At 34.0% G+C, this 71,694-nt stretch overlaps 5 protein-coding genes, 1 long non-coding RNA gene and 1 pseudogene across 9 annotated transcripts; 5 read left to right on the top strand and 2 right to left on the bottom strand.

Annotated features, from left to right (window-relative positions):
* Positions 1 to 584: 584 nt before the first annotated feature.
* Positions 585 to 1,618, bottom strand: LOC111015556 (21 kDa protein pseudogene; annotated as a pseudogene).
* Positions 1,619 to 18,283: 16,665 nt separating this feature from the next.
* Positions 18,284 to 22,517, top strand: LOC111015676 (endoglucanase 8). The gene is made up of 7 exons (XM_022290773.2): positions 18,284 to 18,555; positions 18,631 to 19,038; positions 19,237 to 19,329; positions 19,415 to 19,576; positions 20,885 to 20,996; positions 21,085 to 21,248; positions 21,926 to 22,517. Exons 1-7 carry the CDS (start codon positions 18,295 to 18,297, stop codon positions 22,247 to 22,249), a joined length of 1,524 nt encoding a protein of 507 aa, XP_022146465.2. The 5' UTR covers positions 18,284 to 18,294; the 3' UTR covers positions 22,250 to 22,517.
* A 4,110-nt stretch (positions 22,518 to 26,627) lies between these two features.
* On the top strand, positions 26,628 to 29,527 carry LOC111015562 (Dynein light chain type 1 family protein). The gene is made up of 2 exons (XM_022290633.2): positions 26,628 to 27,154; positions 29,029 to 29,527. The coding sequence occupies exons 1-2, from the start codon at positions 26,924 to 26,926 to the stop codon at positions 29,200 to 29,202; spliced, it is 405 nt and encodes a 134-aa protein (XP_022146325.1). The 5' UTR covers positions 26,628 to 26,923; the 3' UTR covers positions 29,203 to 29,527.
* A 921-nt stretch (positions 29,528 to 30,448) lies between these two features.
* On the top strand, positions 30,449 to 32,399 carry MEE11 (RNI-like superfamily protein). Its single transcript, XM_022290629.2, has 2 exons — positions 30,449 to 30,960; positions 31,618 to 32,399. Exons 1-2 carry the CDS (start codon positions 30,613 to 30,615, stop codon positions 32,227 to 32,229), a joined length of 960 nt encoding a protein of 319 aa, XP_022146321.1. The 5' UTR covers positions 30,449 to 30,612; the 3' UTR covers positions 32,230 to 32,399.
* A 3,117-nt stretch (positions 32,400 to 35,516) lies between these two features.
* Positions 35,517 to 57,719, top strand: LOC111015577 (mediator of RNA polymerase II transcription subunit). Of its 3 annotated transcripts, none has more exons than XM_088122346.1 (21): positions 35,517 to 35,758; positions 35,867 to 35,986; positions 37,387 to 37,486; positions 37,602 to 38,585; positions 39,283 to 39,517; positions 43,590 to 43,807; positions 44,211 to 44,418; positions 45,022 to 45,302; positions 46,996 to 47,079; positions 47,775 to 47,869; positions 48,149 to 48,311; positions 48,408 to 48,653; positions 48,963 to 49,133; positions 49,309 to 49,422; positions 51,280 to 51,405; positions 54,232 to 54,380; positions 55,284 to 55,524; positions 55,623 to 56,394; positions 56,481 to 56,662; positions 57,091 to 57,194; positions 57,276 to 57,719. In XM_088122346.1, exons 1-21 carry the CDS (start codon positions 35,667 to 35,669, stop codon positions 57,475 to 57,477), a joined length of 4,887 nt encoding a protein of 1,628 aa, XP_087978472.1. In that variant the 5' UTR covers positions 35,517 to 35,666; the 3' UTR covers positions 57,478 to 57,719. The 3 variants fall into 3 exon arrangements, with proteins under 3 accessions (XP_087978472.1, XP_087978473.1, XP_022146339.1); XM_088122347.1 differs by having other exon boundaries at positions 35,518 to 35,758; positions 35,867 to 35,910; XM_022290647.2 differs by having other exon boundaries at positions 35,518 to 35,785; positions 35,867 to 35,910.
* A 2,142-nt stretch (positions 57,720 to 59,861) lies between these two features.
* On the bottom strand, positions 59,862 to 63,663 carry PUX2 (plant UBX domain-containing protein 2). Its single transcript, XM_022290758.2, has 3 exons — positions 62,390 to 63,663; positions 60,850 to 61,128; positions 59,862 to 60,320 (listed from the first exon to the last, which is right to left on the bottom strand). Exons 1-3 carry the CDS (start codon positions 63,287 to 63,289, stop codon positions 60,057 to 60,059), a joined length of 1,443 nt encoding a protein of 480 aa, XP_022146450.1. The 5' UTR covers positions 63,290 to 63,663; the 3' UTR covers positions 59,862 to 60,056.
* A 1,811-nt stretch (positions 63,664 to 65,474) lies between these two features.
* Positions 65,475 to 70,154, top strand: LOC111015634 (uncharacterized). Of its 2 annotated transcripts, none has more exons than XR_015790486.1 (2): positions 65,475 to 66,714; positions 68,392 to 70,154. It is a non-coding gene; the product is annotated as an uncharacterized LOC111015634 (long non-coding RNA). The 2 variants fall into 2 exon arrangements; XR_002602066.2 differs by having other exon boundaries at positions 67,032 to 70,154.
* The last annotated feature ends 1,540 nt before the right edge of the window (positions 70,155 to 71,694 follow it).

Raw genomic sequence — 71,694 nt, 5'->3', positions numbered from 1 at the left:
TCGTGAAATTTATACACGTGCCCAAGGACAACTGGGATGTGATCCACACGTGCTCAAGAATGGTAGGGATTTGAGAGAACGAGAAGATAAAATTATTATCATTACCAGTCACTATTATTTTTAACCAAGTAGTAATTCTTTAATTAAAGTTGTGAAAAACTTACAATGTACTAAAAGGAAAATTGCAAATTAATCTAGTTCAATTATTTACTTTATGAAAAGGTTAATCTGAAAAAAGCCAGTTTTCGATAATTAATTTTGAAATCTTACTTTTCGTTAGCTTATGGATATGTAAACTTTGAATTAACAGTACATTTTGAGAGTGGAAGGATTGAAATAAGGACTAAAATAGTATTTTAACAATAATTTTATATTGTGCGAATTTAAGTAACCACCACTGAAAAAGGCAAAAGTGGAAAAGCGCGAAAAAATATGCTCCTCTGACCCTAGTCAAAGCGTAATAAACTTACGGAATTTTGAATTAAATGATTACGAGAAATAATATGAAATTGGTAAGAATTAAATAGGAGATGGATTTTGAATGTGTGAGAAAAAGAAATTGAGAAGATTATGAACAGTGAACCTACAGCAAAAGAAGAAGAAGTAGCGTTTAATTTGAACAGAAGAAAGAAAGAAAGCGGTTGAGAAAAATAACAAATAATACAAAATATGCGAATTGCTTCCTTCTCTTTCTTTCATTCCGAAACTATGAAAGAAGGAACCAGCACCAGAGCACACCACCAGAAAAAAGGAACAGAAAATTTCAGTTTGTCTATGGAGTAAGAAATTTACAAATCTCTCTCACGCACACTGTTAATTAAATACAGAAGCATACTATTTCACGATTTCAGAGTTCGAATTTGTGGTTCAATCCAACAATGTTTTTCGGAAAACCTACCGATTGAATCACGGAATTCGTTTCTCGACGAAGCTGTTAACAAGCGCTAGGGCATTGCTGGTGTGCTTCTTCACCTTCTCCGCCTTGTTGCAGACGTCGGCCTTCATCGGACCGTCGGCCACATCGCCGAATCCGTCCGTACAGGTCTCCTGATCCGTGAGCGCGGCGCTCATCCACGTCTGCACGTTGCTCATCTGGAACCGGAACGACGGCGCGTCGACGTCGTTGATCTGGCGCATCTGCTTGAGCGAGCCGCGGATCTCGTCGACAGCGTCGTCGAAGTTCTCGAAGCAGTCGTGGAGCGCGGAGGCGGCTCTGCGGTCGGCGCCGTAGTCGCCGGCGTGGGAGAGGTTGGAGACGTAGCCGGCCATTCTGCGGGCGTTGGCGAGGCTGATGGTAATGGCGACGCGAGTGAGGGAGGCCGGATCCTGCTGAATGGCGTTGGCGTAGCGGGAGAGGGAGGTGTAGCAGACGTCCGGATAGAGAGTGATGAGGCAGCTACTGCGGATGAACTCGGTACAATTGGCGGTGGCGTTGGCGGTGGCGGTGGCATTGGCATCGGCGGCGGCGGGAACCAGGCGGAGGTGGAAGAGAGTGGCTGCGAATAGGAGAGAGAGGATAAGAGGCCGTTGGGAAGCCATCGTTATTCGATGAAATTGCGGACGCCAGAACAGAATCTGGATTAGCGTTTTGCTTTTGCCTGCCACAGCTCGGTTCACGGGGAGGGCTTTAGTAGCCAGCTGATTACCAAACAAATTACCATTTTCTCCATCATACTTTAACTATATTACCAAATTGCCACCCTTCCCTTCCTTCCTTCAACCTCAACTGCTTGGAAGCCCATATCAATCTAAGATTTGTTTTCTTTCTTTAATTTAACTTGAAAATAAACATGAGACTATATTGTAAAAATATATACGTCTATCATTCGTAGGTTTTATTAATTATTATAATAAAATAGTTATCTGTCTATACTTGTGCACATGTGAACCTTATATTATATATTTTTCTTGTTCTAGAGTGAAAATAATTGCTAATCTTACGTAACTTTCAATTCAAACTATTATTTTTTGGTTGATGATGTATAACTTTAAGTTGAGTTATGTTCAAGATGACAATAGATAAATAAATGATTATCATTAAATTTAGGATTAGATTTTAAGTCCTACTAAGTGTGCACATTTTATTCAATTTTAAGAGTATTTTTTAAGCCTTATCCAAATTTTGTGAAACTAAAATACATTTTTGAGTTTGTTTTTTTACTTTGTAAAATTGGATGATATTACAAAAACCGTTTTTGAAAATAAATTTATATGATAAAAGAGAGTCGTTACTTGTCAATATAATATAAAATTTTAAAAATGAAATTATATCAATTTAGTAGGAAGTAAAACGTTTCGTATAAATAAAAAAAATCGATCAACTTAAATATAATTTAATTAATTAAGTTATAACAAAAGTATTGGATGAAATTCTCACCTAGGTAAGGTTGACTTTATAAAGAAAATAGTTTTGGGGCTTATTGTTGTTTTTCCTAAATAAATAAAAAAAATGTTTTTCCAATATAAATAAAAACGTTAAACTTCTATAAGGCAATTAGGTAAATAGTGTTTAAGAATACAGATTGGCATTAATCATTTTTAAGACTGTTTTTTACCCTTTTTTTTTTCCTTTTCCTGGATTTTAAGAGCATTTTAAAAAACTAAAAAAAAAAATTTCTTCCCTTTTCTGGATTGGAATTCTTAAAAGAAGTCTGTGGAATTCTATGGGTGTTTGTTCCTATTTTGACTAATGTACTGGGAATCACATTTCAAAATTTTAAATATAGCAAAATATTTAAATTTTTATTTTCGGATTTTTTATTATTTCAATTTTACCCTTATGATATCTGATATACATCCAATGTATATCTGTATTTGATATAAATCCAATGTATATTTGTATCTGATATACATCCAATGTATATCTGATATACATTATCAGATGTATGTATTACACCTTTAAAATATATATCTGATGTACCTTTAATTTACGATGTACTAAATATATTTGCAACTGATATAAAAAATATAAGATACATCAAATGTTTAATTTTTAGTGGTATATCAGATATTTAAATTCTAGTTTACCATGCAATTTGTTGATTAATATACTAATATTATCAATGATGTTGATTCCTATATCACTACTATTTATTCTATATAAATATTAATTAAATACTAAATATAAGGGATATCTGTTTAAATTTATAAAGTATATGAGATTTCTAACATTTTGTTTTTTGTGGACGTGAATAATCTAAATAAATTTTTTATACAATAACTTTATATTTCATTTTTTTGTGCATCATTGTTTTCGTGGGAAAAAATAGTGTATATAATAGTATTATATTAATTACACACGTGTATCATAATTATATTAGTAGATATCATGATTATATTAGAGGAATATCAATGGTAAATTAGAAGCATATTAAGTATATATCAAATATATATCAGTGTTATATTAATGATAAATCATATAATCATATATAAGAAGTTATATCAGTAGATATCATAGTTATATCAGTGGTATATCATTTGTATATCAATGGTAAATTAGAGACCTATCAAATATATATCACAGATATATAAATGTTGTATCGGCATGGTAAATCAATGATTATCATACATATATCGGTGGTAAGCCATGTTAAAAGGTCAGTAGATAGGATAATTATATCATAAGTAAATCAATTGTATATCATTATTATATCAGTGGTATATCAGCAATCAGATATATTGTAGATATACAGATGTATATCAAATATATTGCAGGGTAAAGTCGTAATTTTAAAACTGAACCTCCGTTTTTTGTAGAAAAAAATGCTATATTTGAAAAAACTAAATGTAGTTGTTATTTTGCTTATTTTACTAAATATTTTTACCATATTTGCAACTACCAAAATTAAAATTAAAAATTTATTTTAGTTTTTGAATTTTTATGTATATTTTGATATTAGTATATATATTTTTAAAATACTTTATTACGATTTCTAAACTCTCATGGGGAAGACATTACATGTGGAAGATCTCGATTAATACTTTAAAAGTTGAATATAAAAATAGAAATTAATTATGGTACAAATTTTAAGAACCACCATAGAATTCAAACCAAAAGGAAAATAAAATCAGCCCATTAGTCTAAAAAATTTTGAAATTATTTTGTTAAGTAAGTTCTAGAAACTAAAAAAAAAAAAAGAGAGAGAGACTATTTTATTTTAATTTTTTCAAACAGAGAAGTCTCTTTTTAAACGATCAGAAAAGCTCTCCTACCAAATTAGAGAAAATTCATTTAAAGGCAAAAAAGAAAAAATTGATGTGAGTGTTCATCATTATCCTATCTAATTCTAATCTAACAGGAATAATTACATTTTCGGTAATTGAGGATGGATTTTTGGTTTAAAAAAATACTTATAAATTTTTAAAAAAAAGTTTATTTTTAACCTTGCATCTTTTATTTTGATCCTAACTTTACATTAAAAAAAAATAGTCTAATACTTAAATTTTCATTAATAAGCATATTTATGTTAAAGAATTATAACAAAATATTTAAAAATTTAGGGACTGGAATAAAATAAGAAGTGACATAAAGTTTATAAAGAAAAAAATGATTTAAGATTTTTTTATCCCTGATTTTTGTTAAGGGGGGAAATTAAAGAATATTTAGTGGGTCATATTAGTAATTATCGCACTCTTCTCATAGTACGGAGGGTATGAGTGGTATGGAAATATTGTTCTTCTTTTTGTTGGCTTTGTCCTTGTCCCAAAAAACCTTCATTCATGTTTTTGGTTTTTGTTTGGAGTTTGTTTATGAATTTGTACAAAATTATTAATCTTTTGTATAATAATGCCATTGACTCAAATGATTAAGAAACTTCATAACCATCAAAAAAATATATATATATTATTATAAATTTTAATTAGTGTCAAGAAATAAGAGGAAATGACAAACTAGGACCAAAGAAATTATAATAACATTTCATTATCGATATTTTAAATATCGATGTCGATGTAAATGTTAAAGTCTCAATTTTATAGAAATGTTGATGGAAATATTTATAAAATATCGATATCGTTTCTAGAAAATAAAAAAAAAATCACAAAATTCTTAAGAAATATTTACACTATAAAAGCATTTCACATTTTCTATTGAGTTAAAAAAAATCTAATTAATATTATGTTAATTTTTAATGATATTTCTTATATTTCATTGAACTTTTACGATAGAATAAAAATGTTGATTCATCTTTTATATTATTATGGAATCATAGACATGTTGAAATGTCGACATATCGATGAACATTTAATACATGGTTCATAATGAAGTTGAGTTAATTTTCATTTTCTTCTCTATATCAAAATAGACGTCTAAGAATTTTTTGATCAAGAAATAGATTTAAGTTATTTTTAATTTGTATCATGAAATAAGAGGAAAATTTGAACCATGTAACATTTTGCGACAGAGTTGAGTTGATTTCCACACCTTTTTCTATATCAAGAGAGTTGTAATAGGTGTAGAGAATTTATTGATTGCGAAACTAATTTAGTTTTTATAAAAATAGAAGGTAAAAAATGATATATTTGAACATATTTGGAAATATGATTATTATTTGTTGTTCTAATTTTTTAATAAACAGTTGTCTACTAAATTTTTTACTTTTTTTTAATAACCCACAATTGTTAATATAAATTCTACTAAATTTTTTACTTTTTTTTAATAACCCACAATTGTTAATATAAATTCAAGGATTATTGGGATATATATATATATATATATTTATTTATTTATTTATTTATTTCTTTATTTTGATGCATAATTTGTATCCGAGTTGCATGACGAGAAGCTTCGAACGAACAAAGTTTGTACAAATATGGCTCAATCTCTCCTCATAATCATAGAGGGACCTTGAGCTTTAGACCATTTTAAATCGCATATCTCTTGATTTCTGGCACTCGTCACTTAAGTGATAATAAGTTATGTTAGCTCTAAGGTGAACTAACCACTCTAGTTCGATTAGGTCAACTCGGACAGTCTAGCCCAATCGACATACCATGGCCTTAATTTCTCAAACCTTTTGTTTATATTTAATTTTTGGTTGTAGGATGCTGGAGTACCTAATTTTTGTATGTATTTTTTTTTTGCTAAGGAATATTTTTTATTCTTATCTTTTAAGAAAAATGGTTTTTTTGTAATAAATATTTTTTTTAATAATAGATAAGAAAAAAACAAAAAAAATCATTTTCCAGATATTTTTTAAAAATTTTTTGGTAAGTAAGAACAAAATAAGGATAAGGAGTGCTTGTCAAATAGCTTTGCTAAAAGAAAAAAGAATTAAAAAATGTCAAATATATTATCTTTTAGAAAAATTAAAATAAATAAATTTTACATTTGATCACCCCTAGCTTCAAAGTCTGGTTGAGATTAATATCTACTCCAGTGTAGCCACCTGACATCATTTCATTAATAATATCCAATTTCCCCTTTAAAGAAATTACAATATATAAAAAGGTGTAGGCTTCTTTTCACAAGTAATGAGACAAATTGTGATGTTTTCTAAAGTTAAATTATATATTTTAGATTTCATCTTCATATTTTTATAATTTTCAATTTCAATTACATACATCAACTTATCAATTCTAAAAATTTATCAATTTATAACTAAGCTGGTTAATGTGTTATTATAAAGAAGAAAAATTTAAGATGTTACTGACTTTCTTATCTTTTTTAATACCATATCGTAAACTTTGCACCAATGTTACTTTTTTTATAGTTAAAATAACGAGGTTGGACAAAGATTTAAACTTCTAATATTTATGAGAATTTTCTTATTGTTAAATAAGTTGAATTATGTTGTAGTTAATAATAATTAAAATAATGATAGCTTAGAGACAAAATTGAAATCTTGAGTAATATAGAGACAATATCAACAAATATGATTGAAAAATATAATTTAATTAGAAAGGATAGGATTTGTTCTTTTTTTTATGAGAATAAATAATGATCACACGCATAAATTTAAAATATATAATATAAGGTTATGTGGAAAGACAGAACAAGAACTCCTCTTCTTGGTTGCCATGTCGGCTCTAATTTATGATAACAAATCAATCATTAAAACAAAAGGAGAATAAGAGACAATTTTTTATTTTTTTTTATTTTTAATTAATAAAAAAAAAAGAAAGGAAATATATCAATATCACTGTTTGTGGCAATGTGGTAATATTGAGGAATTAGAGGGGTAAAGAGAATAAAAATTCAGTAGAATTAAATAAATGTTAGGTTGGGGGTGTAGGACGTAGAAAGTGGGCGCCCCATTATCGCCGGTTCTCACAGCCTTTTTCCTTTACGAATTGCGGCTGTTAGTGGTGGTCGGCAGTGGCCGGAAAATGATCGACGGCTGAGATTGAATCTGGAGCTTTGGCCGAAAGTATGCGAATCGGACGGTGGGGAAGCGAGGCTTCGTTGACACTCTTTTGGGGGAGACGGGCAATTTCCCCATATTGCTTGCCCACTGGTGTCAAGCGTGCTACTTTTAGATTCCACCTTTTCGCACGTGTTGGGTCCCACCTATTAAATGCATTCCCATTTCCCATTTTATTTCACTTACCCTTTTTTTTTTCCATATATTTGGTTATTTTAAATGTTTATATTTAATAGGTAGATATGAAATAACTAAACTGATAAAAACATTAATTTTTTTATTATTAAAATATTATAGATTCGAATTATCACTGTTCGATCAAGAAAATGATCAAATCTCTTAGCGAAGTTCGGACTCTGGATATCGATATCGATATACATAATTCTAAACATCAAATACCATTAAAAAAAATCTAGTTAATTATCCAGTAAAATTACTTAACTAATTTAGATGTCGAAAGGTACAATTTATAAAAAGAGTTTGATTAAGAAAATGTTTGACATATATTGCAAATATTAGTAATATCGAAATAAACTTTGCGTACAAGGACAAAATTCAGAAAGATTTATACAATGGACCTCAATTTCTTATTATAAAATAAGTTAGTGCATTATTCTTTTTTATTTTTTATCGAAGAATAAGAACAATGAACTAAATCAAAATTGTAGCCCAAGTACCCTCTTTATTAAGCTTATCTTGATTCTTTGAGTTATAATAATATAAACATGTAATTTATAAATTTGATAACTTTTATTTTTATAATATTTTTTTCTCAATATAAATACCAACCCACTTCAAAAATAAAATATATATTTACTTCCATTTTTGTAATCACTTTCTATGAATGTAGACCAAATTAAAGCCAAAAAAGTGGAACATTCTAATTCTTAGAAACAAAGCCACGAGTGCATTGTTCATTGTAGAAGCCTCGTGTAAAGGGCTCCAAAGACTCTAAGTTATTGTATTTGGTTGCCTATTATTTCAGTATCTAAAATTTAAGGTTTAAATACTTTTTGACTTTTGACTTTGGTTCGTTTGATCATTAATAGCTCGTTTGATAACGTCTTTTGTTTCTGGTTTTTTGTTTTCAATTTTCGTTAGAAAGCTAAGCATTTTGAATCTAACTATGTTCATTGTTTCTCCATTTTTTGGAACATTTGTATAGAAATTTTGGAAACAACCAAAACATATTTGTTCTTTCTTGTTCCCATTTCCTCTTTTGTTCCAAAATATAAATAAAAATGTTGTGTCATCATCCTTGTATTTATGGATGTTGAGACCATATAATTTATTTTTCTTTATTGAAAATTAAGAAACATAAACAAAAAATAGAAAAATTATCAAACGAGCTATAAATTTTCAAAACATTCATTTTAGTCTTTGTACTTCCAACTTTTGTTCATTTTAGTCCGTATATTTTTGTACTTTTAAAAACTGACCAATTTAGTTCGTGTTTACAAAATTTTGTACCTAATGGAAACTTTTAATACAAAAATAAATATTGTGCTAAAATTATGGATCAAATAATAATAAACTTGATGATTCAAGGGCTAAAAATAAAAAGATTTTAATCCAAATTTAATTAAAAAAATATTTATATTCCTTATTCTTTGAGCATTTTATTTGTATAGTCTTTTCTTTTTTTTTTCTTTTATTGAAATATATTTAGTCTCGAACTTGTAAAAAAATTTAATTACGATCATTGAACTTTAAATTTCTATATAATCCTTGTCATGGCTGACAACATTATAAATAAAGAAGGATGACATCACATGTTAATTGAATAATTGTTGATTGAGTAAACTACATGATTTGATAGACAATTGATCACAATCTGCTGAACATACATTGCATTAGCATACCATTTATGAAAGTACAAGAACCATATTTATAATTTAGCAAAATAAAACTTTGAAAATTTGAAAATTACACTTTGATGGGGTATTTTTGTGTGAAATGGGATTGAGACAAACTTTTTTAGAGGATTGAAACATATGATTAGGGTGAAGCTACGATATGAAAACCTAATCCAAAGCCTAACATAAGGGAAGAAATATGGCTTTTATATCATGACTTTTTTTTTATTTATTTAATATATATAAAAAAAAAGAGAAAAGTAAAAGAAAGGCAATGGAGATGCATGTCCATAGTTGATGGACAAACATGGCGGCGTAATTGACTCAAAATTAACATTAAAGATTGGACAAAAATAAAGACAAGATATTAATAATTAAATGTTACACACATCACATCCTTAACCTTTGTAAAAAGGTTCTAGAGTTTGTTTCATGAAGGACTCTTGTCTCTTCCTCTACAAGTTAGTTAATGTCCAAAGCTAACTCAACTTTTAACTTATATACGCACGACACCCTTTTATTTTGTTTTTCAATGATAACATTGAATTATGACATAGTCTCGTATTTACTTCAAATTATGGTTTTGTATGATTTGGCAATTGCAGCATGGAGTCCTCACGTGGTTGTTTGTTTATTGTCCTCATAAGCTCTTTTGACACTTTTTTCGAGCAGTGAAATACATCGTTATTTAGTTTAGGAGATTTTTTGGTTGAGTAGCCCTCTCTCCGAGTAACTTACTCACTAACTTTGATAGGTTCTTGTTACTCCTCGATTCTACCGGATCAAACCAAACTATAAATTAAGTTTAGCCCACAAAATACTTAAAATCAAGTCACACAAATGTAAAATAAAAAAAACCCCTCAAATCTAACCATAAAATTGAACAGGTAAAAAGTGTTCAAACTTGGAGATAAAATACTCAAATCCAACCAAAAAATATCTAGCATGAATGGAATTTCAATACTCATAAAAATAGTTTCGCTCAACCATCCACTATCGTACTCACAAGTCACACATACCACAAATCACATAGGAGAGGAAAAAGAAGTTGTCAACATAAACATAGCTTAATGTCCTAATTAATGACCTTCTCCAAAAGTCCAAGGTTCTAATATTCATCAATCAAAACAAAACATTCTTCCCTTTTCTAATGGCTCAACTCGATAAAATTAAAAATTTAGAGTTCGAAATTAATTCATAGAGAGGGCGATGGAAGCATTTTTATTTTTTTATTAATATTATTATTTTTTTCTTTCCAGTACATGATTGGAAGTATTTGTTGGTTAAGAAAAAAGAACAGATCGAATTATGATGGTTGTAAAATAAAAACACATTATAAATTTATACAAGAGGATTAATAATTAATGAGGTTGTGGTTATGTTGGAAAATTAGTAATGTAAACTCATGATTGTCTGAAAAAAGTGTCAACACCCGATCTCAACTCCGTGAATGAGGGAAAAACAAACTTGCAATAATCCACATTTTGACTTTTTATTTTTTTTTTTATTTTCTGCTTTTTAAAAGAATAATTTCAAACAACAAAACATATGGCATCAGATTCTACATGATCCCATTGTTAATGCTGTCCATGTTCTTGCAATCAATACTCTCCAAATTAGGTCAAAAAACAGGAGATTAGGGTTGTGATACCTTAATTAAAGATGTTGAATCTTACCCCTTTTCTCATGTTCTTTGTTGATACTCCTCCTCCTCCGCCGGATTATATGATTCAACTTAAAGTTTGAATTGTGCTTTTTCTTTTATTATTGTAAAGTAATTATCCGTTAATTGAGAAAGATTAGTCTATATTCTTCCATTAGAAGAGTTACACAAATTAATCCAACTAATGTTCAAAAACATTTTTGGTGTTTGTATAGTAACAATTTAGTCTTTGAACTTTAGTTTGTAATAATTTAGTCCATGTACTTTCAAATTTGTAATATTTGGTCCTCAAACTATAATATGTAACAATTTTCTCACAATAGTAATTTTTTAGATTTGTATCAATTTAGTCCCTATCGTGAAAATTTTTGTTAAATTTCTTATACATTTAGATCGATAAATCGATGAAGGACCAACTGTGTTTGTAAATACAAACACTAAGTCGATCGTTTTAAGAAAAAAAATCGATACTTAATTTTGACTGAAGTTTTCATGTAGGGACTAAATTGCTACAAATTTTAAACTACATTGACTAAATTGTTACATATTAGTTCATAGACTAAATTGCTATAAATTTTAAATTACAATGACTAAATTGTTACAAATTTAAAAGTACAATTACTAAATCGTAAGTATAGGGACCAAATATATTTTTAACCTAACATCTTTTATCGAACATAAAATAGATGACATGGGAGGTCATGCTCCAAGAGTCGTCTAATCCTAATTCCTTAGTCATTAGTTTTGTTTATTAGTTATTTATTATTATTAATTTTTTTTAGTACAACATGCGATGGAGGATCGAACTTACAGTCTCTTGGTTGGAGATTTATGTCAATTATCGCTAAGTTGTTCTCGCTTTGGCTTGTTTATTAGTTATTTAGTTGTTCTCGCTTTGGCTTGTTTATTAGTTATTTGGTTGTTGTAAATCGAAAAAAATTAAGTTTAATTACACATTTGTTTAAGAGTCTTCCATGCTAAAATGTGGGTCATACAAATGAAGGGCATGTTTATAAAAATAAGTTTAAGTACTAAGGTTGTGTTTGAGAGTGCAGTTGACGCGGTTACGCAACAAAAATAATTTCCACTTAAAATTCCTAGGTTTAAAACTAATATAAAATGTTTTTGAGAAAAAATAAAAAGCACCTCAAAGTTGTTGGAGTGATTTTGGATCATGAAACACTCTAAAAATACATGGTATAAAATTAAACATCAAAAATGATTTGTTTGGATAGTAGAATGCTAATAAGTAAAGTACTTTGTCAAGAACACCTATTAGTATTATCAATCACACCATAAGTTAGTTATATTTTCTTGTACCTCGACATTCATATACTTCCAAATATTCTATTTTGGTGTTCCAACATTAGTACATAAAATTAAAAACTATGTGATTCAAATTAGAGATTGTCCATGTTCCATTTCCTACCCATATCTCTTTAAAATGCTACAGACCGGATTAAGTCCAATTCCTGATGCATTAAACTGGGCCTGGGCCTGGGCCTGACCCATATATTTTAAAGCCTTTTAGGACTTATGGTTTTGGGCTGAGAAAACACTCTTTATTAAGAAGGGATTAGTACACAACCAAATTGGTTATTTGGAAGGTTACATTTTAAATCTCTTAATTTTTGCTTAATTATTCTTTCCAAAAATAAAAATGATCAAATCCCCAAAATACTACCCAAATCTACAAAATCCTCCATTATTCCAAATTTTCAAAAGCCTTCTTCCCACCTTTCTTCTTCCGTTCGGTCTCATTCCACAAACCCTTCCTTCCACCATTGTTTCTGTCTGCTGAAGCTTCTTCTTCGTCGTCAGAGCATACCGTTCTAGCTTCTCCTTCGTCTCCAGTCGCCCGTCCATTATTTTCATGCGTTTATCACGACGTTTGGTCGTCGACCGTGCATCTTTAGTCGAAGACCGGAAACCCATAACAGACTGTAGCTTCTTCTTCGTCGTCGGCCGCCCATCGACCATTCGAGCCGTCCCCTTATCCCGAACATGCAGATATAATATATATCTATAACTAAGTACCATTTTGGTAGTTATAGGAACTCAATAGTCGGATATATTTTATATTTATCATATAGGTTTATCTTGTAATTGTATTGGATTGCATTTGCTAGGTTAATGTTAATAAGAGCAATTAATAATAATAAAGGTGTCTAAATTGATAGAATAGGTTAATGGTTATATGCGGAATATAATATATATCTACACTATATAAATTTATATGAGATTGAGACTTTAATAGTTAAAGATTATATCCAAATATATTTTATATATATTATTAAATATCAAATTGCAAGGATACAATCCAGTTCTGTTGCTTTTTGTTGCTGTTGAAAACTTTTGATGTTATACCTCATGATATCATTAAATTGTAGGTATATTTTTCAATTATTTTGAATTTGAAATCATGGGTAAATCCACACGTTAATTAATTTAGAAATTGAAATCATGATAATCTTTTTGTAATTAATATAGACATTTCATGTACTAATCTCATTAATATACGAAGGAGTGAATTAAGGGAAAAATTGGTATTATAAAAAAATCCTACCAGCAAAAATCTAAAATGTAAAATTGGAAACATTTGTAAAAATAAGTTTTTAAAACAGTTGTTGGAAGACATTAACTCTATTAAAAAATAAAGGATAATTTAGGTGGGTTGCTAAATTTTGTATTTGATTCTCCCAGTCAATATCTTAAAATTTCAATTTTATCAAATTAAGACCCCAATGAGAAGTGAAATTAATGTTCTAAATGTTAAGGTTCCATTTTTATAAAAACAAAATTTGTAGATAGTTGTGATTATTATTGAGGTTGGATGAAATTATTTTCACGAGTATTGATTTTCCTGTTTTTTTTTTCGCCATATTTGAATATTTTACTGTTTTACTCTTTTCACCTCCTTCATTCTGTGACCAGTCTTGGACATTTCTATGGTTTGATTGAAGTGTTTTGTATAATTTATTGGTTGATTTATGACTAATTTTTTTATTTAATTTTGAGAAGATATTAGCAGTTCATCACTTATTCAAGTTTAAAATTTGATTTAATGAAATTAAAAATTTAGGACTAAAATAAGCTTAATGAATTAAGTGTATAGCGAGTATGAGAGATCAAACATCGATTTCTAGAATGGTAGTGTCTTATCTACTTACTATAAAAGTACAAATATCTTTTTTCATAAAATATAAGTTAAAAAAAATGCTTCCTAAATACTTATATTTTGACTGTGTGGTTGTTAGAGGGTAAAAATAGACTTGTCATGTAGAGAGCTAGAAAAGATTGGTATGTTAAGATCTTTCTTCAGAACCTCGAAGCGACCGACCTGACCAACTTTGAAGCTCAACCAAAAGGTGGCTTGCAAGCTCGGTCAAACTTCACTTGGTCAAAGGTAATACCATATTCTGACTTTAAGGACCTGATACTCCGTCCTTGTGTAACTAATTTTTCAAAAGTACAATTAAATGGTCGAGATGTTGCTATCATTTGACTTCCTATAAATAAGCATCATTCTAATCTCATGTTCACGATTTGAACTTCGACTTGAGACTTCAGATCGGACTCTTATTGACTTAAACATCAGAGTGTTTGTGAAGTGAACCAAGGAACATTCATTGTCATGCCTCAAGGATCCATAATAAGATCAAGAGCCAAGAAGTTTCCACAAGCTTTACTTTCTCATGTTCAACCGTTAGTGAACTCGGCTAGGGATGATCAAGAGAGAGGTAGAGGTTTTCAACTCAATATCTTCCACGTAGAGCTTAAGGGATTTCAAGAAACTCAAGTTTCATTAAATGAACTTAAAGTGCATCTCAAGCTTTATTTAGTACAAGTCAACCACCAAATAATGAAACTACACTTCAAGCTACTTCAAACTACATCAAGTGAAGCTTCATTTACTGTGGGGAGGTTACAAAGACTTTTAAAGCTAACTAAGACTTCAAATCTTGGATTCAAATCTCGGTTTTTTAAGTTACAATTTAGCTAGTTATGGTCATCATAAAACTTTAAAACATTTGATTGAATGAAAGTTGCAATTTTGCTTCAAAAACCTAGAACTTGTTTTTCTTTGCAATTCTCGAGTGTTAGATTTGCATGCTAGGATCATTCAAGTAACTTTAATCTAGCTATCTTGTGGAGTGGTTCGAATTTTAAGTTTATGAACAAGTTTTCTCTACTTTTGATATTGATCATCAAGGTAGTTCGTTCTAGCTAATACAATTTGAATTCTAGGTTTTAGCGCTCTATTTTATAAAGGTTCTAATTCTATTAAGGGTTCTTATAATCAGTTCCACTAGAGATTTTTTTATCAATTTGTTTCATTTGTACATGTCTTTTCGCTCCATAAAACCGGCCAAAAAAAATTCCAATTTTGTCACGGATTTCTTTTTGTTTTATACCATGTTGAAGCCCTTCATTCATAAAAATAAGTTTTTCTTTTTACTTTTTTTTTTAAAATGCATTAGAATCAATTCATCTTATAAAAAGAAAAAAAATCAACTTAAATTTATATCTCCAATCAAAACTTCATGAACGATCTTCACTTCACATATTTATGTATAACAAAAAAACACCAATTCAATATTATCATAACTATTAAACCGAAATATAAAAGTTTTTTTTTTCTTTTTTGGAAAGGACCAAAATACAAAAGTTTAATCACTACCTTCCTTAAAAATACATTTAACAAAATTATTATTAAAAAAACGTTACCATGACAAAATCATTACAAAATTCATGAGTACAGATACCATATCTTATTTTATTTTTCCCAACCTCCAAAATGATATACGTCTCATGTAACAATATGGTTACATAGCACTTATTATTAAGAATTGACAAAAATTTTCGCTTTTGTCCGGCCTTAAATAATGACATCTCTGTCATATTTTGTTAATAATTATTTTATAACCTTGTCTCTCAATAGCTTCTTTTTTTTTTTTAATTAACTGTTTTACTATTTTACTTTTCTTTATTAAATCTTATGTGATTTTATTATAAAATATTATAAAGTTCTATTTAATTAATCCCTTTGAAAAAGATGTTCTATTTAGTTTATCAATTATTTATTTTTACTTTGATATTAATAAATTCATTATTATTAAATCTTATAACAATAAAAGTTAATGATTTTTTATATTAATAATGGTTGTTTCTCATAAAAATTATATTAATATTTTTTAATTGATGTATTTTTACTTTTATTATTCATTATTTGTTGATATTAAATGAGTCGTTAAAATAAAAATAAAATTATCAATAAAATAATAATACTACTAAAATAAAATTTTATTATTCTTTTAATTAAAAAAATTATTATCATATTCTTTAGTTAATGTACTTATAATTAGCTAAAAATAAAAAAGAATTATATTAATAATTATATACTTGATTCCTGTTTTTATTTCAAATAATTTTAATAAATGATATTAATAGACTTTTTATTTAATTTTACAAATTTCAAATAAACAACCTTAAATAAATAATATTTTTATTTTGATTAATGTCCATTCCAATTTTTTATTAAAGCGTTGTAGTGAAGAAAAAGGTCCTCTTTTCTCTGTTCTTTTTTTTTCCGCAAAGGAAATGTCGTCTTTTCGAGCAGTCATTTACGGCACTCTCCTCCACGTGTCATCCATCAATACGTCGGTGCATCACCTTCCCGTAACCTTATCTTTTCTCTACACCCGTGCCTACACCACCATGTAGCAATTCACGTTCTCCCACCTCACGGCCTCATCACGCTTATCCTCTTTTTTTGAAAAAATAAATTGTTAAAAAAATAATTAAGTTGCAAAATTTTGTTTTTCTTTACAATTATACAAGTTCAATTCTATTTTTTAATTCATTAGAAAAACATTATATTTTTTAATTTTTAATTTAAACAATTACCTTCAAAAGCTACCACGCATTGTAATTAAACCCTAACAACAAGGGAATGGTGGTTGAGTTTAATTACAACCAAATGTAAATCGTAAATTTGAATGTAAAATTACAAAAAAATTCTCATAGTTTAGAGGCCTGGCATAAAAGGAAAAAAAAAAAAGTAGTTTTCTGAAAAAAAATATATATATTGTTGTGAAGTATCTGCTAATTTCCTTCCCACTCAAACATATAATACATTATTATATTATTATTAGTTTCAATTTGATGTTTAGTAAATCATTGATCTAGTATTTTTTTTAATTATATACGAATCTATATAATACAAGTAAATGTCCTATTGACACAAAATTTAATTTTATATATGTCATGAACTTTTAAAATTATCGAATAGATCGTATAGCTTAAATAAAAAATTTAGGGATCTATTAGACACTTGTCTAGTGGCCTATTACACAAAATTTAAAATTTAAGAAAATTTTAGACGTTGATTAAAGTGCAAGAAGCTATTACGCACAAGTCTAAAAATTTAGAGATAAAACTTATAATTTAACCAATATTATTTTATTAAATATAAATAGTATGAAGCTTTTCCTATATTTCCATAATAATTCCAACAATCTTTGTTGGTTTTTTTTTTCTTTTTAACTAACCAGAGTGAATTACTATCAGAAAAATTAGGAATCTATTAAACATAAAAATAAAATCTCAAATAATTAAAATAAAACTAAAAGATTTTTTAGACACACTATTAAAATTTCAAAATCTTATTCAACTTAAACATACAAGTTTGAGAATGAATCTTGCTATTTAATCCAATAGCCAACTCTGTTTAAGAAAAAAATAAATAGTCAATTACTATATAATAATATTTAAATGGTGATTGATGAACACTTATCATTCAAATTTTGACAGGTAAGATAGAAGAAAAAAAAAGAGATATTGTTTATACTTCCTTGAAAAAATGAAGGGCTCCCAATTTAAATTTTTAGCAGTTATCAGTGTTTATCAACCAAATATCAATGTTTAACGTTTTGGTTTTTGCATTTTGAATAAAAAAAAACATGAGAAAAACTTAAGTATTTATCGAAGGCTACTATTATCGGAAAAAAGTATCATGTAAAAGATATGAGTGCACAAAGAAAGATGGGAAAAATAAAATAAATAATTATCAATTTTAACGGTAATAAAATAAATAGGAATATAGACACTTGCGGATAATAAACACCTAAATTTTATTGTTAAAAAATAAAAGAAAAGAGGGGATGAAAAATCATTACCCTACCCAAGAAGGCAACAGAGCAGAGATACAGAAAAAGTGGGTTGTTCGAGTCCGACCCGATTGGGAGGTCAAACCCGGTCAAGAATGTCTCGCATTGGGACCCGAAATCATCATCCTACCACGACTCTCCACGTGGCGTCCCCTCTTTGGCGAAACCTCTGGAATCCAATGACGCCTTTTTTTTCTGTTTTCTTTTTCCTGTATAAATCGAAGCACGAACCTTGTGTTCTCTGCATGTGCTTCCCCCTCCCTCTCCTCATCATTTCCAAACTTCACTCCGAAATGGCGCCAACGTCTCTCCGCTACTCTCCGGCCGCCGTCATTTCCCTCCTCTTCCTCCTCCTCTCACCTCCGGCCACCGCCCAGCACGACTACCACGACGCCCTCCGCAAATGCATCCTCTTCTTCGAAGGCCAGCGCTCCGGCAAGCTCCCCCCCGACCAACGCCTCAAATGGCGCCGCGACTCCGCCTTGCACGACGGCGCCACCGTCGGAGTACGCATTCGCGCGCTCTGATGTTCTTACGTTTCTGTTTTTGGAGGGGTTAACGGTTTTTGTGTTTTGTTGCAGAGGGATTTGAGCGGCGGGTACTACGACGCCGGCGACAACATCAAGTTCGGGTTTCCCATGGCGTTCACGACGACGCTTCTGTCGTGGAGCATCATCGACTTCGGGCGGGTGATGGGATCGGAGTTGGGGAATGCGGTGAAGGCGGTGCGGTGGGCGACGGACTACCTTCTGAAGGCGACGGCGGTGCCGGGAGTGGTTTTCGTTCAGGTCGGAGACCCTTACTCCGATCACAACTGCTGGGAGAGGCCCGAGGACATGGATACGCTTCGTACGGTTTATAAAATCGATGGGGCCCACCCTGGCTCTGACGTGGCAGGAGAAACCGCCGCTGCTTTGGCCGCTGCTTCCATTGTCTTCAGATCACGTGACCCCTCTTACTCCCGATTGCTCCTCAATCGAGCCGTTTCGGTACATCGCTTTCACACCCAATCCCTCCCCCCATCTCTCTCTCTCTTTTACCTTTCTACCCCTCTACATTAAAAATATAGATATAGTAGTTAATTAACCGTTGATCTTTTAGTCTTAAGAAATGTTTATTTAGTTTTTTATACAAGTTACCGTACGCAGTAAAAAAAAATTAAACTTTTTTTTCCCATTTTGTTGTAGGTATTCGAGTTTGCTGACAGGCACAGAGGAGCGTACAGCGGGAGTTTGCGGAGGGCGGTGTGTCCATTTTACTGTGACAACAACGGTTACCAGGTAAAGTATGACCGCCCAATGGCGACCGTTTGATTGAAACGAATGGTGGTGATTTAATGTGGAAATGGCGTTTGACCAATTACAGGACGAGTTGCTTTGGGGAGCGGCGTGGTTGCACAAGGCGTCGAGAAGGCGCGAGTACAGAGAATACATTTTCAAGAACGAGGTGGTGCTCAGAGCTGGGGATACCATCAACGAGTTTGGTTGGGATAACAAGCACGCGGGAATTAACGTCCTCATTTCCAAGGTCGATTTTACTCTTTTAACCCTCATCATTCCAACTAATTCCCCCCCTGCACCTGCTAATAATCATCCTATTACTTTTCACTTTTTTATCTTCGCACGTAATCTATGCGATCCTGTCGTTTTGTTCTTTCTCTGTGTCGTCTCCACTCTCACTCCGCTCTGTCGTTCCCTCTTTTCGGTTTGGTTTTTTATGCTGATCACGTGGCTGATCTCGACCGCCACGTGGCTTTCCGGGGTTTGCTCGTTACCATCTTTTTGGGAAAATATAAATCCATATCCATACCCCTTTTAAATTTACACTTAAAATTTTTAACTTTTTTTGTGTAAGGTTTTTTCCCCCTTGAAAATTAAGAATGATTTCATATTATTAGCAAGCTGATTTTAGGGGTTAGATAGGAGAAGTTTTCTTTACTTATCGGGTCCAAATAATTTATTTGACCTTTATTCAATAACAATTTAGATAATTTTTTATCTATACAAATTTGACATGTCATGATATTTTGATATGACATCCATAAACTTTGGAGGAGATCCTTAGTTTGGTAGGATGGGTGGTTAAAGACTCTCTCATTTGATTCTACATTCCTTCGTTACTAAGATTAGAAGTGACAGGGATGGGCTCAATTAACTTTTGCTCATATATATATATATTGAAAGATGATTGATATGTTAGAATAGGGAGAATGAGGAGGGATGCATGTGATTGGAAGAAGGGATGTAGTTGTCTGTTTGGAGGAAAAGGAATGTTAGTTGGCAATGAATAGCACTTTGGATGCAATCAAATAAGGAATAATTTCACATACATGGAAAAGAAAAACAAATAATTTGGGACTTTTATTATTGGATAAAGTTTTTTATTCTTTTTTCTTTATATTTTAATAATTGCATCTGCTGATGATAATGATAAGGGCATGGAATTTAAGGCTTTGAAATGTGGGGAACCATTTTATCCTCTGCCCCATCCCCATTGGGGATACCCTCTTCAAAAGTCAGAAAGTTGGGTGTGAAAGGTCATCAATGCCACTGCTTCCAAGTGTCTGAATCTTCAGTCTGTAGGGATGGGCAAGAGTGTCTTTTCGCTGCCTCATGTGGGGCCCCCAGATCAGTGGGTTACTGGTGGATTCATGTGCCTAAAGTCTGTGAAGTTATAGTTCCTTCACATGTGGTTCCCTTCCATTATTTCTCTTCCCTTACCCAAACTCACTTTTCTTCTGTTTGATTGCGACCTATAAATAATTTTTGTTCTTCTTTTTTACCTATTAAAAATAAATGATTATCAAATGAGATCTGAAATTTCGAAAAATGACAGGAAGTGTTGATGGGTAGAGCGGAATATTTCTCGTCTTTTAGGCAAAATGCCGATGAGTTCATTTGCTCTGTTCTTCCTGGAATTTCTCATCCTCAAGTTCAATATTCTCCTGGTACATTGAAACCTTCTTTCTCTTTTGCTGGTTTTTATTTATTTATTTGTTTATTTATTAATTTTGGTTTTTGGATTGGATTGAAAAGGTGGCTTGATATTCAAGGCCGGAGGAAGTAACATGCAGCATGTTACCTCCCTGTCTTTCCTACTCCTGGCTTATTCCAATTACCTTAGCCACGCCAATAGGAATGTGCCATGTGGAGCTTTCTCAGCATCCCCCACCATGCTTCGACAACTCGCCAAACACCAGGTTCTTCTAATTTCTAGTACTACAGTAATACAATAGTACTTTGCTAGTACCAGACCAACGATCACTCTCTGTCATTATATTGAAATTGAAAATATTAGAGTAATTTTGTTAAAATCCATAATCGTAGTAGTTTTTACCGAGTCATTGATCATGTATTATTATAAGTATGTTTTACAAGTTACATAATCATGTTTATTAAACATTATTAACCCTCCAGAACTATCATTCTTTTATTACTTTTTAAACTACCGAATTTTTGTATTTTGAAATATATATAGATACACCCATCTCAATCACACAGACGAGACATCTCGGTATGGGGTTAGATAATTAATTTTCTAACCCATAAATTTATTTATTAAGTAATAACTTTTCGCAATTAATTATTATCATGTCCAAATTCTCTGGCCATAAAACTTGTGGGGACCAAAATCTAGGTCCGATAATAGAAAAAAAGAAATCAACGGCTAGAGTTTGTCTCGTCTGAGGTTTAGCTGTTTCGTTTGTCTGTGTTTCTATACGTTAGATGCTTACAAATTTAACGGCTATGATTTCGTAGGCCCCACAGTTTTTCCTCGCAGTACTTTTGACCAATTGGGAACATAAAAGTTACCTTTTCCAATTTCTGATTTCTTGATTATTTTTTGGAATTTCTTTTTTGGTGTGGGTCCCACCAGGTGGATTACATTCTGGGCGATAATCCGCTGCGGATGTCGTACATGGTTGGATACGGTGCACGCTACCCGCTGAGGATCCATCATCGGGCCAGTTCGCTTCCGTCGGTTCAGGCCCACCCGGCCCGGATCGGGTGCAAGGCGGGTTCCAGGTATTTCCTGAGCCCGAACCCGAACCCGAACCTGTTGGTCGGAGCGGTGGTAGGTGGGCCCAACGTGTCGGATGCGTTTCCGGATTCGAGGCCGTTTTTTCAAGAGTCCGAGCCCACGACCTATATCAACGCGCCTTTGGTGGGCCTACTCGCGTACTTTTCGGCCCATCGTTGAGTTTGGGGATCCCTCGGGGAAAAGTAAAAGAAGGGAGGGAGAAAAAGGGAAAAAAGAAAAAGGAGAGAAGAAAAACGTTGTACGGGGGATTGTAGTGGTGCGCAAAGGTCACCCTGCCGTTGTTATTTTCAAAAGATTCCAAATGTTTCGTAATCAAGCGAGAAAAAAGAAACGCTTTCATTATTATAATATTTATTTATTTGTAGTTAAATTATAATTCTACCCTATAATTTGAATTTAATTATTATGCCTTCTCTTTTGATTATAACTTATCGAATGTTCTTTGTTTTTCATGGGCAAGGAAATTATTCTGTATTGAAGTGCACTAAAAAATGGCTTATTGAAATTTAATGGATATTTATATATTACAGTCTCGCAACTCTAACCAAAGTTTTAAATGTCGATGTGAAAATATCGAAGTTTCAATTTCATAAAAATATTGATGAAAATATTGATAAAACATCAACGTCGAGGTATATTTCTATAAAATTTAGAGAAATTAAAAAATCGCAAAAAATATTTAAATTAATAAATAAATATTATTTTATTTATAAATAAATTTAAAGTTATTAATATTAGGAAAAAACTTCCCTCCTTAACCAAGAGCATTGTGCTCCTTTATATTAAAATATCTCAAAATCTCTTTGAATTCTTCTTTTAGATTGTTTGGACGATCTTCCCAACCAAATCTAAAAAAAGAATTAAAAGAGATTTGAGGAGATTTTGAAGAAATTATAAGTTTTAAAATAATAATTAAAAAAACCAATAATTATCTTCTTTTTACCGGGTCACATGAAGATAAGAAGCACAATACTTCTCACCGTTAGAGAGGGAAGTTTTTTTTCTTAATATTAGGTATATATCAGTGACATTTTGTTGATGTTTTTATATTTTGTCGATCTTTTTGTAATATGATGGAAGTGTCGACTTATCCATCGAATTCATAGATATATGAAAATGTCGATGAACATACCGACATGTCGAATGATGTTTAATACTATGACTCTGACACCTTTTAAGTTATTAAAATGAAATGCTAAACTATAGAGTTTGTTTGTTTTCTTTCTTTCTTCTTCTTTTCTTTTCTTTTTTTTTTGATAAATATAAAGTTTTGCTTTTTTGAATATTTATAAATAACTTGGTACTTCTATGGTAGATCTATATGTTAAAATTTACCCAAAATTTGATCTTTGTAGTTTGAATTTGGTTTATATAATTTTCTTAAACAAAATTAATTTGATATTTGTGATATGAATATAGTTTCAATTTTCGTGCTCCATAAACCAAGTCTATTATATCCTAATTCTCACCATGCTTAAATGCACCACACCCAGGTGTATTCTCTATTCTTGCATGTTCCAGCGAATCTCATTAATCAATAGGAATTGTGTCATTCGATCATATTGCAATGACAAAAAAATATAATTTAACTAGTATTTATAGATATGAATATAAGTAGAAATCAAAAAATTAGATTAATATCAAGTCGATACTACAAACTATAAAAGTAAAATTAGTAAGTTGTGGATTGAATTTAATTTTCATCCATTTTGTTAGCTTCAATCAATTTTCAACTTTTTCTTTTTTTCTTTCAATCAAATAGGTGAGTTCAACATCGCCAATAATAGAAATAAATGCTTACACTATACGTAAAGAATTGGAGCAACCAAACGTGGTCCAAGAGATTGGTTTGTAACTTGTAAGACCAATAAAAAAGTGTGTTTGTGGAAGAGACTGTCCCATCTTTGCTTTTTTTCCCATATTTTTCCCGCAATTGCCGTTTGGTTGACCAACAGGCTTGGAGCCACGCTGTCTCCACTTTGACCAGCACGCAACCTTTGCTTTAAAATCCAAAACCAACCAAAAAAATTAAAGTTTTTCCCCCAACTTTTTTGCAAGTGAAATTGAATACTCGAGTTTCGACCATATACTCTCATTATTTTTCTTACTAATCACTTTCAATGTAACAAATCGTTTAACCTTCATGTAACTCAATCGATGGATCGTTCTCGAATGAGATATTCTTGTTTGGTCGAATCTAACTCATCATCATGTGACTTAGACGTTTAAAAAGTTTTATAATCATGAATTCAAGTCAATCCTTACTTCAATTATTTTTTGAAGTCAAATGTTCACATCTCTATTCTCACATTTGCTGTACTAAAAAGGAAAAAAAAAAGACGACACCTCAAATTAGATAGTTGGCATGCTTCATGTTTAAAGTAGGTAGTTATCGACTTTAGTGCAGAGATTGACGTGACATATGTTTTGCCTTAGCCAACCATTATAGGTCTCACATGCGTGTGGATTTGGCTTAGATTGGAAAAAGTTGCTAAGTTTTTTTTCTCCTCTAAATATTCATTTTCTCTATTATGTAGACACTCACTTTCAAGATATATTGAATTACCACACTTAAAAGCAATATTAATCATTGAAATGTATTCTACTTTACAAAATATTGCCTTGGTTTATATATTATTTCTTATTAATGACTAAAATTTTAATTTAATAACAATGGATCTCATAATTTATATGCAATTCACATGTTATGTAACATTACGTGAACTTGTGTTCAATTAGATCACATAAATTTAGTTTTATATCAAAATATAAAATATATAAATAATTTTTTTGTTAAATAAAACCTCACCATAATTCAATCACATTTATAAGAATAAGCGTTTATGAAAATGTGAAGGCCAAAACATTAAAAAGTAGAATAAGTGTTTATGAAAATGCGAAGTCCAAGCCATTAAAAAGTTTTAAAATAAAAATAAGGCTATATAATATATAAAATGTCTTCAATGTATATTATAGTACCGTGGCAGTTACAAATATGATAAAAAAAATTTAAAGAAGTAACAAATTTAGTATCTACATTTTAAATTTGCAAATATAGCAAATTTTTTAGAAAAAATGGAGGTCCAATAATAAAATGTCAAATTTACCCTCGTAGCATTGATATACTATTGATATGGCACTGATATATATATATATATATAGCATTGATATACTATTGATATGGCACTGATATATATATATATATATATATATATATATATATATATACATACATACATACATACATACATACTTGATATACATCTAATTTACTACTGATATACAACTGATATATCATTAATATAACTATGATATCTACTAATATAACTTCTTATATCATTATATTATTTACTATTTATTGATTTACCATTAATATATGTGTAATATATTATTGATATGCCTTTGATATACCACTGATATAATACTGATATAAAATTGATTTACTTATGATATATTTATGATATCTACCAATATAAATTTTAATATGGTTTGCCACTGATGTACATATGATATAACTATGATTTCTACTGATATAGATTCTTATATGGTTATATAATTTACCATTGATTTACCATGTTGATATAACACTTATATATCTGTGATATATACTTGATATGTCTTTAACTTACCACTAATATAACTTCTCATATGATTATATGATTTACCACTAATATAACTTTGATGCATCTATGATATATACTTAATATGTCTCTAATTTACCATTGATATAACCATGATATCTATTGATATCTAACATTGATGCATCTGTACTGATATCTACTGATGTATATCAGATATTAGTTACAAATATATTTAATATTGTCACTGATATACATCAAATGTACATCAGAGATACATCAGATATATATCATATAAGATATACATAGGTATATTATTACAAATATATTGAGTATATCATAAATTAGAGATACATCAGATGTATATTAGATGTATAATATGTACATCTGGTGTATATCAGAGATTCATCGGATGTACATCAAACGTAGTTCGGAAGTATACCAGAAATACATCAGACGTATATCAGATATACATCTATCGGACGTATATCAGATATACATCCATCTGGCGTATATCAAATATACATTAGGTGTATATCAGATATCATAAGGGTAAAATTGGAATAATAAAAATTTCGAAAATAAAAATTCAAATATTTTACCATATTTACAAAATACAAAGGTGGTTGATATTTTTGTAAATAGGTATAAAAGTTTAGCTATCCAATACAATTTCTGTATAGTATTCAAGTTCAGAATTTGATTGTAATATTCCCTCTTTGTGCATTTTGCAATATTTAATAGCTTAATTAAGAAGTTGATGGATGAGATTGTCATATAGTTCAAGAGTTTAGGTTTTTCAATTTCCCTTTGAGAGTTCATTGATAATTTAAACTTCAAAAAAAAAAAAAATAAATTAATGAATAAAGAAAGAAAGTTGGGTTTTGGTCGGTATCAAAGCACAAATGACCAATCAGAAACTGCGAATTTGGTTGGACTTTGTCTTTGACCGATGCTGTGGTTCAAAGACAGAATCCCACGAAATAAAGTTCAAATTTTTCATTTTGTCTCGCAATTCCAACGCCCCTCCATAGCCCCTTGTCTTCCTCTCTAGCGCCAGTGTTTCTCTTTTTCTTCCCCTTCCCCCTTGTCTGCTTTCTTCTTCTCCCAGACATTTCGTCAAACAAGTTACGGGCTTGGCGTTTTCATTCTTCTGATTCTGCGTTTCCGAAGAAGAAGAAGAAGAAGAAGAAGGCGAGATTCTTGCGAAAGATTCTTTTCCCCCTATTTAATGAGATTATAGTTTGGGTGGGTCATGGAGGGAGCGGAGATGGAGCTTGAGCGGCGGAGCAAGTTTCTTAACGGCCTCATTCAAAAGAAGAAGGCGGTGGAGCAGCAAGAGGAGCGCGATCGTCTCAACATTCGTGTTAGAGCCTCCGATATGCCGTTTCCTCTGCAGAATCGCGCTTTCAGCTGCGCTCGTGAATTGCTTGACTCGATGCCCGGCAAACTCGATAGCAAACGCTTCGCTCTCGCCCTTAAAAAGGTAAAATAAAAAGTTTCTGGTTCTGAAATGCGTTTTCATGGTTGCGATTTTCTTCTCTGGTTTGATAAGTGCAGCTTCGTTGTCTAGTTTTCTTTTCGGATTTTGGGCTAGAGAAAGTTCTCGGGGACTGGTTTGACTGGAGTGTCCGGCATGTGTTTGATAAAATGCCTCTTTGGTACAAACATGGCATTTTGAGTCTGAGATTTCTGGGATCTCCCCAAATTTGGTTAGAAAGTTAATGGGGTTATTTGTTCATTCACTGCACTTGTTTCTGTTTTAGGTTACTCTGCAGTTGAAGGAGTCTCTGAATTTAATTCACTGGCTCTCCTCTGTATCCTCTGTATGTGTTGCCTGATTTGAGCACTTCGAAACTTTGGGATTAGCTTCTCAATTCTAATTGTGGGTAGCAAATTAAATGTTCTTTAATGCTATAGAGTCTCTCTAGGCTTGTCCTTCTGTATAGACCGAGAGAGAGGAAGAGAGGATGGGATGCCATGGAAGATGTGGACGTGGGCAATTCCAGTAGGAGTTTGCTGCCCACCATTAATTCAATTCCATCCAAGCTATTTAACTTGTGGTAGCTGATGGGCATCCTCTACTGACACTTGCCAGCTACCTTATGTCGTCTGACTGTTCTCTGGTTCTCCAGAAAACTTGTCTGAACAAGGAGATTCTGGTCATTGTCAAAGGCTAGATATTATATTTGAACAATATATTTAAGAGGAGGCTATTTTATTCTTCTTTTATCTGACTAATTTTCCCCCTGAATTTGCCAATTTTTTGCTTGTTATGTAGTTATGTGTATACGACACGTGTTTTAGTCCTCCGAAATATCAGCTTTATCTATATCGGTTCCAATTCTTTCTGGCCTCCCTTTTCTGTCCTATTTCTTCAGCTAAAAAACTTCAAGACTGTTTTTGAAAAATTGTCTTGTGAACATTTTTCTGTATTTTGTTTCGTAATTGTTTTCAATAATAGTCTTGTGCACATTGAAATTACTGCATGTAAATTTATAATTTCATAAGGAATAACAACTGCAAAGACTGTTTTGAGCACAATTTCTTAACAATTTCAAAATTTTCAACATTGACCCTATGAAATGGAGGATTTGTGGGGGGCGGGATTTGCTTTCTTTGACCATTTTTTTAGACATTTTTTTGGGTTGAAAAGTAATGATGGTCAAAGAGTATATTTTAAATCTGTGAAATATCAAAAGCTTTCATACCATTTTTTTTGCAAAACAACCCCACATGAAAACATAATCATTAAAATGGCTTGGGCAGAGCATTCATGACAACAAAATAATTCTTTACAAGTATGAAACCATCAAGCTTCATGTTCTTGTGATTGGGACAAAGTCCACTGTTTGTTCAAGTTGGGACCCTTTTCCTTTGAGCTAAGCCTCCATTCTTGATTAGAGAATACTTGAAAGTGTTCGTTCAATATCTTAAAAGTGCTTGTTTCTTTAAGTACGCTTTTCAAATTATTCGAGCTGAACAAAATAAACATGTTGACAAATTCAGTGAATAAAGTAAAGGACTAGAGGAAATAGATTCAAACCATAGTGTTCACCTACTTATGATTTAATATACTATGAGTTTCTTTGGTCAACCAAAGTAGTAAGGTTAGGCGGTTGTTCCGTAAGGATGTGTGCAAGTTCCAAACACTTATGGATAACAAAATTTTCAAAATTTCAGCTTTATGAGTTTATACACAATTTCCAGTAGCTTCTTAGTTTACCTCACTTTTGTTAACGTTAAATGCTATATGATCAAGCATTTCTGCGTCAGATTAGTAGATATACATATGTTTAACTCCCATAAAAAAGAATCAGGATAAAGCTTAATGCTAATGAGGTTGTACTGAATTTTCAGGAATTTGATTCCTCCTATGGTCCTGCTTGGCATTGCATTGTGGGAACTAGCTTCGGTTCCTATGTAACGCATTCTCTGGGTGGCTTCTTATATTTTTCAATAGACAAAGTTTACATCCTTCTCTTCAAGACAGCGGTCGAGCCCCTATCTCGTGGAACATCGTTAAAAGATTGAATTTCTCAATTCGAAACTCGAAGAACAGGCATCGATATGATCGTATGATTGGAAAATCTGCTAAAGTCATGAGCAAGAACAACCAGGTTCAGTCATAACATTACTCTTGTTGGTTGTATCATTGACTTAACCTTGTTTAAGAAACAGAGTGTGCAGGCTTTGCTGTGATGTGAGTTGTGCATTATTCTAGTTGCTGATTATGAAATTTTGATGTGTGCAGTTCAACAGCAATGATTTATGATGTTGTAAGACTTCATTTTTTTATGCTTTGATTTGGTTGGTTTTGAGGTAGTAAATAAAAAAGCTTTCTACTTTTTTAGTTTCATCACAATTTAGCCCATGAAAGAATTAGAATTATGTCAACTATCTAAATTTTCAATGGAACTAAATAGATATAATGCTCCAATTAAAACGATTAAATTTGCAATTTAACCTAAATAAATTTAAGGAAAAAAAAATAAAAATATATTTTGCTTGCTCAATCAATTTTAATTTTATCACATTAAACACTAAATTTTAGTAAATGGTGTGACTAGTGTATCTTTAAAATTATATTAGAAAACTATTGACAAATCAAGAAGCAATAAATGCAATCAACTAATCTTCAAGATCAAGTCATAGAAGGTTAGGTTGAAACATGTCGAAAGTTGAGCTCAAAACCATTCAAATTGACTAGGAGAAACAATTATCACATAAATTATATTGTCCAACGAGAAGTGTGACACACATCATGAATGAAATAAAAAAGTAAAGAAGTGAACTAAACCATAGTGAGAGCATAACTTAAGCTTAATTAGTTTAGACATTATACTGCAATTTCGACCAAAGGTTAAGAAAATTAAATTCCCATCTCGACGTATGGTTGAACTCATAAGGGAAAAAAATTAAGCTACTCATTTAAGTTGAGGATAATAAAATCATACATTTATAAGGTTGAAGTTTTTCCACATCCATACAATTCGTTTGAGTTTAAAAATAAAATTTGAATTAAAAAAAAAATTAGGAATCAACTTTGTTTTATTATAAGTAGAGTCGTGTATTGAAAAAAATACAATTTCAACACTACTCACTACTTTTCAAAATTAAATTACAATTTTACTCTCTAAACTTGTTGCCTACAAAAAAAATTATGTATTATTATTATTTTTTTTTGTATTTTATTTCCAGGTGCAACTTGTTATCTAAAAAATAAATTAAAAATTTAAAAGAACACGTGTCAGTGTAAAATTTCACACGAAACTGCTCTCTCAACTCTCAACACTGAATTTGGTTGCTGAAGATTTCAGATAACCACAATCATCATCGCCCTTCAATTTTTGTCGTTTCTTCGAAGCTAAGGAATTAGGATTTCAGAAACAGTATTTCCCACGCAGCGCCGTCAGACGAGGCAAATCCGAACAACTCACCGACATGTCCAGTAACCAGGAGACCCCGAATCCGGCAGCCGCCGGTGTTCCAATCGACGCAGGGCCACCGCACCAGGCCTTCTTTCTTGTATTGAGTTATCTTCCTCTTCTCGAGCTTCTTTCCATGAGCGCGGTCTGCGTTTCGCTCAGAGACGCTGTGGAACGCGACTTGTTGCCCTGGCCCCACATCCTCGTCGATGGACGCTTGAGCTCCCGCCTCTCCGATAAGATTCTGAAGAGAATCGTCCGGAAGGCCGATGGTCGCCTTAGAACTCTGGCTTTGATCAAATGTTTTAAGATTTCAGATTCCGGACTTCACAAAGTCGTTGCGAGGAATCCTCTTCTCTGCAAGGTGTATCCACATCCTCGCGTAAATGCATTTGTTGATTTGATTGGTTCATCTTCTCAATAACTTGTCCATTTTTGTTCGTGATAATGCGCAGCTTTTAGAATTACCTGTAGAGAAGGTTAATTTAGTTTAGGTTTACTGTCCACATGAAATCATTGTTCAATAGGAAGAATGATCGAATTGCTTTTCTTAGAAAACAGTTTTTACATAGAAACCAACTTCTTGCTTTTCAGCCGTTTTCAATTTGAAAAACTGTTTAGAAAGATTACTTTTGTTACCTTAAAAAGGTAAGGTAGGGTTAATTGAGAAAGAATAAGTTCAAATCCGATGACCACCTACCTTAGTAATTGGTATTCCTATGTGTTTTCCGACGTCAAATGTTCTAAAATCGAGCGGTTGTCCGTGAGATTAGTCGATATGCGTGCAAGCTAGTCCGGACAAGGATGGATATCAAAAAAAATTAAAACAGTTAATTTAGAAATCATCAAAAGGAAATACACGAAAATTGTGAAATGTGCTGTTTTCCGCTATTCTTGCAGGAAATTTATTTGAAAATTATCATCACGTTAAACAAATTTTCTGCATCAAAACAACTACCCCTTTTTTGAACTTTTAAAAACAGAACATGCTCAACTTTTTCCCTTCTTGATCTTGATTCAGCTTTATGTACCTGGATGCACAAGGTTGACCCCTGAGGGAGTGGTCAGGGCAGTGAAGACACTGTCTCAACATTCCCACAACTTGAAGAGCATAATGATCGGAGGCATTTACAACATAGAGAATGAACACCTGGAAGTCCTCCAATACCATCTTCACATAAACCGATCGCAGCAGCAGCAACAACAGCGTCTCCTATGCCATGAGTATATTGACCGATCGAAGTTGTTGAGTGATGAATACCAGCCGATGATTGATGTACAAATCTGCCCAAAGTGCAATGAGATTTTGAGAGTTTACGACTGCTCAAGGGAGAGCTGCAAGATAAAGCAAGAGGATAAGTTGCAGGCAGACTGCCGGGCCTGTACTGGTTGCATTAAGAGGTGTGAAGAATGTGGCGGATGCGTCGACGAAGCCGATTACGAAGTAGAAGAGGCTGTTTGTGCATGTTCATTGTGTACAAGTTGCTGGCTCCGACTTCCCAAATGCAACCATTGTAATAAGCCATATTGCCTGCGACGCAACCGTTGTGATGAGCCATATTGCATGCTACACAGTCCTTTGGTACGTAACTCTGCTCCTGGTTTTGTTTGTGAAGTTTGTCTTGAAATGTAATATGGTCGAGTTGCCATCTGAACTTAGATTGAAACAAGATAAGCCCCTTTTTTTGCATCTTTTTGTATCTTGTAAGAGAGAGTTTTAAGGTAGAGCTGCCACAGAATGCTTTGATCAGTGTAAATGTACATCTTGAGTTTTCAAGTTCTGCCTCTTGAATTCTTGAGCAACACAGTAGTCTGATGGTAAATTTGATTGTCCCAAGTTGTGTGAACTTCTCTTCACAAACTTGACCAAGATGTTCTACATCCTCTCAACATCAAATTAACAAGGACTAGTTTTAGAGGTGAGTTTATTTTTGTTGTGATTAGTAAACCTTCAACTTGGTTAAGAAAATTTGCTTAGGCCCCAACTTCTAACCTCCCGAATAAAATTCGACTTGGGAATCAAATGTTGTATATTGGATGTTTAACGTGACATCTGAACGGCAGTAGCAGCCTAAACTTGACGACTCTTAGCAGACCAGCATTGCGCACCTACAAGCAGCAGCATGTTGATCGTCGTTGTGATTCTGCAGCAATTTCCATCAATTTGCAGTGGCGCGAAGCTACTGTGCGCTGGATTATGATTGAATGCCTCTAAGTCAAAATCCGGGTTAGAAACGACACATGCATCCATCGCTCGATTGCCGACCAGCAGTAAGGGCCTCACGGCCTCCAAAGGCACGTGTCATTGGTGAATGCAAATGAGTTGATAAGTTTTTACGGATCACTCTGTATTAAAATACTTGTTTACTAAAAAAGAAGCTAAGCATAGGTTGATTAGATAGATACTATTGCTAACAAGAATTTGATTTAGAGATAAAAGATAGAAAAGGAACAGAAAATAATTTTAATAAACCCCATATTTATGTAACACGAGGTTGGTACGTTTGAATTTGTACTGCCTATGTTTAAACCAAATTGTGCGAGGAATGAGTTTCAAAAACTTTGACTCAAATGTTGTTTGTGTTTGGTTTATGTCTTACGAGTGCGATTTGTACAAAATACTTAAAACTTAGATTTACATATTTTGAGTTTATGGAAACTGAGTTCAGTAATATTTCAATTGAGAATAAGTATTCCAAGTGTTGTAAAAAATGGTCTCGAGACAATTGATCACAAATACTAGCACACCCACGAGAATGATAAGGTTGGTAGTTTGTGTTGGAAAAATTTACTTATCAAGAAACTTTTTTCCCTTCCAAAGTTTTTCGAGTAGAAACTAAGTCAACTACAATAATAAATAGAATAAAGGAAAAGATACGAGATACCAGTTCACCTAATTACGGACTACGTCAGTTGACGCTGCTCTACAACTTCGAGATCTGGAGCAGCTACCACTGCCTCTCAATATTTGTGCAACAACACAAAATGGCCACCACCTTGTTGTGCATCAACACACGACCTAGCCTAAAAACATAGTAATATATATACTGATGGCAGGCCAAACTCGGAGAGGAATAAAAATAGCTTATTGGGCTATTTGGTTTTTCCGCTCATTAACAACATTTAGTTTTGTCTCCACAAAATTCCAACGGTTTGGTAACGTACCAAAGACAAACGTAGCTGGTAGAAAACTGATGCCAACAATAATAGAGAAGATAAGGAGGGTAGGCCATTTATTTGTTGGGGATTTTAGATTTTCGGTTCGTTTCGTTCTCTTTTCTTATTTTTTCATCTCCAATTTTATTTAAAATTCTAAGTATTTAATAATTTTTTTATGTTTTTTTATCTTTTAGAAACACCCTTGAAAAATTTTAAAAATAACAAAAATATATTGTTTTATCATTCTTTAATCTACGAGTATTGGAGGTTATGTAACTCTATTTGGAACAAAACAGAACAACACAAAACTCGTCTAGTGGGAAAAATTATTGTTTTGTTCAATATTTTATTTTATCTTTTACCGATTTAGTTTATATTTATTTTAAATATTATTTCATAGAACATGTTAATTTACATCAATTTGAGATTTTTATAAAATATTTTAGCTTGAACTTTTTTCAAACGAAGGTTATATAATTGATGAGAATTTTTTTAGATTATATTTTTACAATATCAAATTATAAAAAAAATAGGGAATTAATATTGGATTATATGGATTTTTAGGGTATTTTTAGCGGGTATAGAAAATATTTGCGATATTTGTAAGCATAACAACATCTTTTTTATTTTAAAAATATGACAAAATCTTTAAAAACGAGAATTTTTGTTTTTGTTATTTTTATTTAGCCCACCTCATTTTCAAAAATCGATATACCTAATATGAAGTATATCATTAAATATATTGAATACTAAGTATATTACTAATACAAAATATATCAATCACACTGAACATTCATTCATATTAGGTATATCAGTCATAAATCTGAAGATTTTGGTTTAAGTAATATTGTAGATTTATTATTGATATATCAGGTATAAAAATGATATACTTTGTTTTATATTACGTATATCGGTGATATACTTTATTTTTAGGTATATCAATGATATAATTATATCAAAAACAAGTTTCTTGTTTTTTTGTTATCGTTTCCAACATGAAAATGACATATAGAAAACTTAAGTTATCAACAGTATAATTTGCCGCCATACGAAAAGGGTTACTTAGTCTAAATATCCATAAGGGTCTGTTTGGTTGAAAACTCGTATTTCGTTTCTTGTTTTCAGAATCACTGAATTAAATGGATTCAATCAATATGCATTTGAAGGAGTTTAGGAGATTTGTTTTTTAAAACCATTTGATTCTATGATCTAGACAGTACAAATTCTAAAAACGACTTTTTTATGTTTTCAGATTTAGAATTTGAAAATTTTGAGATTTTTAGAATTACATAAAAAATGATAAAAACTTGGATAAATCTATTACTTCATATTATAAACTTATTTTATGTTCGTTAAAATTCAAACATGTAAAATATAATGTATTATAAATTATATAGCATTGTAAAATAATAATTATACAAAGTTCATAAAAGAATGTTAATAAATTAATGAATACTACTCTTTTAAATTAAACTAAATATATCAAAGCGAACACAGTTAAGTGTTAATTAGCATATATTTCTAAGTAAGAGGTTCTTAGTTTAATCCCACCCGATATACTAAAAAAAGAAAAAATATTAAACTAAATATTTAATTCGTAACTACTTCTAGTTTACAATAGAACACTAAATACACTTTTGTTTGGGCTAGGCCCTGTTAACCAGATACGGGTAGTGGCTGTCCGGCCCATTTAGTCTCTCTAATGGACTCGGGTATTGAACGACCCGAATCCAATTTACCTGGGCAGCCTCCTCGACAACTCGGAAGAAGTTGGAAGAAAGTAAAGACGACGACTCTGAACACTGCAACCCCCGAGTTCCACCGTTCCAAAAAGTTTGATTCTCGTATCACTTCCAATGGCTTCTTCCTCAACATCTGCTTTCTAGAGCCCTAAAGCTATTGGGACTCGAAATGAGAAGATGGATCAACCGCAGCGAGCATTATCGGCTTCAGCAGTCTCCACTTCCCGCGCTTACCAGTTTCACCCTGCTCGAGCTGCCATTGTTAATCTCTTCGACCTCTACTTAGGAGTAATAACATAATTGCCCTTGTTCCGCATTCTTTCTAACTCTATTCCACTGTGTTTATTTGTTTGCAATTTTTTTGAGCAGAGAAGTAACCGTCCAAAGCCTGAAGATTCGTCTCGAGAACCTCCGTGAGTGTTTATTTCTATTTCCTTCTTCATGTTTGCACCAGAGCGTGAATGTGTTATTGCTGGTATTTTTTTCCTGGTTAGTTTGCAATCCTTCTTCTCATAAGATTGATATAATGATACCTTCTACATGCGTCTGGATAATTTAAAAACATGGTGAATCTCACTACTCTGTTTTTAACAGGTAAACTTTTGTCTTAAAAAATGCCAACTGCTGTCATAGTACTCTTTTGATGTGGTGTAATTCTCTCTTGGAGAATTTTTAGCGCATTTCTTTGATATTTCTGAAATTCTGATTCAGAATTTATATAATAACATAGCGTACCTTTTTTGAGACTTTAGACTGTTTATGCAGATACTAACTATTTTTTTTAGAAGAAAAGGAACAAAATTGCTCAAAAGATACAACTCCCAAATAGGAGTGAAGAAAACAAAAGAAAAAAAGAGGAAAAACAACATAGAGGGTATTACAACCCCGCAAAACAATAATAATAGCTACATAAAGATCATAAGAACTTCTTTGAGAAAGAGCCTCCTAATTGCAAGAAAACAAACTCAAAAACTCTAGAAGTCTTCATCATCATAAACATCTTCTTGGAGAAGGGCTTTGAGATCTTGAGAAAACTTGGCCCTGATCTCGGCAATCTCTCTATCTTGCTCCGCTTTTAACTCTTTTTCTTCTAAAATGATCTTCTAAAAGGGCAACCCTTTCTTCATGAATTTTGATGAGCTTGGAATTAAGCGAGGATAAATAATCATCTGATTGAGATGGAGATAAACTAGATATGAGCTTGAGGGAGGAGACAATGTCTTCCTTAGCAACTTGTAAAGGAAGATCCATGATGGCTTCCATATTTTCTTGTAGAGAAAATCGTGATGCAAGGGGAGAAGCCTCTCCGTAGATACTAACTATTTAGGCTGTTATCAAGACTATCTGGTTTTTTCAACACTCACCACCGAAGTCCTTGAAAGTTAACTACTCAAGATTTACCTTGCCATTATTGTTCTATTAAACTGTCTATTGGAAATGAGAACCATCTTCATTTTTGGGAGGACCATTAGATTCGCACAAGGATTTTAAATAGTTTTAGAGTGATTACTCCAATTAAAAATTCTAGAGTAACATCATATTATCTTTCATAGTTTTTAGGTGGTTTTTTTGCAAATTTTCCTAAATTAAATGACTGGTTGAAGATATCAAAACTGGGAGCTGTTAAGTTACAGACATAGGTTTAATGTACAAAGTTATTATGTGACTCCTGGTCATTTGCCGCTACATTAATGAATTCTTTTTAATAACCTAATTTTGGAATAATAAAATGATTTTAGTTTATGGTGGTCAATAATGGCAGTATATATTTAATAGCCGTATAAATTGCCAAATTGATTAGAATAAAGAAAAAGTGTTGTTTTGATGATTTCCAAGTTTATTTCTTCTTATGTACTGCTTTAATCTTAATTTTCATGACATATCTTCAGGAACAAGGCTCAAAAGCGTGTACTAGCTATTAACAGAGAGCTTCCTCCTCGAAATGAGCAATTCCTTTTAGATTTTGAGCAAGTTCAGAATCAATTTGCAGTGAGTTGCAGAACCTAATTTAGAATTTAATATCATAAAGCCTTTGACTTCTTTACTTGCTTCTATTTCACTCAATGATATTTGAACACTGATTCATGAACGGCCGACGTTTCAGGACCATGATCAATTGCGTGCTGTGACTGAGTCAGTTCTCATCTCCCTAGTGGTGCAGTGCAGTGGTCATGTACCAAGGGCAGAATTTCTCCTCTTTTCTTTACGAAGTTTATGCAGTATATGTTACATCAATTGGGACACCTTTTTGCCATCCCTTCTTTCTTCAGTCTCATCTGCAGAAGTTTCTGTGGGCCAGGGAACCCAAGCCACGCCTACTGTCTCATCAACGAATTTGTCACAGTCTGCGGTGCTTCCAGTCTCAAACCCAGTCCCTAATAGTTCTACTTTTCAGTCTTCCAATCCTGCCTCTCCATTACCATCAGTTCATGGAATCAGTTCACCTGCTCAATCAAGTATTGATCCATCTTCTTGCACAGCATTATCACCAATCAAATCCTCTGATCTTTCTGGGGCAGGATTGCAGTCTGCAGTTAGGATCAATTCATTTTTTAGAAATAATGCAATAAGTAGTCTACGTCAGCTTTGTTGCAAGATTATCTTAAGTGGTCTTGAATTTAATTTGAAACCAGCGACCCATGCTGATATATTTTCCCATATGCTGAATTGGATGGTTAATTGGGATCAGCGGCAACAAGGGATTGAGGAATCTGAGCATATGAATTCCTGGAGGCCTGACAAGGCTCTCATTGAATGGCTACATAGCTGTTTGGATGTGGTCTGGCTTTTAGTTGAAGAGAACAAATGCCGAGTGCCCTTCTATGAATTACTACGCAGTGGCTTGCAATTTATAGATAACATTCCTGACGATGAAGCGTTGTTTACACTCATCTTGGAGATCCATAGGAGGCGAGATATGATGGCAATGCATATGCAGATGTTAGATCAACACCTTCATTGCCCTACATTTGGGACTCAACGTATTTTTTCTCAAACAATGCACAACATATCTGGTGAAGCAGTAGCAAGCTTGCGCTATTCACCAATAACATATCCAAGTGTACTGGGTGAACCATTGCATGGGGAGGTGAATAACTTACTCTAGAGCTTAAAGGAATTTTTTATTCAGTGTCAGAATAGATGAGTAAAAAGAGGAAAACCAATTGATTCTTGTCTAGAGATTTGAGAGAGTTAGAAATAAAAGAGAATTAAAGGTGAACATGCCCTCGTTTCCCTCCTGCCAACTGTCAATTTGTTCCATTCTTTGATGAGATTAGTTTTGGAGGCATATTAGGTCTGGGTGTAAGTTGTAAGCTGCAAAAATATTGGAGTTATCTATATGTAATAAATCCTGCTTCTTTATAGCTTCATTATGAAAAAGTGGGGACCAATGAAGTTTTTTGTCTAATTGCCTTTAATATGTGTAGTAAAACATTCATCAACTGTGATTTCAGATTTTTTATGATCTGTTAAATATTGAGTATTATTTCTTGTCCCCGTATCCTTGTGTACCTTTATAAAATGCCACAACAGTACATTTTTAATTCAATCAATGTGAACGAGTCCTAACTTTGCATGTTGTGTCATTCCTATTATAGAAATTCAACTTGAATTCTGTATCAAGATTTTCTCCCCTCTTAAATATTTTGTATGCCTTTTTCTTTAAATATTTGGGGTGGTTTTCAATTTTCATACAGTAACTGAGACATGCCCTTTTCTAATTATTCAATTGATTGACATTCTGTAAAGGTGGTGGTTAAATTGGTCTCCTTTGTTTGGTTTAGGATGTTGCATCTACTATTCAGAGAGGCACTCGAGATTGGGAAAGAGCTATGCGTTGTATAAGGCATGCTCTTCGTACAACTCCATCACCTGACTGGTGGAAGCGTGTGCTTCTTGTGGCTCCTTGCTATAGGTCTCCTTCTCAAGGGCCCACTCCTGGTGCTGTTTTTACATCTGAGATGATATGTGAGGCGACAATTGACAGAATCTTTGAGCTATTGAAGTTGACGAATTCAGGCAACTACAAATTCCTTGTTATTCTGTTTTTAATCCTACCATTTAATATTCATGAAAAATCAAATACTAGTAGCTAAGAAACAGGTATTAGTACAATTCTATCTACAGATGCTTCTGTTGATGTGTGGATTACCCATTTCTTTTGTTCTGAAAGTGCCAATACCTAACAATTTTTTTTTTTTTTGATAAGAAACAATTTCATTCATGGATGAAATTACAGTGGGGCGAACCCACCAAAAAACCAAAGGAGTTACAGAAAACTTCTCCAATTGGTTAATAAAGAGTTCGTACTGTAAGAATGAAAATAGGGGGATGTTTTACACCATGATAAAGCATGAAAAGTAATATTGTCAAAAAGACTGATGAAAGGCAGCTCCTTGTCTTGGCCAATACCTAATAATGACATAAAAAAATGCTTTCTGAAATCTGATGTATATCCTAGTATCAGGCCATCTGAAAGTGAGCATTGGTTCAAGTTGCTATCCATTAGCATCAATGAAGCCTCAGAGATTTGGAATATGTTGCAACCTGCAACATCTTTTTAAAATTTAAAGGTTAAATATATGTCTTAATCCCCAATCTTTGGGTATTTTTTTCAGTTTAGTCCCTATTATTTTAAAAGTTCTAATTAGTTCTCACCATTGGTGAATATAAAATTCCCAAGGAACTAGAGAATATACACCAACAAGAGCCATGATTCTAAGCTAAGTCTAAAACCTCTTCCCTACCCATGCACTTCGAAAAGCCTTCGATTTTCTCTAACCATAGCCCTCCAAACAGATGCCCATTCTCCTCCATAAGGTCTTGGAGATTTCTTTTTTTGGTGTCTATGACCTTGCAACAAATTATTTATGTTACATTTAACTTCATTCTGATGTTATTTTCTCTCGTGATAGAAAGGATGTCCGATTCTGGTCCCCCAGTCCGTCTATGAATTTCTTTGATTTTCTCTAACCATAGCCCTCCAAACAGATGCCCATTCTCCTCCATAAGGTCTTGGAGATTTCTTTTTTTGGTGTCTATGACCTTGCAACAAATTATTTATGTTACATTTAACTTCATTCTGACGTTATTTTCTCTCGTGATAGAAAGGACGTCCGATTCTGGTTCCCCAGTCCGTCTATGAATTTCACTTGTAGCTCCTTCTTTAACCTTTTGTGTGCCCCTGATTCTTCCCCCGCTGGCCCAACTTTTGCTGGAAAGTGAAAATTCCAAAGAAGATCAAGGTTTTTGTGTGGCAGGTCTTACTTTGGAAAGTCAATACCCTGGATCGTATTCAGAGGCACTCTTCATTCTATTTGGGGCCAAATGGTGCGTTCTATGCAAGCAAGACTCAGAGGATCTCGATCACATCTTATGAGACTGCAGTTTTTCCCAGAACATATGGAGCCGTTTCTTAGGGCTCTTTGAGATTTTTTGGGCTCGTCATAGAGATTGGGGAGCTATAGTAGAGGAAGTGCTTTTGTTTCATCCTTTTCGCGACAGAAGGAGATTTTTGTGGCAGGCTTGCTTCTTTGCGATCCTATGGGGGATTTGGCTGGAGAGGAACAATAGAATTTTTAGGGGTTGGAAAGAGATGGAGAGTCGGTTTGGGACCTTATTAGACTAAATGTTTGTTTGTAGGATTCTGTCTCAAAGTGGTTTTGTTACTATCAGTTAGGTTCTATTTTTTTGGATTGGAAGCCCTTTCTTTAGTTAGGGCTCCGCCTCTTGGGCTTTTGTTTTTGTATGCCCTTTGTATAAGCTCCTATTTTCATTCGTCTTAATAAAAGTTCGGAAAAAAAAATTTATGTTACATTTAACTTAGTCAGCAAGTGCCAAGATGGTTGGAATGAAGAGAACATAAAGTTCTGTAATTTTCTTCTACAGGAGCAATGGGGAACAAATGGGCTTGGTTCTCCTCTGCTGCTGGACAAAGTGGACAATAACTATGTATTCAAATCAAGAAGGTCCCAAAAGGGGATACAAACAAAAGGCAGAGGGTAGAGCTAACCCGTCCCAAAACTCTATACAATCACCACTTTCCAATCTTGTCTAAGCAAAGGAAGATTGTAGTTACAAAAAACTTTCTTGTATAGCAAAGCCCACCAAGAAGCTAGATGCTTAGTATTTACACAAAAAGAATCGAACAAAATCAACTTATCTTCAAAAAGTTGACTATTTCGTTCCTTCCATATCGACCATGAAAGAGCCCGGGCCGCACAATTCCAAAGAACCCAAGCCTTGGCCTTGAGCTGCCTTCCTCCATAACCTTCGGCTATGAAATCCTCAATTCTTCTAGGTATGCAGAGAGATAAATCTAGCAAAGAAGCTATAAACCCCCAAGCTTTGGAAACAAAAGGGCAATGGAGAAAAAGGTGGTCCACTGTTTCATTGTTGCTCATACACTATGTGTACATAGAGGGAGAAAGAGTCCAGTGAGGTAATTTCCTCTGAAGTTTCTCTGCAGTATTTACCCCTCTATAGAACAAAGTCCAAATGAAGAATTTTACCTTCTTTGGGACTTTAAAATTCCATATCAAGTTTGCTGTAGCTGAATTAAGTTTAGGAGACGGGGACGTGAGAGCCATGAAGGCTGAATTGACTGTGAAACGTCCGGATGGGTCTGCTTTCCACCATAAAATGTCCCTTCCATTTCCGATAGCTGCACCTTCTATTTTTTCAGTGAAGTTTGCCCATCTACTCATTTCCCTTTCAAAGAGATTTCTTCTGAAACGAAGATTCCAAGTTGAGGCCTCTGCACACCAACAATCCGCAATGGACATACCTTTCTTGGAGGATAACGCAAACAAATCCGGGAAAGTGGTGTAAAGAGGGGCAAAATCAATTCATGGGTCCTCCCAAAATCTGACTTGGACACCTGAGGATACTTTGAAGAAGGAGAACTTTTGAAAATCTCTAAGGTTCTCTTGTATGTCCCTCCACGGTCTTCCAATAGAAGAACCATCCGATGGTTTTGTGCACCATCCAAAAGACTCCACAACGTAAATAGTGGCTATCACCCGTCTCCAAAGGCTATCTCTTTCCACTGTGAACTGCCATAACCATTTCATTAATAGAGCATTGTTATTTAGCCTCAAAGAACCAATTCCAAGGCCCCCCTGTGTATGAGGCAAAGCCGACCAAGACCACTTCACCAAATTCCCCACCGATCTAGAAATCCCACCATTCCATATGAAGTCCCGCATAAGCTTCTCCATAGACTTTATGATGGTCTCTGGAGCTTTGAGAATTGAAAAGAAGTATATGGGGATGCTATTGAGGACCGACTGAGCAAGAGTAAGCCTACCACCCTTGGAAAGAAGCAAAGATCTCCATTTTTGGAGTCTTTTGTGCATTTTGTCCACCACCGGAGCCCAAAAACTAGTTGCCTTGTGGTTCCCTCCGAGGGGAAAACCAAATAATTAAAAGGGAAAAATCCATTTTGCAGCCAAAAGAGGAAGTCCAGAAGCTAACCTCTGACCTTGTGCAATTAACACCAATCACAACAATTTTTGAAACATTCAGAGAAAGACTCGATGCCAATAAAAACACATGAATGAGACTCCACCAATTCTCCATTAATTGAGCTGAAGGGGGGGGGGGGTGTAGAAAATAAGCACATCGTCGGCATATTGGAGGTGCGTGTGAGTCACCCCTAAGGAGGTAGTTCCAATATTGAAACCTTTGAGAATATTCCTCTCATTACAAAAGTGAATTAATCTACTGAACGCATCGCCCACAATCGTGAAGAGAAAAAGGGAGAGGGGATCCCCTTGTCTTAAGTCCCTTTTGGCCTTTATTTTACCTCTATTTATTTTCGCACTAATATCTCTCTGCACCATGTATTTCTGTTCATCTGCAATCTGTATTTTCTATTTATAGCTAGAGATTTATAATTATTTCTTTCTGTAGATTTAATAGTGGATTTCTTATCCTTTAATGTACGTCAGATTGCAGTATAAACTTTAAATGAAATTACTCTCTTAAAAATAATAGCAGTATTATGGTTGCTCTGTTAGCACCGACATTCGAAGTATTTGAATCTTTATTAACATGCTGATAACCAACTTCTTGTAACTATTTTTTGCAGAGATACATTGCTGGCAGGAGTGGCTTGTCTTCTCAGATATATTCTATTTTCTTATGAAAAGTGGATGTATTGATTTTGTGGACTTTGTGGCCAAGCTGTTCTCGCGTGTAGCAGAGGGAGGTCACCATGTTTTGAGGACAAATCATGTCACTTGGCTGTTTGCACAAATCATTCGGGTTGAAATTGTGATAACTGCTTTGAATTCAGATGCAAGGAAGGTTGTTATTGAATGACGAATTCATTGTCCTTGATATTGTCATGTACTCTTGCCTTTTCTCCTAATAGTTTCTATTCAAAATTAATTATCTGAAGAGTAAACATAATTGACACGCTTCTAACATTTTGAGACATTTTATGTAGTATATCTATTTATTGCACCTGAAAAATATGGCTTTATAGAGTTATCTTATTATTTGTTAATCTACAAGCATATTGTTAATCTGCTTTAGCCATCTTGTGGAATCTAATCCGATTTCCTCGAAATTTGAGAAGTTAAATTTTCATTTTAGATGTATCGAATGAAAAAATTCAATTATATTTGGAAATTTGATTCATCTAATATGTAAGACATAGTGGACGATATTTTCACTGATTCACCTCACGTTTCATTTATGCTTTCAGGTGGAGACGACAAGAAAACTATTATCTTTTCATAGAGAAGATAAAAGCGCTGATCCAAATAATCCTCAAAGCATCCTGCTTGATTTTATTAGTAGTTGTCAAAACTTGCGTATTTGGTCGTTGAACACAATAACAAGAGAATATTTGAATAATGAGCAGCTGCAGAAAGGAAAACAAATAGATGAATGGTGGAGGCAAGCAAGTAAAGGTACATGTTGCATAGTACATGTAAAGTTGTTGAGTCATACTACACAACAAAAAAATTCTTTTTGTTCAATAACATGTGGGGCTGGGTATTAAAATACTGACCAAAAATCTAATTTTGTTTTGGCGCCCTCCTGGTTTAAATGTTATCCTCCTAATCATAATCTTAATGCTCTTTTGGCTAATTGAAAGGCTTTTTTTCCGTTTTCCTTTTTTTCTTATTTTTTTTAATAAAAAAACAACTTCTCTTCTAGCGGTTGGGCAGGGATAATCTTTATTTTTATAAGTTGGAGTCCTTTTTTTCTTTTTCAATTTCTTGGCTTTGGTCGGACATTACTCATCAATAATAATCTTTCCCTTCACAAAAGGAAGTAGAAAAGACAGTAAAACTAGAGAGAGGAATTTGATAACTAAGTTGGCTTCAACAGTTACATATGATAAATAAAGACATTAGTTTGCTCCAACAGCTACAATTTTATATGAATCTTTCTATGGCTGTATTTGGAGGCTCTGTCCTTGTTTTGTACACTGAATTCTTACCATGAAATCTCATTTATATAAACGATTCTTTGCATTTTGTGACACATGTTATTGGTTTCGTCTCCAGGTGATCGCATGATGGATTATATGAACATGGATGACAGATCAATTGGAATGTTTTGGGTTGTCTCATACACCATGGCGCAGCCAGCATGTGAAACTGTGATGAATTGGTTATCTTCTGCTGGGGTTCCAGAACTATCATCAGCACAAAATTTGCAGACCAATGAGAGGATGATGGCTATGCGAGAAGTGAGCCCACTGCCGATGTCTTTATTATCAGGTTTCTCAATGAACTTGTGCTCGAAGCTGGCCCATCAAATGGAAGAATCTTTATTTTCTGGACAGGTACATATAATTTTCTTAATTAAGTCTTACAAGTTTTCATGGGTCTACCTCATCGAAAGCTACCAATAATCACAGGATACTTCACCTGGTGGGTGCCAGTAACCAGTGTTTTCAAGGCGCATCCAGGCACTCGCCTCAGGCGAGGGGCGAGGCGTTTTTGCTGGGGCGCGCCTTAAACGTCGCCGAGGCGAGCGCCTTCAATCGGGCGCTCGCCTTTGCCTCGTGTTGGTGTGCCATCGCCTTAGGCGAGGCGAGCGCCTCTTTGAAGTGAGGCAACCCTCTGTTTTTTTTTAAATAATGTTTAAAACCCACGAAAAAGCGACCCTAAAAACCTAATACCCACACCTGGAAGCCTTCGCTTCCGTCCTTTGCTGCCACCACCGCTTTCGTCCTCGTGTTGTAATGTTTTTTTAGTTTCTCTTTGATTCTATACTCTGCATCGATTCTTTAATTGAGAAGAGGAAAGAACCAAACAATAGAAGAATCAAAATTTGAGAAAAGAAGAATCGAAGAAGAAGAAGAGTTGGAGAAAAAAGAAGAATCAATGTAGAAGTAGAAGAAGAATTGAAGAGAATCGAAAAACCTGAAAATTGAAAATCCTACCGCTTCAAAATTGCCATCTGGTGGCAAAACTTCCAAATGGCAGTAAACACTCACTATTTTTTTACTATTTTTGTTTAAGTTAAAAGTTAATGCATGGTTTAATTTTTTGTTTAATTTAAATACAAATGTTTTCTTATCTTTTTATTTAACCACTATTTACTAAAATTTTTTAGAACTTTATATTTAATTTTCCTAAATGTTGAAGTTAAACTTTGTTTACTAAAATTTTTTAGAACTTTGTATTTAATTTTTCCTAATTGTTTAAGTTAAACTTTATTTACACATTAAATAGCTCTACAAATATTTGCATCTAGAGTATTTTATTCTTTACCTAAAATTACCATAGATAATATTTATTTATTATTTTATTAGGTGCGCCTCGCTTCACTTAGGCCTTGCCTTTTTATCGCCTCTTGCCTTGAGGTGATCAAAGGGCTTGTTGTCTTGAGGAGTGCCTTGTGCCTTGAAAACATTGCCAGTAACAATTATGCAGTTAGATCCTTCCTTGCACAACTATATGTCATCGAAGTCACGCTACTAATCAGTGAATTAGGTTTTGAAGAAAACTATAGGGAAGTATCCTTAATTAATTATGTTGGTTTGCTGTTTTTAACCGAAAAAAAAGGAGAACTATAGGGAAGTAACCAAGTGGAAAAATGAGGGGAGGAGTCAATAGTTGGATTATTTGACATGCATATCGACTTACTCAACCATATTTTGATATGGCTACATACAAATGTCATAATATGTGAATGTATGTGCTATTCAGTAGTTTGAATCCAATATGATGCTATAGAATGCTAAAATGTAGTACAAACTGGATTCATGATCTGTATGAGCTGCATACTTCTCTTACTTTTCCGTATATTGTTTGAGTCAATTATCATGATCTCATGATATAATACTTTCAAGTAGATGCCTACATTTTGTTGTAAGAAGCTTGTGATAGCGTACAAATCAAATACTACTTGTGTTTTATGTACTATTGTCTCTTAACTTTCCTGCATAATGGATGAAGTAATGCAATTTACTATCTTGATGAATATTCAAACTCACCTCTAACATTTACTCCCATTGTTCTTCTGTGTAGGTTGTTCCCAGTATTGCATTGGCTGAAACGTATTGTAGATTGCTTCTTCTTGCACCACACTCATTGTTTCGTTCTCATTTTAGTGTAATTTTCTTTATCTTTTAAAACTTTGTTACTTATGTTATTCTCATCTTTCTGAATAAGCATCGATTAAATGTTTCGCGGATAAAAAAGAAATTTAAGTAATCATGAAATGTACAGAAGGGAGACAAAACTCTCAAGGAGCCTAAAAAAGGACACTCCAGTTAGAGAAAATGTGCCGGATGACCTTGCCCTTATCACGAAAGGGAGGGCACATCAAACTTTCTCCATCATAGAATCGTAGTCTTCGTTTTATGCCAAACAAACACCACATAACTCCAAAGTCCAAACAATAGCCCAGGATTGAAAAAGCAAACTAACAAGAATCTCAATAAGAGTTATTTTTACATATTAATTTTATATTTTTGCTTTTCTTTATAAAAGGGGAAAAACCCCACGTGTGCCTGATAAGATTCAAGTTTCTATGATAGCACCCATCTTCGTTGTTAAGTTAATTGAAAAAAATCTCCAAGTTTGCTTCCAAATTTTTAAAAATGTTTGTCAATCTATGAGCGGTCTGATTTTTGTTACTCATGTAGTAATCTTTGATATTTTGTACTATGTTGTACATCTGTTGCTGAAATTTTGAGATCTCATCAATCTTTACGCTTAGAATAGCTCACTTTCTTTCATGCTCATAAGTGGAGATATTATTTTCCGTTTATGCTTACTTACAATTAACTCACTCTCTACTCCAGCATTTAGCACAAAGAAATCCTTCTCTATTGAGCAAACCCGGTGTTACACTTTTAGTGCTTGAAATTCTGAACTACCGGTTACTTCCTCTTTACAGGTAAATTCTTCTCTTCCTCCCGCCCAAAAAAGGGAAAAAGGAAATCAACATAAAGATAATATGTAGTCGTGTCTGGTAAAAAAAATCTGGTCATATATCAATAACATACATCGCATTTAATAAAGATGTGAAAAAATATGAGGGATTTTATGCCTTACACTGAATATTAATGATACTGAATTGCTTCTAGCTTTCCTTACTGGTGGAGTTTTAAATCTTATATTTGACATGATAATGGATGTTATACATTTTTCAACTCATATTCCTTCCTCCTTATAGGTACCAAGGCAAGAGTAAGGCATTGATGTATGATGTGACAAAAATAATTTCTGCACTTAAAGGAAAGCGTGGAGACCATCGTGTATTTAGATTGGCTGAAAACTTGTGCATGAATCTTATTTTTACATTAAGAGATTTTTTCTTTGTGAAAAGGGAAGGGAAGGTGGGTGCACAAAGTGATCTCAGAGCAGAATTATAAGTTATAATGTGTTTCATTATTATTGTTTTGCTGACTTTGATCTTTCTTTCTGTTTGAAAGGGTCCAACTGAATTTACCGAGACACTAAATCGATTAGCTGTGGTCACTCTTGCTATCCTTATAAAAACACGTGGAATAGCTGATGCTGATCACTTGCTGTATCTTCAGACAATGTTAGAACAGACAATGGCCACCAGCCAACATACTTGGTCAGAAAAAACTCTGCGGTATTTCCCGTCTGTTCTTCGCGAGGCATTGATTGGGAGAATAGATAAGAGAGGTGTAGCTATTCAAGCATGGCAGCAGGTTTGTTATCTCACCATATATTAGCAATTCTTGTAGAACTTTTATTTCCTAAAATTGGCCTCCAAACCCATTTGTATGTACTGAGTTGGTGCTTGTGAAGATATATCAAAATTTTGAAGCTCTTAAAATTACCTGCACCGATGTTGACTCTTAATAGGTCAATCCTTTGGTATCTTCTACAATAGGATATAGATGTTGCAAAAACAGACATATATTGTGTTACATTTAGCATTGTGGATTTTTATGTCGTCCTCCCCTGAGATAGAAAATGAAAAATAGTGAGTTGATACTTCCAACGATCATGTACAGGCAGAAACTACTGTGATTAACCAATGCAACCAACTTCTTTCCCCATCAGCCGATCCTACATATGTCATGACGTACATAAGTCATAGTTTTCCGCAGCATAAACAGTATCTATGTGCTGGTGCATGGATACTTATGCAAGGACACCCTGAAAATATTAACTGCACGACCTTGGTATGAATTTCCATCTTATTCTTTATATATATCTGTAACTTTGTCTGATTTTAATTGCATCCGTGTTATGTTTCTTTCCCTTTCAATTTAAGCACGTGAATTGAGTACCTTCATCTATTTAGATGATCTTAATTTTTTGAGAATGTGTTACGTTTGTTCTTCCCTATCAATTTAGGCACGTGTATTGAGAGAATTTTCACCGGAAGAGGTAACAGCTAATATTTACACAATGGTGGATGTGCTGCTTCATCACATTCAAATTGAACCTCAGCATGGACATTCCACACAGGTTTGTTTATTCTGGGCTAGATTATATGCGCATTCTACTAATCTAATGGAGGATTACCTCCTAGCCCTCCAATGTTTATTATGAGGAACTTCCGTTTCTTGTTAAAAAAAAGGACAACTTATAAGACACTAATATCATTAATAAATAGTCGCTGGAACATGTACCCATGAGCTTAAAAGCACAGGTACAGAATTGGTAGCTTTCAGTCATTAGGCGGCCAACCCATGGTCTTAGCACAATATTACCATTGAGGTCTAAATGATATTATTAAGAAAATAGTTCTAAGGGTTTGGCAGCTCAGATTAAGACTTATTGTAAATGGTTGGTGTTGGTTTATTATTTGTGAATATTAGCTGTAAATCTTAATGGTTATTTCATTCTTATCTCTTTTTCTGTATTGAGTCTTTCTTCTATATACTTTTTAATATTTTTTGGAATACAAATATTTTATTCCATCTAAATCAAGTTGGTATCAGAGTAGGAGCTCTTGCGTTCCAACTTTTGCATTGTTGTTTCCTCCTCATTTATATTCATTTCCAGTTCATTTCCAGTTGTTGGGTCTTGTGCAATTTTTCAAGTCCACAAAATGAGGGGAGTTTTTTTTTTTTTTTTTTAACAAGATACTAACTTTTCATTGAAGATATGAAAAAAAACAAAATGTTCAACGATACAAACTCTCGAAAGAGTGAAAAGAAATACAGAAAACCGTAAATAATTTTTGAACAAGATTACAAAGAGCTAATGAAAGCACCCCAATTATTAAAAATAAGAATAGGGGAATAATTCAAAAAGGAATCCATAAGAGCACCAATGAGAGGTCTTGAACTTAGCATAATTAAGACAATCAAGTGCCGGTCTATGCTTTCCTTTGAAGATCCTCAAATTTCTCTCGAACCATAATTCCGAAAGAAAACTTTTCACAACACTAGTCTACAAAGCCCGCACCATGGATGAAGGATGAAGAATTCCACGTAACAATTGAGGCAAATTTGCTTCTGCCCTGTAGTCCAAAGCCCAGTCAATCCGAAATTGAGAAAAAAGATAGGACCACCCAATAGCAGCATAGGAACAATGGAAAAATGATGGTTCAAGTCTTCCCCATTTTCCTTACAAAGAACGCACATAGATGGCAACAAAGTAGAAGAGGGAAGCTTTTTTTAAATAACATCTGCGGTATTAAGCTTCCCATGAAGGAGAATCCAAGAAAAAACATTAACCTTTCTTGGACACTTCGATTTCCATAATGCAGCAAAAAGATTATTGGCATTGGAGAAGCATTATGCATTCTGCTTAGTGAATTAGTGAAGAAACAGATAACAACCCTGAAGACTCCAAAGACCAAATACGTTGGTCATCCTCTACACTAATTGAAACCATTCTTAAAATGGCCAGAAGATCAGCAAATTCAACTAACTAAAAGTCTTTTAACAATCTCCTTGACCCAACATGCCATGAATGAGTATTACCATGAATTTTTTTGGAAACGAAACGATTCATTGACATATATCCAATACAAACGATTCATGGAAACGAAACGATTCATGAGTATTACCATAAATGAGGGGAGTGTTATATATCCAATACAAATGATTAAATTTACATTAACCCATCAGCTTAAGCTTTTAAATTCATTGGTGGTTTATTCATGTTTAATAGTCGGCTAATTTAGTAGAAATTTTATTAATCAGAAATCTCCATCCAATTCTATTTATCAACTAATGGAAACTAGAAGGAAGAAATGGAGTAATACCATAATCCTGCTTGGACCTTTTTTTAATTATGAAAGAAAGAACTAGAAAGGGAAAAATGAAAAGAAGCTACTGATGCCTGACAAAGGCCATCTCTTTTCCCTTCCAGGATATTTTGCCTAAAGTTTGCACGAATCTTTCATTCTTCGTTTGGACTCAAGAATTACTTCCTCTTGACATTCTGCTCCTAGCTTTCATTGACCGTGATGATGATCCCAATGCTCTACGCATAGTGGTATGCCTTCAAACTCTCTTTTTCTTTTCTAATTTTGACTGCATAGCATAATATGCTACTATATTTTGGAAATATCATTGTGCACGGTATGTCACTGAGTTTGAACAGGTTACATATGTTATTTGGAGATTGATTTTGATATGTTTGGTTCTTATTATTTAGTAAATTTCTTATTAGTAATGTCAAGTATGGACATGCATTACCTCATAATTTATTAAAAAAGAATTTAAATCAATTATGTTCATGCAAAATTTAACAGGTTGCATGATTTTCTCGCCGTTTGTTACTTTTCTCTTATATCTCTTTTGTATGCATCATTTTTTTTTCCCATAAAAAAAAGAAGACTTAGCACTCTAATAGGACTAGACAGTCAGGGATAATATAGTAATTAGCTACATAGTTTGTTCGAGACTTGTTATAAATAAAAGGGATCCGACATTGGGAAGGTAGGCAAAATATTGTGGTAGTTTAGTCTTTGTTTTCAAGGGGGCAAACTTGGTAGTATCTTTCAGTATTTCCTTATTGATATTTCGATAAAATATTCTGTCCAGCAATGTTGGACTTTGGAGTGTTTGACATGTATGGGACATGAACAAGTTATAAAACTAGGGTGCGGCCTTGGTGAAGCTATGATTTCCTTTTTCCTGAAAAAGATGACACATTAAATGTCATAACCTATAGGTGGGTTCGCGTATAGAGGAGTCGAGGACTACCACCCTTGAAAAGACTTCAACCATTTTGGATAAAGAGACTTTCATTAATAAAAGCACAAAAAACAGCCAAAGGGACGGGAGATGAGAAGACCCCCTCCCAAAAGGAGTTAAACGATCAACACTCTCCAATCTTGTAGGATCATAGAGAGGTTGTAGTTACAGAAGAATTTCGAATTTCTATGACACCACCAAGATGCTGTAATATGTACACTATTAAAAAAGAATCAAAAGACTTAGCCTTATCATCAAATAATTGAATAAACAAAGATTTCTTTCTATCCAAAGATTCCAAAGAAGTGCTCTGAACGCGCACTTCCACAAAAAATACGTCTTTCCTTTGAGATGCCAACCATAAAAGCTTTCCATCAGCCAGTCCTCCACCCTCCTCGGCATACAGCCAGCAATCCCAAAAATATCAAACAGAATCTGCCACCCTTTAGAAGCAAAATTACAGTGAAGAAACAAGTGATCTAAAGATTCTACTTCCCTCGGACAAAGGCAGCACGCCGAAGGAGAAATCGACCAGTTTGGGCACTTCTTTTTGAAGCCTCTCAGAAGTGTTTAAGGCTCGGTAAGCTAAGGTCCATAGAAATACCTTCACCTTTTTTGGAATGGAATCCTTCCAAATAAAGTTTATTATGGGGGCTTGAAGTTTTGTGGAGTCGCAATCTATCGGGTTCAGCACAGCAGATTTGGTAGAAAACTGCCCATTCCCTTCAAGGTGCCAAACTACCTCATCTGGATCTCTTCGAGGGCAAACGAGTCCAGCCTTTGCACTAGCCTCACCCAGCTTTCCGTTTCTCTATCAAAACGACCCCTCCTCAAAGCTTGATCCCAAGTCTGATGCTCCTCATTCCAACAATCTTTGACGGAGTATTATGACCAAATTGGACCTCGTAGTATATGAATTGGATAATCAACAGAATACATTATTACTTTTTAAACTTGCAAATTGTCTTTGTACAAAAATAAATAGCAATAATTGATTAGAAGGGATGTGGATGCAATCCTTCAGAATAAATACAGAACATTTGTCTTTCTTTTTTTTTATTTTATTATTATTATTATTTTTTTTAAGAAACGAAGATTGTATTAAGAGAAAAGGAAGGAACAACCTCCTTCCAAAAGAGCAGAGTGGCCTTTCAATCTCGAATAATCATGGCTATACTATAGTTACAAAAGACTTTTCTATAATTGATACACCACAAAGAAGCATGGATCTATACACTATTATGAAAGAAAAAAATGATTAGAAGAAGGGTTGTTGTTAGAAACCCTTTGATTTCTTTCCTTCCAAAGGCTCCACAAAAGGGTTCTAGCTGCACATCTCCATAGAATTTTTTATTTGCCTTTCAGACGCCTCCCATTAAACACTTCCATTACCCAATCATCAACTTTCTTTGGAAGACGGGAGATATTTCCCAGTTCCATCATAAAAAAGAAAAACTCACTTTTGTAAGCAAAGGGATAATGGAGGAAGAGGTGATCTAGACTTTCCTCTTGCCTCAAATAGAGGCTGTGGGCTGATGGAGACAGGGTCCAGTTTATGAGTTTTCTTTGGAGCTTTTCATGGGTGTTCAAACTTCTATGGGCAAGACTCGAAAGGAAAACTTTAACCTTGTTGAAATTCCAGATAGACTTAATCAACGGAGCTTAAATTTTCTGGGAAGTTTCTGCCAATTTTTAAGAAAGCTGATTTGGTAGGGAAAGTCTTTGACTTCTCAAGGGACCAATCCACCCATCTTCTCTTGTTTCTGGCCGAAAATTATCAAGTTTTCCAACTTTTCCATTCTCTGTCAAGAATGCCTCTTCTACACCCCAAATACAAACACGATGTTCCTCTATCCAACAGTCTTCACTTCTAAATAATATAAGGATCCTTCAAAAATCTAATTTTCTGCCTATTTTTCACTCTGAAGGTAATGAATTTGAAGAAGGATAAGCTGTTATTTGCTATATCCACCCACGGTCTGCTGTAGCCTTTCCTTAAGAACATTTGTTTATTTGAAATATTCTCTTTTCCTGACTTGATAGTGATATTGTACTTTCTCCTTCATGCTTGGTCAACGAAACTGCTATCAACTGATTTCTTTCTACATGTTATGCGTTGCAGATGAGTCTACTTGATAGACAAGAGCTTCAACAGCGAGTGAAACTATATCGTATCAGTCGGGGCTCCCCTGAACACTGGCTTCACTCTGTAGTGTTCAAAAGAAATGATTTACAAAAGGCTCTTGGGAATCATCTTTCATGGAAGGACAGGTGACTGAGTTATGCCTTGCATAGTTAATATAACAAAACACTTCTTTTAAATCTTAATCAAGACCTGCTTCATAACATCCAGTGAATTATGAAACGTCATAATCAAACTAGTAAAATGGTAATTTTTTCACTAAAAAGGTTAAAATAGCCTTTTTCCCGTTGATGAATCAATTGGCAATTTCAAGGCAGGTTGCTTTTTCTCCTTTTTCCTTTTTTGTTTTCTTTTTTACTTTTTAAAGTGCCTTAGGAGTTAGGTTGCTTCGTTTTTATCTGTGAAGTTTAAAACTTATCTAGGAATTTTACATCTTTAATTCATTCCATTTGTTGGTGACTTCGAAATTCATGATTGATGGTTGTAATTCAATGTTGCTGCGTCATGTTAGGCTTGGACATGGACTATTTTATAAAGGATCTGAGATTAATTATTATCCAAGTCTACTTCATGAACTAATGAATAAGTTATCTGTCTCTAAATATGTAACTTTATTCTCTTTTGTGTGGAAACGTTTTTTTTAGGTGGCTTTGTCTCGGTCCAAATTGTTGAAGCATTTTTGTAATTTTGACCTCAAAAGAAAAGAAAAAGGAAGCCTTTCACATTCATATCTTAACATTGCATCCTTTCCTTTTCATGTTTATTAATTTCTTTCTTCCTTTCTTAGTCATTTACATGAATATATCTTCCAAATATTTGTATTCTTTGCTTCGTTGACTGAGGGTTAATGTGACAACTTTTCACTGAAGCATAGCTTAGTGATCTGCTCACTTCTATTATAAAGGTCTCTTGAATTCAGCCTGATTGTTATCTTCGCCTACATTGTTTTATATCTACCGGCAGAACTCTCCACATATTCTTCAGCTTACACTATCAGGATTCTAATTAGAAAAGTCATCTTGATGTCGCAGGTATCCCGTATTTTTTGACGATATTGCAGCCCGATTGCTTCCAGTAATTCCACTGATAGTTTATAGACTTATTGAAAATGATGCCGTAGATCAAGCTGACAGAGTACTGGCCATGTATTCTCCATTTTTGGCCTATCACCCTCTTAGATTTACGTTTGTCCGTGATATACTTGCATACTTCTATGGCCACCTACCTAACAAGCTCATTGTTCGGATTTTGTATGTACTTGATATCAGCAAGGTAACTTTCTGTTATACTTTTTCACTTGTGATGTACGTATTATTTTTAATTTTTATATTATTCCTTATTTCCTGTCATTGACACCAAATTTGTTTCAGATTCCATTTTCTGAGTCATTCCCTCAACACATTGGGTCAACTGGTTCTGTCATGTGCCCACCTATGGATTACTTTGCTACCCTCTTGTTGGGGCTAGTAAATAATGTTATACCTTCGTTACAGACATTAAAATTGGGAACGGCAAGTGATAATTCAAGTAATTCAATGCGTCCATCACACAACAAAGCCCCTGGAACAACTCCACCGGGGGCAACAACCGCTCCCGAGAGCCAGAAAGCATTTTATCAAATTCAGGACCCTGGCACATATACTCAGCTTGTTCTTGAAACAGCAGTCATAGAATTACTTTCTCTCCCAGTCTCAGCTGGTCAGATTGTGTCATCGCTGGTTCAAATTGTTGTCAATATACAACCAACACTAATTCAATCAAGCAACAACATACATGGAGGTCCAAATAGCATGGGTCAAGGATCAGCATTACCAACATCTCCCTCCGGAGGAAGCACAGACTCCTTGAATGCCGGAAGATCGAATACCTCAGTATCTGGAATAAATACTCCAAACTTTGTTTCACGAAGTGGGTATACATGCCAACAGCTTTCGAGCCTGATGATCCAAGCATGTGGTCTTCTACTGGCGCAGCTTCCCCAAGAATTTCATGTTCAACTTTATCTTGAGGCGTCACGCATTATAAAAGAAACTTGGTGGTTGTCTGACACTACAAGATCCTTAGGAGAACTAAACTCTGCTGTTGGTTATTCTTTGATGGATCCAACATGGGCGGCACAAGACAATACCTCAACGGTTATTGGTATGCTATATGTTATTTACTGATTAACCTTATTCCCTTTGATAACATAGAACTTCATTTTTCTCACATATTGTTGCATTTTTCAGGTAACACGGTTGCACTTCTTCACTCTTTATTCAGTAATCTCCCACAGGAATGGCTGGAAGGGGCCCATGTAATTATCAAGGATCTCAGGCCCATCACATCGGTGGCAATGCTGAGAATAGTATTCCGGATTACGGGTCCACTGCTCCCCAAACTTGCAAATGCTCATAGCCTATTCTGCAAGGTGGGTTAATGACCGTTGTTTATCACAAAAGAAGTTTACGTTTGAGTTAGGCATAAAGTAATTTCTGAGTCATTCTACCGAACTTTCTTTATACATGCTGAAATTAGAAGCGCCCTAAATTTACAAGACTACAGTATATGAAATGTAGTGTGAAATTGGAAGCGCCCTCAATAAATATTAAAAAAATGATTTTTTTAAAGATTCTTACAGTTACAGGTTATTGTTGGATTGTCCGTATGAGATATTGTGAAAAAATTGTAACAGTTATTGCTTGATAAAGTTCTATCTTCCTCATTGGCAGTTCGGGTAGAATTTAGTTTAATCTATCAATGACACATCATTTAGTATAACACAAATTTATTGGTTAATGATATATTTAGATAGGAATTTTATTTTTTGTATTTCTAATTTGATTGAGTGTTCTCCAGACTCTTTCCTCACTTTTGAGTATAATGGTGGATGTATTTGGGAAGAACTCACAAGCATCGGTACCAGTTGAAGCCGCAGAAATAGAAGACCTCATTGATTTTCTGTAAGTGCCAACAAAATGAATGTACTCAAATGGTTTGTTCTATATGCTTGAAGATACTAATATGCTCATTTTGCTTTCCAGCCACCATGTTATCCATTATGAAGGGCAGGGAGGGCCCGTTCTAGCTAACAGCAAGCCCCGACAAGAAGTTTTGGCTATTGTAGGAAGAGCTTTGGAAAATTTGCGTCCAGATGTGCAACACCTCCTTTCCCACTTGAAGCCTGACACCAGTTCTTCTATCTATGCTGCAGCGCATCCAAAGCTGGTTCAAAATCCAGCTTGACCATAGGCTAAACTGGAGTTTCTTATAAAATTGTTGGTTTGGTTAATTGTCATATATTGATTATTTAGTTGGTCTGCAACTGATTTAGTTTGTGCAAGTGGCTTCTATTAAGCTTCTTACTAGTTGTAGATTAATAGGTTATTTTACCAGCCCAGTTTAGGTAAAAAATAGATTGAGATGTACATTAAACTGAAATTAGTGGAAATAACACTTCCACATGAGTTGTGGAAGTTTTCATGGTATCAGGGCCTTAGTGACAAAGGTCGTAGATTTGGTCGGCTCTCTCTCTCTCTGTTTTTTCCCCCCTTCTTTAAACATATCAATGCGTCTTCTTCAACTGACAACATTCAACAACTACCAGAGAATCCTTTCCCTACTAAATTGGTAAAGATGCTTAGTCTTTGATATTTCTTCTTTATAAAATATGTAATCTAGTGTCAGTTTGGCTTTATTATGATTATTACGTTCCTTGACAGTATGAAATCACATTGATCTTGTAATATCATCACTTTTTGGTTTTATTGATGGAGCTAATCATCCTTTTCATCAAGTTTTACCTGCTGCAGAAACAAAGAACTTCTCAAAAGTTGGCTGAGTACTGATAGATTTTGCAAGATCAGGTACTTATGATCCTGATTTATGCAACTCTCTCTCAAAAGGCACTCTCACGTGTGGATGGAGCTACATGTTGTAACAGGTTCGGGAAACACTGAGAAGACTAAAGCATATTGTTGGTCTCTTATCTGAACTACAAGGAATTACTAAAGCAATTATTGCAGAGTGTTAAAAGAACATATATAAAAGATTAAATATACTCTAATCTTTAGCGTGTTTTAGTTTAGTGGTAACTGAATATGGTATTAGAGCGAGAGGTCAAGTATTTAAACCACTACATGTCAATTTCTTTTTTTTGGCAGCCATCTCTACTATGTCATTGCCTCCATAATGAATCTTGATAGTAACCTGTTGTTAGTAACTTGTTGGATCTTGTACTAAATTTTTAACTGACACTTATCAGTTTAAGTAGGTTGAGTGGTGATTCAACTAAAATCTATCATTGGACTGGATTAGTGCTTGCTAGTGTTGCTGAATTTCAACAGTTAAAGAACCAGTTAGGTAGATGTATCTTCCTGCATAGATCTCTTTATGATTTTCAACAAGTATGCTCTAGGCTTGGTTTGAATGTTTTGCAGCAAGCTGTTTTTTATCCTTTGAGATTATTTCTTCTCACATCTCTCTTTGCAGTTATAATGGGTTCTGTTATATATCTTCCTTTATGTTAATGCAATAGTCATTATTAAGAGTGATTTTGTTTTTGTTAAGATCTTATATGATACAGTTGCAGAATACAATTTTTGATGACTGATTTTCGCTCTAAAGAATAGTTGCTGAGATTCGATAAGAAAATTTGCAGTAAAGTCATCAGAGTAAATGTACGAGGGATGTTTTGCTCTTTCTGGTATGGTTAAAGCAAAACTATGTAAGATCCCTTATTCTGCTAAAGTTCCTGTTATGTCATCTCCTTTATGCTGATATTGAAGCGAAATTTATGTTGTTGATGACATAATCATAAATTCATAATTGAGAATTCATGGTAGGGGGCTTAAATGACTTCGATTTTCATAGCTTGACATGATACTCATTCATTGTAGGTATGAATTTCTCCTAATTTGCTAGTTGTTACCGTAGCTAAAAACGTACGAAAGGTATCTTGTTATTACAGTTTCCTATTCAAATTTGGTTCTCTGGAATCTCAATTCATATTTTGACTCACTTGGTTTGTTGAGAAGTGTAATTGTATTGTTTCACTCTAGTTTATTTTTCTTTAATTTAGTCCAATTATAATTGTTTGCTAAGAAGCAACCAAGTATTTCTCAAAGTTCAATAGTGGGTAAAACAATACAGTTGATTCAAAATTTTATGGTTCTTCAAGTCTCGTGGATTGTCATTTTATGATTATTTAACTTCGGAATACCGACCACTAACTTAGATGTTTTGTTTTTGGTTGAGAAATTTGTTGTTTGATAACATTATAAACGATGAGGTGTCCTTTGGTATAGCGGAGCAAAGCTCTTACTTCCGATATAAAAAAAAAAAAAAAATCACCCACTAGTCAATCTTTGTCGAGAGCTAAGTTTGTAGTGAAGAATTTGCAAACAACAAATGTTCCATTCTTGAATTTAGTAATCAATATCAATTACAATATCACTCTGGTTTTAAAACATATTTTGAGATTTTTTTCAAGAATCTTATTTCAAATCATTGTAACCACCTAACTAAAATTTTTAATATCCTATAAGATTTTTTTGACAATTAAATGGGGTAAGAGCAATCATCTTACGAGGTTGGTTAAAGCACGTGCAAATTAGCCTGAAAATGGGAGATCAGAAAAATCCATATATATCATGGTAAAATGCTTTGTCCACTGCCCAGAAAAGGGTATTTTAAAGTGTTAAAGCTTGAAAGAATGAAGTTGCTTCTCACCTTTAAGAAAAAAAGATTACAAAGAAAAGCAACAACCACATCAAACCCAGAGCTGCTGAAGGTTAAATGTACATACAGGCACTGTTCTAAGTGATTTAAACTTGCGCTGGATGAGCCACAGCTGAACTGCTAACGAGCGGTTCGATAATCTCAAGGAGTTCATTACGCAAACCTGTGAAGACAACTGAATCTGTTTCAATGGGTCTAAACTTGACCAGAGCTGAGGGGACCAACTCCTCATCATCTAGAGTTTTAGCCTTCTGTCCTACGGGAAAATGACTGATCGTACGCCGTTTAACACCAACTGGATGTATCAACTCGAATTCCAAACCGGGTTCTTTCAGTGCTGAGCTCACAAACTGCCAGGGAAACAGAAGTTATCATTCTCCATTCTAACAACCGTGGACGATACATCACCTTACGGAAATCGTGCATTACAGGCAGATATATTCAGCAACAGAAACCGTGCTTGAATACACAACTACCCGCATAGAAAAGATCGATACGTTATGACTAACAAGACTTAAACCAAAGGATGAATCAGAAAAAAAAAGATTTCCACTCTGATATCAAGGCCACCCTACACTTACACTACACCAAACAATGATCAACCTACTGCGGAATCTGCTCTTTATTTCACTTGTTATGTTAAGCAACGTATAATTTCTGAATGGACTAGTGCCAAAAATCAATAATAAACAGGAAGGGAGGAGATAATATGTCCTGTTTTAATCAGATATGTCGGTAATATTTCTGTAATACTAATAAACAATCTGTCTTGAAACCACTTTGACGATACTTGAAGCATGAATGACGGAGAAAAAACATCACACAGTAAGTTCAAGTGTCTAACTTCATCTTATAAAGAGACAACTGAATAGAGCTAACCTCATATACAGCGCTTGTTGGTTCCCGAGGAGAAAAAACACCTTGAAGTACCACGCCGTCGGGAAACTGAATTCTGATAACTGTTCTTGTGTACTTTCTCCGAGCAGCTTTTGCTTGTTTCTCCTTGTATGATTTAGGAACCAAAAACTGAGATTCAGCAATCTTTTGCTTCCTCATTATAGCTTCTCTTTTAACCTCTTCAACAGAGAGGTTGTAGAAGGAGTCTGGTAGCTCGATGTTTGCAGCAACGTTTTCAGGGACAGCAAAAAATACTCGAGTCTGGTAATTTAAGTTGTCCAAAACATCAGCAGAGGAAGTTGAGAACAATAAAGACTTGAGTAAAATATCTTGTAAAAGAGTTCACTCAGTTGCTCAAGGGAATGTTCTAAATCTAGACTGAACATCTTCATCCAAGTTTATTTCCAGAACATATTTGGGAAGCTTCAATTATAGTGACTTCAGCCAGTTAACATGATTGAAGTCCCTACTAAATAGACAACTCAAACTATGCCATTTCCCCAATAAATAGGAATTAAATATCTGATCAACAGGAGCATACCCCTTTTTAAGATGCAAATCATGAGGCACATGGGTCATAGAGCAACAATTTTAAGCTTCCTATTCTGATTTTTGCATAAGCAAAAGGCCTTCATTTCGACCTTGTCATTGTAGCTCCCAACTTCACATCAATGAATTTAGTTCATGAGAATTTGGTTAAAAATGTATTATTCCTTTGTAGATAAAATAAAAGTCGGTTGCTAAATAAATACTCTGAATCAATTGTAACATAAGCTACTACACGAATCTGTATGATACCCCAAGCCAGGCCTGCCCCCCCCCCCCCCCCCCCCCCCCACAAAAACAAAACAAAAAAACCAAGTCTAGAGTGATGTCAATGCAAGATGGCTACAAACTACCAAGCTTTCAAATATTGACTGATGTAATTCATATTTTTACCAGTGTAAGCAACTATGAAATTAAGCACCTAGATATATTCCATCCACATAAACTTCTTTTTAAGAGACTTCTGGCCGCCTCAAAGATAGTTTCTATGCATTTGGACTTCCAGTTTCTTATAGATCATCAATGTCTAAACAGGGCTAAATTGCAGTGGCTTGTAAAAGCTATAAAGCATGACAGGAGTCCGAGCAAAAATCAAGGACCAAGCAAATTCCCATTCGCTTAAAAAGAGCAATTTAAGGACAATATCCATAACTTCTGTACCATAATTGGGATGTATTGTAAATTGAATAGCTACTTTATGCTGTTACTTATAGCCACAAACTAAACATATCCTGAAACAAATATATTCACAACAGAGACAAACCAAAAGTTCTAACTATTCTTACTGCTCATAACAACCCTACTATATGAAGTGTGCTTCAATGTTAACATGTAAATATATTTTCTTCAGTTTCACTAAATTGTAATGGAAACTTTCCAAGAAACAAAATGGACAAATCTTAGTGCAAATATGAAATGATAAACATACAAAAAAGACAGGTTTCCTAAAGGCCATAGAAAGTAGTGGTAAACGTACCTGTCTGTCTACCTTCTTTGGTTCAATCAGTTCATCAACCTGAGTTGAAGCCATAGATGCAGAGCTGCCTTCATTTTGCCGTTCATCAAGCTTTGGCCGTTCAATAAAATCAACGACCTTAGATAATCTGTAAATCTCTTCCTCTGTTGGAACTTCCATGGTTGCCCACATTTCACCATCTTCTTCTTGCAATTTAAAACCCACAAACTCCAACAATTCCACTCCCCCCACAGCCTCACCGATTGCCTCCTTAATTTTGGGATTACTCAGACGAATCTTCCTAAACTTTGAATTCTCTGGTTCCCGAACTATGTTCCTCATAAGCTTCAGCACAATTTCCAATGAACCTTGTGATGGCTTCCCTGATATGAAAGTGCCAACACAAGTCTCCAATTCACTCCGAGATTCCGAATTACTCGTGGGCAGATCCTCTGCTCTATCGGCTGTGTTATTATTGACACAGCTATCTACGTGCACAGAAACCTCCTCTTCAGACCTGTAACTTTGGCCACAAATCGGACATTCAAACACATCTAATGAATACCCATTTCCAGATCTTTTCCCAGACGTTATAAACGAGTCAAATGGGTCAAATTCATCGGCCGGCGGTTTTCGATCTGGGTTCGATTTACTAGGCACTTCTGACCTAATCTGACCAGCGCCGGTTGAATTTGAAGACGGAGGCTTGGAATTTACGGTAGAATCTGAAGGAGGATGAACCAGCTTGGGTTTTGAAATGGGATTTTGCGATGGGCGGGTAGGCAAAGAAGAAGTAGTCGACCCCGAAGAAGAGGATCCTAAAACTCTTCCCTGACCCTTGAAACTTGCAGAAGAAGACGAGGACAAGGAATTATTAACCCTTTTCATGAAACCCTTGACCTTGTCCTTCATGTCACCCATGATAAACAATACAATACAATACAATACAATACAATACTATGAGAAACAAAGAACTATAGCAATTAATTGGTTTGGAAGAATCTAAGCAACAAGAGGATATTACAGATTACACGGATTGAGCTGAAATCTTCCTCTGGATCACTAAAATCGGACTTGTCAGCCACAAAGTAAGAATTTTTCGATTGGCGAATTGGCGGAAGAAATTGAAGAATTTTTCGATTGGCGAATTGGCGGAAGAAATTGACTTTAGAGACTTGTTCCTCCTTTCGAGATCTCAGAAAGAAAGAAAGAAAGTGAGTGAAATTTGCGAGAGAGAGTCGAAGAGTATGGCTGTTATTGGCGGTTGACGTTGTTCTTCCACATCGGAGATTCGAACTCAACTCTTAATTAGATATATATGTTAATTATTGTTGATTAAGTTAAAAAAATAGAAAAATACATTTTTGATCTTTGAAATTGGGAGTGTCTATCTCTTGATTGGAGGCATATGTCAATTACTACTAAACTATATTCGCTTTGACTGTACATGAAATGATTTGACTGTCTGACATTATATAACGTAAAAGAGATATCATTTAACAGGATCCAAATGTTATCAAAGTGGAAAATCTTGGTGCTTTTTTTCCTCTTGTTTTGTTCATTCTTCTTCTCTTTGCTTCTTTCAATAATGTCCCTTCCCTTTTCTTACATACATTTTTTTTTTCTCTCTTTCATTCTTTGGGATGAAGAAATTAAAAAGAAACGTATAGAGAGATCAGATAATTAACATACACAAAAGGGTAGGTGTGAAGTTACAGAATTGCCCACATAGTATAATTGCTATTAATTTTTCTCTTAATATTTAACATTCACCTATAGATTTTATCTTCAATCTTGTAATTTGATTCAAAAGAATCATAGGTTATCAATTTTCATTAAAATACTTTTTTTAATGTTTTAGCACGAAGTATTATAGTTTAGATGGTTTCAATTTTGACCTTTAACAATTTTTAAGTTTCAATTATATAATATAAATTTTAAAAAGAATATTGTTATTATTTATTGTTTATTTTTAATTAAGAGGTTGAAGTAATATTGAAACTTTTAAAAAATTAAGGATAAAATTGATTTTTTTTTATTTCAACAACATGTAAGGTGAGATTTCAACTTCTGACCTTTTAGTAGAAAATATATGTTTAATCAGTTAAACTAATGCTTAGGTTGGTGACCAAATTAAAACTAACAATATAAATGAAGGATAATTTCACTAGAAGAAATGAACTTTAAGGATGTTTTAATTTTATTGTTTGAAACTAAATTTTTGTTGCTATTGATTATCAACGATGGAAATCTTTTTGACACATTACCAATTACATAATGCAGTTGGAATAGAGATTCGGCGACATAAAATGTTTCATCGCCATGACGATGAAAACAATTTGTCACCGTAGCGATGATAAGTGTCTTTCATCATGATTACTTTTAGTCACTATAGCGATGAAAAATGACAAATATCAATTTTTCATCGCTACTTGCGATGTAGTTTCCACACCCCTTCCCCTTTTATCATTTCTTCCTCTTTCCTCTTTTCTTCTTGTAAATGGTTAGCCACATTGTATATTTTCATCGTGAAATTTAAAAAAGTTCAAATTTTATCAGCTCAACCTCCTTACTTATGTCTCCTTCTCCTTACCTATGTCTCCTTCAATTTTCTAAAATATGATGAAGAAAAAGAAACAAGGGAAATAAATGTTCACAAAATGAAAAGAAATCACTTTTGACTTTAATTTATAAAAATAATGGACTCAAAATCAAGAACATACAATACTATAAATTCATAATAATAATATGCGCCCGAGAAATAAACTAAAAATTGTTTGAGTACATATCATAGCTAGGTTAACAACATTGACAAGTTACCAAAGTTTTGATCACTGTGCAAAATATGACGACACGATTATCATGTCTGATATTTTTTTGAAAACAAAATGTTTCGATCCTACACAAATAATTGCAGGCAATCAAAATTCATAGTGAGCTTTGTGTAGGTAACATGATAAATTAAGGAACTAACAAATCATAATATGTATTAGGATTAGTTACTAGTTATTATTTTGTAACTAAACATTTACTTTTACCTTTACATCTTTGATCGTGTATGGCCTATATATATGGCATCTTCACTTGATTAATGTTAAGGCAAGTATTAAGTTACTCATGTAGTATGGTATCAGATGTCAAATTCGTAACTGCTTTCCTGAGGGTTTTTTCTTTAGCAGTTTTCCCAAGATCATTTTCTTGATTTTCCTGCCATTCTTTTTTCTTGCCATGGCTGAAGACGAGTTCGTAAACCCTACGGCAACTCAATCTTCATCCTCTCATGCTCAACTTGAGCAATATCTTAATCCATACTTTCTTCACCATTCAGATAACACTAGCCTTGTCCTTGTGTCTGAACTACTCAATGATGAGAATTATACCACATGGAGTAGATCGATGACTATTGCACTTACGGTGAAGAACAAATTTGGATTTGTCGATGGCTAACTTCCACGACCTACTGACGAATCTCTCAATTCTTGGATTATCTGAAACAATGTAGTTATATTCTTGGATTCTTAATTCTCTTTCGAAGGAAATTTCGGCCAGTGTTCTATTTGCCGATTTCGCGAGGGATATTTGGCTCGATTTGAAGGAACGCTTCCATCGGCAAAATCATCCTCGAATCTTTCAGCTTCGTCGTGATATTTCTAATTTAGCAAAAAGACCAGCTATCTGTTAGTTCGTATTTCACGAAATTGAAGACTTTATGGGCTGAACTTTCTGCTTATCGCCAAAATTGTTCCTTTGTGGAGGTGTTAAATCTCTTCTTGAGTACTTTCAAATTGAGTACGTCATGTGCTTTCTTATGGGACTAAATGACTATTTAGTCAAATTCGGGCTCAGATGTTGCTTATGGAACCACCTCCAATGATCAATCGCGTTTTTGCGCTGATTTCGCAGGAGGTTCAACAGCGTGCTATTTCATCAGTTTCTTCTACTTCTGCGCCTTCTTCTGTAGCCTCGATGACATTTTTAGTTCGAGGTTCTTCACAAGCTTCGAATTCCTCGAGTTTTGCTCCAAATAGATCGTTCTCTTCGAATCAGGGCAAACGGAAGGAAAAACCGGTTTGTACTCACTGTGGGCTTTCGGGATATACTGTGGATCATTGTTACAAGCTCCATGGTTACCCTCCTGGTTATCGTACTTCCGACAATTGGAATAGTCAGCCACACTCGACTTCCTCTGTTAAGGCTGCTGAATCCTCTTCGAAGTCTTCTTCTTGTTATCCCTGATTCTCTTTCAAATATAAGTGCCGACCAGTGCAAAGGATTATTGGCCTTTCTTCAGTCTCATCTTGCAAAGGTCAAAACTGATTCTGATCAGAGTACTTCACACGTTGCAGGTACCTGTTTTTCTACTTTACACAATTTTGGTTTTTCTGCAAATCAGTAGGTGATTGATTCTGGCGCTTCTACACATATTTGCTACTCTCGTGATTCCTTTATTGCTTTGAGATCAGTTTCTAGGGTTTATGTTACGCTGCCTGATAATTCTCGAGTACATGTTGAGTTTGTTGGTGATATACAACTTGTTGAGAATATTCTTCTTCAGAATGTGCTTTTTGTTCTCCATTTTCGATTCAATCTGATCTCTGTTGGTGCTTTAACGAGGAATTCATCACCGATTGTTCAATTTTCTGGTGATTCTTGTCTAATTCAGGACAAGTTCTCTTTGAAGACGATTGGCAAGGGTAGCTATTAGCATGGAATTTATCTGTTTTCTGCTATCCCTACCGATTCTGCTTGTTTTTCCAATATTGTATGTGTTGTTACTCAGTTGCATTCTGTTAATATTTGGCATAATAGACTTGGTCATCCGTCCGTTAAGCATCTTAATGCTCTTAAAGATGTTTTACCGTTAGATTCATGTATAGCTTCGATGACCCCTGATTGATATGTCCACTGGCAAAACAACGTCGCTTGTCTTTTACTTCGAATAATCACATTGCTGAATGTTCCTTTGATCTTATACATTGTGATACTTGGGGGCCTTACCAATCCCCTACTCATAGTGGATACCTGTTTTTTCTTACCATTGTTGACGATTTCTCTCGTTTTACATGGGTTTTCATGATGAGAAAGAAGTCGGACGCTCTTACTATTGTGCCTCAATTTTTTAAGTATGTTGAAACCTAATTTGGAAAGGTGATTAAGTAATTTCGATCAGATAATGCTCCAGAATTATCTTTTATTGAGTTTTTTTCTTTCCAAAGGAGTTATTCATCAATATTCTTGTGTCGAACATCCTAAACAGAATTCCGTTGTAGAACGAGAACACCAACACTTGTTAAATGTTGCCAGATCCTTATATTTTCAGTCTTGTTTGCCTATTACATTCGGGAGAGAATGTATTCTCATGGCTGCTTATTTGATTAATCGAACTCCTTCGTCAATATTGGGCTGGCAAACTCCTTTTTCTCAGTTATTTGGTAAAGTGGCTGAATATGCTGCTTTACGTACCTTTGGTTGCTTATGTTTTGCTTCTACCACTTCTTCTCACCATTCTAAGTTTCATCCACGGGCTGTTCCTTTTGTTTTTGTTGGGTATCCTCCAGGAGTTAAGAGATATAGATGGTTTGATATTGAAAACAAAAATTTTATCTTTCCAGGAATATTATATTTCATGAGCACATCTTCCCTTTTAGTTCAATATCATTGTCCACTGACTCTATTGACCCATTCCCGGACATTGTTTTGCCAAAAGCTTTTGATTTTGTTGGCAATCCTACCGTTTCTGACAGTTCACAGCCCGTCACTGCTATGGCTAGCCCTGTTATGGATGTTCGATCATCCCCTGATATGAACTCTCTTCATATGTCTGATGGTATTGATGGTATTTTGGTCGATGCTTCCAATATGCCATCTTCTGCTATTGATATTTCACATACTGATGGCCATGTTGATATCTCATCTGATGTTGTTGTAGAGAATTCCTTCGTGCCTACTGCTGGCTTGAATTCTATTGTGGATAATGATGTTGTGCCCGATGGATCTTTGATTCAATAACCTCCTGTTCGCAGGTCTCAGCGGGTCTCTCGACTTCCTTCTTACCTTAAGGATTACCATTGCAATTTGCTTACTTTAGCCCCTTTGCCTTCTATTTAGTCTCGGTATCCTTTGCACAGATTTTTGTCCTATGACAAATTGTCACCGACTTACAAGAACTTTATTTTGAACATATCTACTAATTTTGAGCCTCAGTTTTATCACCAGGTCGTTCCCTTTTCTCATTGGCGTGATGACATGCATGTTGAGTTACACGTCATGGAAGCAAACCATAGTTGGTTCGTTGTCCCTTTACCTTCTGAACATCATTCTATTGGCTGCAAATGGGTGTACAAGATCAAGTATCATTCGTTATAAGGCTCGACTTGTTGCAAATGGGTACACTCAACAGGAAGGCCTTGACTATATCAAGGCGTTCTCTCCCGTTTCCAAGCTTGTTAGTGTCAAAGTTTTGCTTACCATCACTGTCTCTTTGAATTGGCCATTGGTGCAGCTAGACATTAACAATGCTTTTTTGAATGGCGATCTTTTTGAGGAGGTATATATGGATTTGCCGTTAGGCTACAAGCACAATGTTGTTGCTTCTCAGGGGGAGCGTTTAGTATGTCGGCTTCATAAGTCCATTTACGGTGTTATACAAGCATCCTGACAGTGGTTTGACAAATTTTCGCATACTTTACTGCAGCTGGGCTTCAAGCAAGCAAAATCAGATTATTCCCTTTTTGTCAAAGGGTCTGGTGATTCATTTTTGGCTCTAGATGATATAATAATCACTGGTGCTTCTCTATCTGCTATTGATGTTTTAAAAACTCACTTTCATACTATCTTTAAGTTGAAGGATTTGAGTTCTTTGAAGTACTTTTTGGGATTGAAGTTGGCTCGTTCCTCTGCTGGAATTTTTATGTCTCAGCGCAAATACACGATTCAGTTGCTTGAAGACACCGATTTCTTGGCTTGTAAACCGACTAATTTGCCCATGGATCCACATCTCAAATTAAGTGCTTTTGATGGTTTTTTATTGGTTGATCCTTCTGTTTATAAGTGTCTTATTGGTCGTCTTTTGTACCTCACCGTATCGAGGCCTGATATCACGTTTGCTGTTCACAAACTGAGTCAATTTGTGTCTCAACCGCGATAGCCACATCTTAATGCAGTTCATTATCTCTTACGATTTCTAAAATCTTCTCTTAGTCAGGGTACTATGCTGTAGCGGGCTTCCTCTTTTCAACTTCGGGCTTTTGCCGATGTTGCTTGGGCTTCTTGTTTGGATTCTCGAAAGTCTACCACTGGTTTTTGTGTTTTCCTTGGCGATTCTCTGGTTTCTTGGAAAGCGAAGAAACAGAACACTGTGTCTCGGTCTTCTGTTGAGGCTGAATATCAGGCCCTTGCTGCAACTACAGGAGAGCTTGTTTGGTTGTTCAATCTTTTGGCTGATTTACAGGTTTCTACATAGTCTCCTGCTCTTTTCTTTTGTGATAATCAAGCTGCCATATACATTGCCACCAATCCTATTTTTCACGAACGAACGGAACATATTGAGCTCGATTGTCATTTCGTGCGAGAGAAGATTTATGCTGGCATCATTCGATTGCTTCCTATTCGGACCAATTTTTAGCTTGCAGATATTTGTACTAAAGCTCTTCCTTACCCTGCCTTTTCTTCCCAGATGGGAGTTTCAAATATTCTCCTTCCATCTTGAGGGAGAGCATTAGGATTAGTTACTTGAGTTATTATATGGCCTCTTCACTTGATTAATGTTAAGGCAAGTATTAAGTTACTCTTAGATGTAATAATATGCAACTCTAATAATAATTGGACACTAATCTCAACTCCATCATACGCCAACTCCATTGAAAAATAAGGCACTACCAATGAAATCAAACAATAATCAAATCAAAAGCTCAAACAACAAAATCAAAGTCTCGAGCTCCAATAATAAAGCCAAACAAACTAATTCAAATTCAACATTAAACTCCATAATGCAGATCCACCCCTTCACAATCTCAACTCCATAATACCTCAATCTCAAATAGGGTCGGTAGTGGGGATGCACTGAGCGACGGAAGTAAAGAAAGAATCAAATCTCTCCAAATAAGATTCGAACCTATGACCAATCAATACTAACAACAAACTCAAACAGTAATCAAAATCAAACTCTTTAACTACAAAATCAAAGTCACAAGCTTCTACAACAAAATCAAACAAACTTCACATTCAATATTAAACTCTCCATAATCCACCATTCACCTCCTTTCACAAATCCTAACTCCTAATGAATAGATATCAAACATAAGTCACAAACAACAATCAAAAGCAACTCCTCCAACAATAACATCAAGGTCTCAATCTCCAACAACAAAGCCTAATAAACTTCACATTCTGAAACTTCATAATGCACCATCTACCCCCTCCCACAATTCAACTCCATAATATACCCCAATCTCAAGCCACTATTGCTCCAATAGTTAGCTACTTTGATATACATAAACTCAACCAAGAGTGTTTGTCTCGATAATTTTGTATATCCATAGTATAATTTTTGGTTAACTTCATCAAACATTCGTACTTTCACTTTGCCTATTATCACTTGATTCACTCCTAATTTAATGCTATTCATCATGATATTCAGTGTGTATCCCTCACTTGTCAAATTATGTAACATTTATCTACTCTATATTTTGGGTTATGTATATATCCATATAACTAAGCAGACAAAATCTGAAGTTTCCATCCATCTACGATAAAAGGAAACGTTCTATGTGAGTATAAATGACTTTTTTTGACATCGCATCTTGGTCGTTTCATTTCGAAATTTTGACATTTCTTGTATCGGTAACGTGTAAAACCTCTCATCAATATACTTCTTTGACAATTCAATGAACGACTTAACTTCTTCGGTATATTCTTTGCTTAACCTAACCTGGTTTAATTTTGTCAAACTTTTATCCATAATTTTTCCAACAATAGTATTATACAATTTATCATTAACATAATTAAACAAGTGCAATTACAAGTAATATATATATATATATATATATATATATATATATATATCACTATTTTAAAAAAACTCAAAAGTCGTATAAACCATTGTCTAACACAACTTAATTTAGCAAAAGTGAGTATAACTTAGTGGTAATTGACATATATCTCCAATCAAGAAGTTGTGAGTTCGATCCTTCATTCTCGTATTGTACTAAAAAATGGTACCAAATAGTGCTCAGCCCTTGTACGAGGACCAACGATAACTTTAATGAAATGTTGAAACAACCAAACCACTAACGAATCAAGAGTGACTTGAGATGATATGAGATCTT

This window comes from Momordica charantia (assembly GCF_013281855.1).
Source record: "Momordica charantia cultivar OHB3-1 chromosome 4 unlocalized genomic scaffold, Mcharantia_2.0 BLBB01000004.1, whole genome shotgun sequence".
Lineage (NCBI taxonomy): Eukaryota > Viridiplantae > Streptophyta > Magnoliopsida > Cucurbitales > Cucurbitaceae > Momordica > Momordica charantia.
This window is presented reverse-complemented; position numbering and strand designations above follow the sequence as displayed.

Bases quoted from the DNA above. Each gene is read 5' to 3' on its own strand.
- LOC111015577 (XM_088122346.1), top strand. From the start codon at position 35,667: ATGAGAAGATGGATCAACCGCAGCGAGCATTATCGGCTTCAGCAGTCT. The intron at 47,080-47,774 runs GTAATTTTCTTT...TCTCTACTCCAG, and splicing joins TGTTTCGTTCTCATTTTAGT to CATTTAGCACAAAGAAATCC. The intron at 56,395-56,480 runs GTATGCTATATG...TGCATTTTTCAG, and splicing joins CAATACCTCAACGGTTATTG to GTAACACGGTTGCACTTCTT.
- PUX2 (XM_022290758.2), bottom strand. From the start codon at position 63,289: ATGGGTGACATGAAGGACAAGGTCAAGGGTTTCATGAAAAGGGTTAAT. The intron at 61,129-62,389 runs GTACGTTTACCA...TTAAATTACCAG, and splicing joins CAAAGAAGGTAGACAGACAG to ACTCGAGTATTTTTTGCTGT. The intron at 60,321-60,849 runs GTTAGCTCTATT...TTTCCCTGGCAG, and splicing joins CAACAAGCGCTGTATATGAG to TTTGTGAGCTCAGCACTGAA.
- LOC111015562 (XM_022290633.2), top strand. From the start codon at position 26,924: ATGGAGGGAGCGGAGATGGAGCTTGAGCGGCGGAGCAAGTTTCTTAAC. The intron at 27,155-29,028 runs GTAAAATAAAAA...CTGAATTTTCAG, and splicing joins TCGCTCTCGCCCTTAAAAAG to GAATTTGATTCCTCCTATGG.
- MEE11 (XM_022290629.2), top strand. From the start codon at position 30,613: ATGTCCAGTAACCAGGAGACCCCGAATCCGGCAGCCGCCGGTGTTCCA. The intron at 30,961-31,617 runs GTGTATCCACAT...ATCTTGATTCAG, and splicing joins GGAATCCTCTTCTCTGCAAG to CTTTATGTACCTGGATGCAC.
- LOC111015676 (XM_022290773.2), top strand. From the start codon at position 18,295: ATGTGCTTCCCCCTCCCTCTCCTCATCATTTCCAAACTTCACTCCGAA. The intron at 20,997-21,084 runs GTACATTGAAAC...TGGATTGAAAAG, and splicing joins TCAAGTTCAATATTCTCCTG to GTGGCTTGATATTCAAGGCC. The intron at 21,249-21,925 runs GTTCTTCTAATT...GGGTCCCACCAG, and splicing joins GACAACTCGCCAAACACCAG to GTGGATTACATTCTGGGCGA.